Raw genomic sequence first — 72,089 nt, 5'->3', positions numbered from 1 at the left:
GAAATAACAAGTCTATTCCAGCGAGTTGCTTATGACAACATTCTTGTGGCAGCGGACAAAATGATAAAGAGACGAAAGTGGAAATACGACGAAGATGCGATAATTGAGGGAGATCGGGTGATTTTAAGAACTGATTCGGACGCAAATCGACCAAAGCTGCCTTTATATGATGGACTAGATACTACACTTTATTATGTCAGAACCGTTAATGGAGATTTGTATGTTCTAGAAGACGATAAAGGGAACATTGTAACTGACGTACATATTTCAAGATTGAAAAAGCTTAGTTGACTTTATTTTAGAAATTTTTTTTACGAATATAAAGTTCAAAATCTGGTTGATTTTTAAAAATAAAGCTTGGTAAAGTTAAGGCCTAATAGGGGTTTTTGTCAAGTTAGAGTTGGTTTTAAAAATTAGGATTTAGTAAAAATTTGAAATTAATTGGATTGGTTACAATTAGGGTTAGGGTTGGGTAAGTTAAGCGTTAGGGTTTGGTTAGGGTTAGGGTTAGCTTTTAGAATTAGGCTTAATTATGTTTAGCGTTAGGGTTTGGTTAGTATTTGGGTTGGCTTTTAGAATTAACTTAATTATGTTTAGTGTTAGGGTTTGGTTAGTGTTAGGGTTGGCTTTTAGAATTACGCTGATATTGTTAATTTAACTTAGTAGTTTTTTTAAATAAAAGTAATTTTTTAATTAATTTGTAATGGATAACCACTAAAATTAATAAAAATACGTTTATCAAATAGGAAAAAATTTAGTTATATCAATATAAGATTTTTAAAACATTCGGTAAAGACGCCGAGGGCTTTTAAATTTGATGGAAGAAGTTCCGAAATGCAGCGAGCCAGGGAAAAACAAGAGAGATGAAAGAAACCTGAACGGAATGAACAATACGGCCTTTCCTTTGTTAACCAAGTTGCAGATTATTCAGAGGGAAGTAGGATTGGTAGTGAACAGGCATGTGAAAGAAAATTGGAGCGAAAATGAAAAATTAATCAAGCGAATACCGTAAATAGTAATTATTTCCTTGATTAAATTTATATTTTAAATAAAAAGTCATCCAATATTTGCAAATTATTTTTATTCTATATCAAAAATAGGTGTTCATCTCGAATATTCACGTTTGTTTTTCGGGAATAATTGAATAGAATTCTGTTTAGTTGTGCTCATTTTATTACTGGTCGCCCCTTTTGCAATCCTGGTCATTTCTGTGTTTCTCTGGCGAATATATTTTAAGTGTACAGTGTAAGTGATCAAAATTTTTTTAGGGAAATACGGTTCCCGTCAAAATTTTTCATCAATATCAAAATATAGTGGTTATTTGAATCGCAATGTTATTTTTAGCAAATAGACGAACAATGATCGTAATATAAGAACATATGGATGTTTTCATTTTAATAATTAATTGACGTTTCTAATTTTAAACTCTCTCGCCTTTCGAATTATACCAAAAAACTTCAAATTTATAATCCGCAAGTTCAATTTTATAATTGGCAACTTCAATTTTATAATTTGCAATTTAACTAATCAAAAACGTATAAAATTATAGAAAAAAATGAGCGTTATTTTTAAAATTGGACGTTCTGCATTTGAATTGCACTTGGAAGTTTGCGCTAAATATTAGTTATAAATGCAACACATTTTGAACAGCTATTAGTCCAATGTTTTCCTCAATAATTTTTTCAAGACACCATAAGCGAGATTTTTTTGTGTTGAGTCCGTTTGATTATTTTCTAAAATAGATGGAAGATGAGTTGATAAATTTTTTTTTCACTCATGCCTTTGAAATTGACCATGCATTTTCAATAGGATTTATCATAGAAGTATATGGTGCCAATCGAAGAATTTGATGCATTGTGAACTTTTCTTCACGGAGGATTTCTTCCAGTTGTGAATGGCATGAGGCATTGTCAATTATAACTACGTCCCCGGAGTTGTTTATTTCATAGACCTCGCGAAGACAGTTTCTGACAAACTCATAGCTCCAATAAAATGGATATCTGGACCTTTTGAAGTCGATGCAATAGACAATGCACGTGATCCAACTTTTAACCATCCTTTTGAGTAATTAATTAAAAAATTTACCTTGGCCGTCTGTGCACCTATCGCTCCAGAGATCACAGGGAATTTATATTCCTTATTCAGAGGATCTCGCTGGCTGTTTTACGCGGGAATTGTTTTTCAATCCTACGAGCCAGTACTTAATAGCTAGATTTGTTTTTTTAACAATTTCTATTTTGAAAAAAAAGTTACCTTTTGAACGACAAATATGCAAGTTTAAATTTGTTTTGTCAGCAAATTTTTACTCGGCATCAAAAAATTTGATTAAATACGGCATATTTCATAATTAAGGTCGACATCGACCTTTTCATAATTAAATTCAATTTTATTTATTTATTAGGCACACATTGATAATTTTGAAAATTTGTCAAGAACACAGATTCGATATTAATTCAGATTTTGCTTCTAAAGTCTAAATTATTTTCCTAAAACGTCATGCTGAAGAATATTTGCAGCTAAATAAACCAATTGCTGTCGGTTTAGACGAAATGCAAAATGATTCTACAAAGATTAGTCATTCTGTAGAAATTTGGAAGGAACTTGAACCGACTTATGAATTTACGGCTATTTTAGAAAAAGTGAAAACTCGAGCTGATCAAGCATTAACATTTTTCCACTTACTTGTGAATCTAATGGAGGAAAATCTCTTTCAACTGTAGAGATTGACTTTGCTTTGAAATATTATGCTTAACATTATGAATATGCTCTCGCGACTCAGACCAAAATTTAAGCAATACATTTTCGCTTATGAAAATCTGATTTAAATCAAAAATGTTTCTCGGAGTCAGGCTTTTTCAGCTTTGGCTTTCCTGTTCCCGCCAATGATGTACATGTAGGAAGAATTGAGGTTGTTGTATAAATCTGTGATGGTGGAGTAAAATTCATCAAGTTCTTTCGGGTTACAATGGCTCTGACACACGTTTGATTCGGCACACATTGATAATTTTGTCGGGGTTGGTCCCTCATTTGAGTCGGAATACCGCTGTCCTGTCCATAACGAACCACACCCGGGATACGTGCTTTTCCAATTTTCGGTGGAAGGTCGATGGGATGATAGCGCATTTTGCTGTAATTGAGCTTGAAATTCATCATTAGAAAAAGTCAATTCCATTTGCACTGACCAAGTGTTACTTGAATTAAGTCTCGCATATTAACAATAATTCTGTCTGACTATACGAGAATATATTTCAGGAATACGTCAGGGAAAGACAACTCGTTAATGTCTAGCTATCTATGCATATCCAATGCTTGTTGAAGCTCTGGGTCAAACATCTGAAGGACCACACCGATAGGGAAATTGTCCATAGAACACTGGAGTCTTTCGTAGAGGCAAGTGTGGTCATGGTCGGGACATCGTGAAAAGATGCCTCGACTGTTGAGAAGTGTCGGAATCACCTGAACGTGTTAGTTAATTGGTTAAGACGGTGATTTTGTTTGGCTTAAATAATAATAATAATCTGGTTTTGTAGGGCTTGGAAAATTAAATACATTACGCAGTAAGCGATGTAAAGTTGACAATCTGTAGCGGCGGGTTCGGAAAAGCGATGAGGAGAAAATATACTTATTATAACGCCTTTAAGTGAGAGCATGTCTTTTGTCTGAGGTGTTACATGACATCTATTCAAAACTTCTCTCAACATCGCTTCGAGATGACTCCTAAATTGATATTGTTGAAAAACTATACCACTTTCAGTTCAATTCTGACATTTTTATATCAATTTTAACCGAGCAATATTCAATTTTGACACTTATTTCATCAATTTTTACATTTTTGTGTTAATTTTGACTTTTGACGATTTGTCATTTATTTTATACTAGCTCGGCAGCTCGCTTCGCTCACCGCGACCTAGCTCCTGCGGAGGCCTGTTTCATCAAACAACTATAAGTTTATGTAGATGTATAAAACTACCTGGTTAATGTAACCCTATTCTATCGCCTGTTGATAAACGATGTTTGTCGTCCGTCCTTCCTTGGCATATATGAATAAATTTTCTCTTCTGCCTACCCTCGAGCATCCCACATACAGCTGTCCATGTGAAAAGCACTCACTCTAAAAATAACCCAACCACCTTTAATGACTGTCCCTGGGCCTTGTTTATTGTCATTGCAAACTTTTTTTTTCATTTTTGTGGTTTATTTTTTTTTATATTTAATTTTTTCATTTTTCCTTTGTAATTTCCTTTTTTTTCTTTTTTTATTTTTTTGTTTTTTACTGGCGGAAATGGGGCAGGGGGAGATGCGGCAGGCAGAGATGCGGCAGGCAAGAAAGCGACACACAAAAAAGCGACGCACAAAAAAGATTTAATTAATTACCTTATTAAGCTGACCGTTTTTTCTTCAGCTTCGTTTTTCCTCCTTCGGTTATCTATTTAAAAAATTATTTTTGAATAATAAAAAAATTTAGGAAAAGAGGCATACCGAAAATAAATTCTATCTTTACGAAAAACTCAAGTAAATAGTTAATATTTTTACGCAAATTCTTCTGATTGCGCTGTCAATTGGTGGTAAATTGTGTTAATGATTGTGCTAATGTGGTTTCTTTCAACTATCAAAGTGTTTTAAAAATCTGTTAATTGCACACTCTATTCAAGGTCGTGCGTCAATTGGTGGTAAATTGTGTTAATGATTGTGCTAATGTGGTTTCAACTATCAAAGTGTTTTTCAAAATCTGTTAATTGCACACTCTATTCAAGGTCGTGCGTCAATTGGTGGTAAATTGTGTTAATGATTGTGCTAATGTGGTTTCAACTATCAAAGTGGTTTTTCAAAATCTGTTAATTGCACACTCTATTCAAAGTCGTGCAATCTGTGATTGCACATTCTGTCAAAGTCAAATATGATAATAGCTTTAATTTTGATTCATGGTCGATAATGATATATGCAATTAATTTTAAAGAGAAAAACATAGGATGAATTGAATTTCTTTATCGCGAATAATTGGGAGTTCATCATTGTTAATATTCTCGCTGTCGTTTTCATCAAGGATATTCTTAATACGTGAGATTTTTGCCTTGAAGGTTTTAATGGACCTCATCATGAATGTCGAGGACATTCGCGTTGTTCATTTTAATCAAAATGCAGAAAATAATTTTTTGATTTTTTGGGGGGAAGGTTTTAAGGACTTCATCATGTAAGTCGAGGACATTGTAGTTGTTCATTTTAACCAAAATGCAGAAAATTTTTTTTAATTTTTTTTGGAGGGGAAGGTTTTAAGGACTTCATCATGTAAGTCGAGGACATTGTAGTTGTTCATTTTAACCAAAATGCAGAAAATTTTTTTTTAATTTTTTTGGGGGGGAAGGTTTTAAGGACTTCATCATGTAAGTCGAGGACATTGTAGTTGTTCATTTTAACCAAAATGCAGAAAATTAAATTTTTTTTTTTTTTTTTTGGGGGGGAAGGTTTTAAGGACTTCATCATGTAAGTCGAGGACATTGTAGTTGTTCATTTTAACCAAAATGCAGAAAATTTTTTTTAATTTTTTTTGGGGGGAAGGTTTTAAGGACTTCATCATGTAAGTCGAGGACATTGTAGTTGTTCATTTTAACCAAAATGCAGAAAATTTTTTTTTAATTTTTTTTGGGGGGAAGGTTTTAAGGACTTCATCATGTAAGTCGAGGACATCGTAGTTGTTCATTTTAACCAAAATGCAGAAAATTTTTTTTTAATTTTTTTGGGGGGGAAGGTTTTAAGGACTTCATCATGTAAGTCGAGGACATTGTAGTTGTTCATTTTAACCAAAATGCAGAAAATTTTTTTTAATTTTTTTTGGAGGGGAAGGTTTTAAGGACTTCATCATGTAAGTTGAGGACATTGTAGTTGTTCATTTTAACCAAAATGCAGAGAAAATTTTTTTTAATTTTTTTGGGGGGGAAGGTTTTAAGGACTTCATCATGTAAGTCGAGGACATTGTAGTTGTTCATTTTAACCAAAATGCAGAAAATTTTTTTTTAATTTTTTTGGGGGGGAAGGTTTTAAGGACCTCATCATGTAAGTCGAGGACATTGTAGTTGTTCATTTTAACCAAAATGCAGAAAATTTTTTTTTAATTTTTTTTGGGGGGAAGGTTTTAAGGACTTCATCATGTAAGTCGAGGACATTGTAGTTGTTCATTTTAACCAAAATGCAGAAAATTTTTTTTTATTTTTTTGGGGGGAAGGTTTTAAGGACTTCATCATGTAAGTCGAGGACATCGTAGTTGTTCATTTTAACCAAAATGCAGAGAAAATTTTTTTTAATTTTTTTGGGGGGGAAGGTTTTAAGGACTTCATCATGTAAGTCGAGGACATTGTAGTTGTTCATTTTAACCAAAATGCAGAAAATTTTTTTTAATTTTTTTGGGGGGGAAGGTTTTAAGGACTTCATCATGTAAGTCGAGGACATTGTAGTTGTTCATTTTAACCAAAATGCAGAAAGAAAATTTTTTTAATTTTTTTTGGGGGGGAAGGTTTTAAGGACTTCATCATGTAAGTCGAGGACATTGTAGTTGTTCATTTTAACCAAAATGCAGAAAATTTTTTTTTAATTTTTTTTGGGGGGAAGGTTTTAAGGACTTCATCATGTAAGTCGAGGACATTGTAGTTGTTCATTTTAACCAAATGCAGAAAATTTTTTTTTAATTTTTTTGGGGGGAAGGTTTTAAGGACCTCATCATGTAAGTCGAGGACATCGTATTGCCAATTTGAAGTTGGTGTGCACACACAGACAGACAGACAGACACACAGACAGACAGACAGACAGACACACACCATACCATTTTATTATTAAGATTTTCTGATTCGTCGTTCTTGTACGAATTTTGTCAAGAACAAATTCAAGAATATTAAAACCTACATAAAGAGGACTTATAAATAAGAATGAAAAGGGTGGCAATTATATAAGCTTTCTCGGGATTTTGGTCTAGGAGAACAACAGCTATAGCCATTGTAAAAAGTGGAAATCTGTATGTTTTTAAACTGGAAGTAGAAGGGATGCTACGATTAAACTTACGGATGATATGAATTTTTTTAATTGAAAAATTTGAGAATATAAATAATAAAATTTGTATTGCGACAATATATAAACGACTTGATGGCCGATTGATTATTTACAAAATGCAGCAAAGAGGACGAATTTCGAGGAATAGTCTGGAAAATATTAAAAAAATAAACATTGACCAAATTTCGAGCACTATTATTACAAAATGCGTTAGAATATTCTCTGGCAAATCTAACTCGGGAGAAAATACGGAGTTTCTACAGAAATGCAGAAAAAATCAATTGTACGATTGGGATTCCATTAACCTGATTAATAAAATTATTTTTATTAGCTCTCATCTTGATTTAACCGATTAGAAAAAGTCCTTATGTGTATATGTTATAAAAATATTTGTCAAAATATACTCACAAAAATAATTATAATTTTTTACACATGAAATCAGACAAAGTTTCTAATTAATCGAACATCAGACAAAACCGGCTCGCAAGATTTGGAAACAACGAAGGGTGCACAAACGGCCAATTTTGTCAAAATTAATGTAAAAAATGTTAAAATTGAATCTCTATTCCAGGTTAAAGACTATTTACAAAAAAGTCATAGCTTATGAACGACACTAACAGGATTCAACATGGATTATTCGTAATGCTATAAGGACACATATTCGTAGAGAAGGCGTCATTCCACTTATCGATTAAATTGTCAGAATTTTTTATGGTTTTTATTTTTGCCCTTAATTTTTGTTTTACACTCTGCACAATTCAGTTATCTATCCATTTATTAGCACCTGTTATGGGCATTATTTTGTTTCCTTACATTAACGAAGCCGTACGCTCTCTTATTAGAAAACAGTATACGCTCACGCAAATGATCTAGCCCAAATGTAAATATTTCCTAGATATTCAACTTTTATTTCTATTATTTTCAGTGGACATTTTTTTAGATATAGGTTGGTTTTGGATCCAATTGTTTTCATTTGGTAATTCTTACAGTTATTTGGATGTTTCTTTTTGCTCGATGAATGAAAAGCAAGTTTAAAAAAATTAAAAATTTACAAAATTGTCACACTAAAAATTCTTTAAATGAATTTGATCACGAGAAAATTAATGAATGAAGTTTATTTTGTTTTTTTAAATTATGAAAAAACAAACAAAACAGTCGATTGTCAGGCTCTCCAATTTTGGTTATGTAGCTGGTTGTATTGTCTTATTTGATTGCACTTTGTATCATTATTTCAGCTATCTGGAGCATCATTGAGATATGCGCGTTGTTATTTACACTGTTTATAAGCGACAAGGTAGAATTGTGTTTTAATTAAAATAATGTTTTTTTATTAATAAATTATCTTAATTTTTGGTTATCCAATTATTAATTGAAAACCTAATAAATTATGGCACGTGTAAGCACGCTGTTACATTCCTTGTTGTCCTGTTACATTATTTGATCGATCTTTATTTTTTTATTTAAATGGATTCAGAAGAAATATTCCGAGATGTAGTTTCTTTTAATGGTTAAATTATCTGAAATTTCATCATTTTGTAATATTTGTGAGTTTATTCCTTCAATCTGTTCATTCCATTTATTTTGAAATTTTTGATTCATTTTTATTTATTGAATTTTATCCTATTTTTAATTAAAATTTATATTCCTTATAATTTTATAACATAATTTTATTTATTTGTTCTTCGATTTTGTCTTTGCAATAGTTGGCGGGCCTGAATTTTTTGAGTGTGTTCCACATGTGTTGGGTAGATTTTTCCTTATCAAGCGTTTTGATTTGTTTTTCCCATCTTCTTCTTTGGGATGCTTTCAGTTTCTTAGAAATTGTATCATTTAGGTTCTTTATTTCTTGTCTTCCTCCAGGAATAGAAATTGGATTCTTTTTAAAAAAGTTTCTTTTCCTGATAAGGATTTTTGTCTCCTGGTCGAGATTTTGGTTCCAAGTCAGTTGAAGATCGACGGCAAAGAATTTTGTCCCAGTCTCGCTGAGAAAAGACATCGGAAGGGACTTCAGAGAAATTGCGTTTCCAAAAAGCGAGGGCCGAATCAATATCAGAGTCAAGAGTCCAACTTCCCGAATGATCTCTCTTTTTATTGTATAAAATCTTTTCCTAGAAAGAGCTTCCAAAGCATTGTGTCCGCAATGATTGGCCTCATGAATCCCTCGAGCAAAATTTTTCATTTCTTCAATGTTCGTAAACACAATGACGAGTAAATTAGACTGACACGTTGATGACAGGTGTCAAAGTCGCGTCTAGTGCTCGTCTATTTGTTCCTCGATTTTGTTTAAAATTAGCACAAATCCTCTTTTTGCTCGGATTCGTAGTTCAACTCACATTAATAATTACCAAATCAATTAAATTAAAGAAAGAATCATTCTGTTGATTGCTTGTAAAAAATGTGTTATTATAATGAAAAAAGAGGAAGCAGCTGGGATACGAGCAGCCTTTGGGATTCTGTGCGGGATTTGCCGGAGGCGGCGGAGAAGTTGCACTACAACAACGTGCAACAACAACCTTATAATATAATTTTTTATATTGCAGCAACCAACAACTTTTTATCACATGACATCTTTTCCCATTTTCTTTTTATTGCCGAAGCTGAACGTTGATTCTCATGTAAAATTGTTGAAATATGATCAAAATCCTTTCCATAAATATTTTGAAACTTTTTCTAACAACTTTTTATCACATGACATCTTTTCCCATTTTCTCTTTATTGCCGAAGCTGAACGTTGATTCTCATGTAAAATTGTTGAAATATGATCAAAATCCTTTCCATAAATATTTGGACACTTTTTCTAACAACTTTTTATCACATGACATCTTTTCCCATTTTCTTTTTATTGCCGAAGCTGAACGTTGATTCTCATGTAAAATTGTTGAAATATGATCAAAATCCTTCCATAAATATTTGGACACTTTTCTAACAACTTTTTATCACATGACATCTTTTCCCATTTTCTTTTTATTGCCGAAGCTGAACGTTGATTCTCATGTAAAATTGTTGAATATGATCAAAATCCTTTCCATAAATATTTTGAAACTTTTTCTAACAACTTTTTATCACATGACATCTTTTCCCATTTTCTCTTTATTGCCGAAGCTGAACGTTGATTCTCATGTAAAATTGTTGAATATGATCAAAATCCTTTCCATAAATATTTGGACACTTTTTCTAACAACTTTTTATCACATGACATCTTTTCCCATTTTCTTTTTATTGCCGAAGCTGAACGTTGATTCTCATGTAAAATTGTTGAAATATGATCAAAATCCTTTCCATAAATATTTTGAAACTTTTTCTAACAACTTTTTATCACATGACATCTTTTCCCATTTTCTCTTTATTGCCGAAGCTGAACGTTGATTCTCATGTAAAATTGTTGAAATATGATCAAAATCCTTTCCATAAATATTTGGACACTTTTTCTAACAACTTTTTATCACATGACATCTTTTCCCATTTTCTTTTTATTGCCGAAGCTGAACGTTGATTCTCATGTAAAATGTTGAAATATGAAAAAAAATCCTTTCCATAAATATTTTGAAACTTTTTCTAACAACTTTTTATCACATGACATCTTTTCCCATTTTCTCTTTATTGCCGAAGCTGAACGTTGATTCTCATGTAAAATTGTTGAAATATGATCAAAATCCTTTCCATAAATATTTTGAAACTTTTTCTAACAACTTTTTATCACATGACATCTTTTCCCATTTTCTCTTTATTGCCGAAGCTGAACGTTGATTCTCATGTAAAATTGTTGAAATATGATCAAAATCCTTTCCATAAATATTTGGACACTTTTTCTAACAACTTTTTATCACATGACATCTTTTCCCCCATTTTCTTTTTATTGCCGAAGCTGAACGTTGATTCTCATGTAAAATTGTTGAAATATGATCAAAATCCTTTCCATAAATATTTGGACACTTTTTCTAACAACTTTTTATCACATGACATCTTTTCCCATTTTCTTTTTATTGCCGAAGCTGAACGTTGATTCTCATGTAAAATTGTTGAAATATGATCAAAATCCTTTCCATAAATATTTTGAAACTTTTTCTAACAACTTTTTATCACATGACATCTTTTCCCATTTTCTTTTTATTGCCGAAGCTGAACGTTGATTCTCATGTAAAATTGTTGAAATATGATCAAAATCCTTTCCATAAATATTTGGACACTTTTTCTAACAACTTTTTATCACATGACATCTTTTCCCATTTTCTTTTTATTGCCGAAGCTGAACGTTGATTCTCATGTAAAATTGTTGAAATATGATCAAAATCCTTTCCATAAATCTTGACAGCATCCAACAATGTCGCTTCTTCTTTTATAGATACTTCCTTGCCTGACTTATTATAAAGAGGCCTGGCGAAGGCAAATCTATAAAGATTGTTTTAACTAACAAACCTGCTATAGACATCAATGACCGTTAAAATCCATTTAAAATCATGATTAACAGTTGAAAATCTTTTTAAGTCTATAAGATCTATCTGAAACCGTTCATTAGGACAAGAAGCAAAAACATGGTGATTTATATCTCCAATCTACAATAAAAAATGCTTATACTTTTAAAGGACGACTCCTTCCCAATCAATCCCAGGGTTTCGACAGCAACCGGCCGGAAAACGTAACGATCGGTGAGCCCATCATATTTCTTCTTCTTGATGTCCTCTGCTTTATTATATAAATATTCACCTTATTTTTAATTATTGAAATAAGCTAGTCAATGATTAAAAGGCACTTGCGGTTGCACGCATGATGGAGTGTGCATTGCCGCGAACGACAGCTATTCCAATTTGTTGGAATAACCATGACACTTCTCGAGGCTCCCCACGTCGCCTAGCAACTTTTCCTCCGACTTCTCTGATGAAAGAAGTCGTAAGAGGGCCGGTTATTCCAGAAGTCTCCACAGCGATAGGTACGAAGCGGTACCGTTGTCCAAGATTTGCGTATTTGGCAATTTTTCTTTGCTCTGCAGCATCTGCTGCAGAACCTGGAGAAACAGCAGAAGAGATCATATTAGTTTTGGAATGGGTGTCAACACACGTTGAATCCCAAACCAACGATCATATTAGTTTTCACCTTATTAACTAATATTCCGTCTCCACTAAAATTTGATACAATTTTAATGACTTCAGGAAGATTTTCGGAATAATATTTAGCTGCTGATAGCCAGCTACCCCATCTTGTGACAACCACATCAGGTGGTTGCCCAATTTTTGAAAACATTTCTTTCCGTCCCCTATTTTTTACTATTGCCGCCTTGATTCTTGAAATTAATTCATCCATATCTCCAAAATGTGACTTTATTCTTAAAGCACAATTATGAAGCAAATGAGATACGCATGTTATATGAAAAAGATTTGGATAAATCATTTTTAATGATATTCCAGCTAAAAAATTAATTAAATTTTTACCACCTTGCTGCATTTGAAACCAACAAAACAAATTTATCACGGTGAATGTTCATATCTTTAATCAATTCATCGACTTCAACGCAAATTTTAGAAGCAGTGGGTGGATCGTCTAACTTTTTGCAGGATTTTAAATATAGTTTTTTCGGAAATTCTATATTCCCCATCAAAGATACCAAAAAACGTGACCCATTAATTTGATCCTCATCAATGACCATGGAAACATATACGCCACTACAATTTACTTTAAAACAAAACCTTAAGGAATTCATAATTTGATTAATTTTATCTGTAACGATTTCTTTGACACACGACCTGCATGTAGATTCTGAAGGGAGAGTAAAGGTATCATTTTGAAACAAACGTATTATGGAAAGATGCATCAGTTTATATAAAGGTATATTGGCTTCTAGAAATGTTGTTGTGACCGTCAAAGCCCAATTATGTTTACTAGAAATAAATGTCTGTACATTTTGGGATGAATAATAATTATAAATCGATAGTGCATATTCGTTAACTGATTTAAAGAAATTTCCAGAATTTAGCTTTGTATTAGCAAGCTTCTTAATCCTTGCAATTGCTTCACTTTTCAAGACATCCATCACTTCATTACTCTTCATTTCACTAGACTTGTTTTCAATGATTATTTTTTTCAAATAAATAAATGTATTAAACTTCAAATCAAAATATTAAACTTCTTCCGGTCGCTATATCCTCTATTTGCAAATTAATTCATATAGACATGTTTACCTCTTTCCTTTCGAGGTACTGACAAGCAGGGGCGGACCTTAAGAAATACTAATTTGGTGATACATCTTGCTTATTCTTTTGTCCAGTTCAAGCGTTCTTTCCCACAGTTCAACTCTGTTTTTATAAGAATCAATCTCAAGGGTTTTCTTTTTAATAAAATTTGATGGAATACTCGAATTAGATCATGAAAGAATCCATATATTTATTAGCAATATATTTAGCACAATTTTTAGCTTATGATTATGAAGGAAGTGAAATCTGGTTGCATTTGAATAAACAAAGGCATCGATAATTTTGTTAGTGGAATGTCACATTTCAAACAGGCCTTAGTCACTTTCAAATTTCAGATATCAATTCTTATTCATCTAATTTTTGCTGGCGATATGTTGTCAAACTATCTATTATATCATCGAAAAATCCTTACCAAGGGAAGTTTTATGTTCCTTGGACAACCTGTGAAGTTAACAAAATGCCTTTTTGAGCACTTCGTTAAACATAGTTTTCATTCTCATCAAAGAATGGAATTGTCATCACCCCTATCTGATGATATGAAATCGCCCTGTTGATAATGATCATCAATGCAGTCACCTCTAGCCTCTCTTTTTAATATTGTAGACAATATGTTCGCATACTGTGTATTCTCGGGTGCAATGACTATTCTCTTCTTGGGCTTCGTGATACCCGTTGTGGAGATGTCTTGTTGGCAAATGGACCTTTTATTTCAGGATGATGGGGGTCATTGTAGAGATCTGCATAGCAATACTTTGATCACGCTCTACACACCTGCTAGACACTGTTCGCAATTCAGCATGTTCAAATGTTGTCAAGTAAGGATGATATCTCATTCTCTGGAGCATCATTTTAATTAGTCTTGACTTTTTGTTGAAATAATGAAAAATATAAAGTTGAAAAAAATTAACCTTACAATTTTATTTTTTAAATTTTTTGAAGGTCATTAAGCTTAATATCCGCTTAATATTAATCCGCTTTGAATACATTTCAATATCCACAATCCAATACCGACATTAATACGTTTATATGCGAGGACACGACGTTACGAATTCTTGTTATTCACAAAGCCATGTCACCCAGTCTTGTCTATCGTTCCCATGCCTTGTTTGCTTGTCGTATCAAAAATCCCAGCAACGTCTTGTCAAACTTGTTAGTGTTTCTGCACCGGAGAAAAATGCTGTTGGAACAAACTTGAGAGTTTTGCGTGTCGCTGAATCGGATCAAATAGTGTGTCTTGAAGATTTAGATTAGTAGAGTAGTTAATTTAATTGAATCGATGTGTTCAAAGAGGCAACCAATCTTCCCTCGCTCAAATATAACTAATAATTTGACAAGATTGTTCGAAACTATCCCTGTTTCCATTAACATAAAAAATTCAATCATAAAATTAATCTTTTTCGTTTTTCAGAAAAAAAATTAATTAGAAAGTTGGTTGTATGTAATAAAATTAGTTCTATGTTTTCCGAAAAAACCGATGAACGAGAGTTTTTTTTGAAACGATCAACGTTTTAAACTTGAATAAACAAATTTATCTGCATCGCATAATTTACATTTTTTACTGTTAAATTTCAGATTTTATTTAACTCAAAGTATTAAGTTTTTGTATACAAAAAGTCAAGAGACTCCAGAAAATCCCTTATTCCAGTGAGAATCAATAAATTCTCAAAGAGCGAAAGATTTTCTTCGTCATTGAAGTACAAAATAGGCGGAGCGGCAGGAAACTCGTGGATTTGATGTTTTTCCAGCCCTGAGGCGAGAATGCAATCCCCACTGATAGGATCAATCAAAAACCCAAAAGGACAGACACAAATGTACGACCCATTCGTGTTTCGACATATTTTCCCCAATGGACAATCGTGGAGATTAGTCGAGCATTCATCAATGTCAAAACATGCATGGATCTACGTATAAAAGACATTAATACATTTTTATTCCATTTAAAACCTTTCTCACATTCGCAGGTATGAGTCAATTTATTGCTAATAATATTCTCCAGGTTAATTTCTGGGTTGTATTGGAGACTGCAAGCACGATGTTTCCTAATACTTTGACCAGATTAGAATATATGCATACATTTCGTGGGCTGTATCAATGTAGTGTTCGTCGTATTCGTTATTTCTGGAATGAAGGAATAAATATACCCACACAAGTCATTTTCTAAACTGAGAACTCTTTCCTCGTCCTCGAGTACTTTTGGTTCGATGGTCCCATAACAAATGTCGGGACAGAACCACCGTTCTGCACATGAAAATTCATTTTCTGGTTTGATTCGAAAATCTCCAACTCGAAGATGTTCGTCTTCCGCAAAAATTAGCGAACAAAACTCAGAGGAAGGCATCCGCATTGCCTCGTCGTTTCTTATCGTGTACCAACACAGGTAGTAACGAGCTCGGACAAGCAACTAAAATGATGGATTAACAATAACCTTAAATTCTTCTGAATAAGTCATGGAAACATTTCTCTCTCGTGCTGAAGCAAATAGAGAATCCTGGAGATCGAAGAATTTCTTTAAGCTATCTTTATCCAATTTGGGATTTGAAAGGTCAAAAAGTGAAAATATTTGACGATAAGTTTTGTAGCTGTTTACTTCTCGCATCGAAAGTAAGGTCGACATGAAAATCAAACAATTCAGAGCTGAATTTCTACAATTGTCTTCCAGCTATAAATGAATATAAAATACTAACAAGAGTAAAGATTTGATCAACTGTATTGGCGGGAAAAGCTGTCCTTGGATTGGGACATGAGTCCAATTTGTATTTTGAAAAGTGCCATCGAGCTGTTTTGTGGGCTGCTTTTCCTGCAAAAAGTCCAATTTTGTAAGTTAGTGAATTCTCGATAAAAGATTTGGATTTTTTAAGAACTTTGTGATCTTCAATTTCAGCCAAGAGCATGTCTTTAAGATTTCCAGTCGTGTTTTTGATTATACTGGAAAAATTTTTGATGAGATCGATTCCATCTCCGACACGGGGGTCGAATGGGTTGAACTTTTGATGAGCTAAAAATCATTACAGACATTCACCAATGTAGGGCCCCACGTACATGAGATGTACAATGTGAGAAAAGTTACGAGTTAGATTGATCAGTTCCAACTGTTGTTTGTACAATTTGACTTGTGTCTGAAAGGCTCTTTTGACCTGTACAGAAATCTTGACAGAAAGAGATGAAAATAGACAGCTGATGACAAAAATAAATAATGTTTTAAACATAATTGAATCACGATTTTAGTGCCCATTTATTCTGGGAATATAAACGCCATTAATATCCTAATTTGGATATTTTTTACCATTTCCTACAGTTCTAAATTTTTGAAACTAGTTTTATAAATGCAATCAGCCCTCTATTTATTGCCACCAACCGGACCAACCAAAATAGTTGCAAAAAAGAGAAGTGATAAGAAAGGAGGTTTAAAGCTTGAATGTCCTCTTATCTTCTTTTTTAATTAGTTTGCTATTTATTGTCAAAATAAAGAAAATAAGTTTTTATTTAAGCACATTTTTTGTAAAAACCGTTAGATAATTTAATAATGTTGTTTTTCTTTTCTCCGTTCCTTATTTAGTATGTTTTCGATTGTTTTTAATGCAACTAAGCATCATTCGACAATTTTCTAGCTTAACAAAAACCGGAGAGCAACTCAAATCCGGAAAGTCTCGTCATCCAAAAAGAGCCCGTTGAGGAAGGTTTCCATGGAGGATAACATGTCAGGATGAGAGTAGCATGGCACGCAGCGGATCGTGTATAGCAGTTTCGGCATGGTAGTCTGAACTCCGGAGATGAGATCGGTTATTTATTTTCTCAAATCGAGAAAATTTTCCTGAGGATAGTTGATATTCAAAAGTTCATCATCCCATTACCATAAATTGAAAGTAGAGTTTAAGGAGTGTACGGCATCATCGATTGCGAGGACAAAGAAAAGCTTCCCGAGTGGGTCGCCCTACTGAATTCCTGTCCGTGAGTAAACGACTTGGTTCCCAAAGATAAGCGTGCTTTCTTCTCCGTAAAAAAGCAAAACCAACTGGGCGATTGCGTTGCGTAAATATAGCTTCATAGCTACGTGGAGAGAACTAAGTGCTCCGTTAGAAAAGAAAGGCTTTAAGCGGCGGAAGTAATTTCCAACTGCTTAATGCAAATAGATGTGCCGAGAAGACCATGTTCCTCGCAAAGTGGGAGATCTCACCGCTCAATATCCTACCGACTAGAGGGGTTATAGCAGATATCAGGGTATTGCCTGCCTCTCCAGTCGAAGAGAGGTCCTTGATATGGCCCGGGCGTAATCCATCGAGTCCGCTGCAGCTGCTCTTCCCGAATAATTTGAATGAAATTCTAATTTCTTCTTCTGAGGGTTTGAGAGTGGAAGGCACAGATGAGTTATAAGATGAACGACTGATGAAATATAAAAATTTGAATAATCACCCAAGTTTATATCGATTATGTATATTTCGCGTACATTCAATCAGTGACAATCAAGAAAACCCTGGAGAGCATGGTCGTTGAATACAAACATGGCATGAAGGTCGACAACTACCAAATTGAGAAGGAAACGGATAGTCTTATCGCTAGAGGAGAAGAACTGGGAGTGTCAGTTGACTTGCCAGAGGAGTCTGCTTTCTTACTGCAATACGAAGAGGAGAGGTGTCAAGACATGACCGGTCAACGGAGTAGTTCCCCTAAGAGAAGAGAGAATATCAATTAATTTTTGTTTTAATTTTTGTTTTTGGTTTAATATTAAATCTTTCGCGATATTATTATTATTATTATTTAAATCACTAAAAGAATTTATGACTAAAACCCAAAAGATAAAATTATATATTTCTTAGGAGCTTTATTAACGTGACTTAATTTCATCGAACCAGAAAATGTTTATTGGCGGATAGGAGGGCATTAGTCCTGTTTATAGCCAAAGAGATTCGTTCGTCTAAATACCGGTGCTCAGATAGGTCCCCGATTACTTTATCTATTATCGAGCCAATCCTCCGATTTTATGTTCTGGGGAAAATAGAAGTTTACGTAAATGACTTCCCAGAATAGACATCTTAGAAATGGAAACGTTTTCATCCTGTCAGATCTTCTCCCGTCTTCGGCAAAGATCCCTGCATGATTCAGTTGAAAGTCGATCTTCAGAGAGACCGACAGACAATCTGGTTTAGTTCGGCGTGTCGTGAGAAGCGTCAAATTCTGCTGCGACATGAGAGGGAATGTTGGCTAAATTCTTCGGCCAAAAAAACATTTTTGTTTGGCCGAAAAGGACAAGCCGAGGCAGATTCCGATTCTCACTGATTTGTCGTCCAGAAGCCAGCCAGTTGTCTTACAGGGGTAAAATTTCATCCAAGCTACTTATAAGCAAAGTAGCTGTCTTTAGTTTATGGCTTCATTTAATCCATCTAATATTAGATGAAATAGGCAGCCCCAGTTTTTTACAAGCAGCAAACCAAGCATCAATATCAAAAAATATTCTCTATGTATTGCATTGAGAAAGAACAATGTCAATCATCTTTCTGGACGAGAGGATCTATTCCTCGGGCGCTGAGTCAAATGGAGTGGCCAAACTAATCTCTACAAGAAATTGCTAGGATATTTTGACACCATGCACGTGTATCAGAACAAAGAATGCTTCCTGCCAGATTTTTATAAATTCAGCGTAATCTTATAGTAAATTGATTTTTTTATAGCACTATGTGACAGGTAAAAGGCGGAACCTGGAGGCGGAATTTTTAATAAACAATAATTTTTTGTTTTAATTTTCATTGGAAAATCATTTAGGTTTAGGGTTACGGTTAGGGTTAGTTTTTCACTTTGGGAAAAAGTGAAATAAAGTTGAGCAAAAAATGTATATTTGAGTGTTTTAATAAATATTTTAGTGTACAATTTTAATTTTAAAAAAAAATTTGAAAAATTCCGCCTCCAGGTTCCGCCTCCGGCGTGGTTCCGTCTCTTATAGGTTAGCTTTGGGATTGATAAGAAGTTCGTTAGTGAGAAAGTCCATCCAAACAGCAGTATGTTGAATTCAGTATTCCACTTCTTAAAGATAGATTTTTTTAGATAACAGTAATAATAATAAAATGATCCACGTTAATTCTTGGATTGAGAGGACGAGCGAATAAACAGGCAATATCGCGAGCGAAATGCGCTGAAAAAGCCAGCTAGACTCACGTCTCTCGTGATTCTTCCTTGAGATCATCAAGCCGATTTCCGAAAGGAACTCCAGAGCTTTTGGGCCGATTATCCCGCTCGTCCCGAAAGCCAAAGGGACGAAAAGGCAGGTGTTCTCCAATGAGGCATACTTTGTTATTTTTTTGCTTCGGCATGTGCGGAGGCTGAGCCAGGGCGGGAGGCAGAGTCCATGAGAAATGACGAGGAAAACGAGTCGACACAGGTGACGTCCCAAACGAGAGCGAGTCCCCCCTTGAACGGGAATAGCGTGGACAAGATAGATTCGTCTGTATTGATGTTAACGATAGCTGAATTCAAGTTTAAAAATTTTAAAAAGTGATTCGAGCGTTCCCAGGATAGTTTTAGGGGTTTTTTTAGATCCTCCAGAGACCATAAATTAAGATCCATTTCACACGATTTTTCGGTTTTTTGAATTTCGAGAGAATAAAAGTCCCCAAAAAGAATCACATTGATGAACTCCACTTGCAGAGTTGATGAGGAATGTTCCAAATATAACTATTGAAAGAGTAGAGTAGGCTGTGCAGACGATCGGCAGGGTACGTGATTTGGGCGAGGTCGTACATCAGAGGACGTCACCTTAGACTATTTTGATACTGACACGTTCATTCAGGGTGTTTTTCAGATTGAGTGAGACTTTTGTATATTCGATAAAAGACATCTAAAAACCCAAATAATAAGGTTTATTACTTTATTTTTCAATCCAATCGATTCCCCGGGCTTTAAAGATTTTAAAGTTTAAGAATAGACTTATATTGGCTGGGGCACAATGATAGAACAATGATATAATAACGAACCGCAAGAACAACGTGCAGCAACATGAAACGAATTCAAACACTTGTTTTGACAGTAATTAACATCACTAATTAAGCACTAAATTAATTAATAAAAAATTAAAATAAACCTGAAAAAGTGGTACAAATAGAAAGATGGTAAAAATAGAAAAAAACAGAATGTCAGTGGCAAATCAGAGAGGTGGTAAATTAAAGAGGTCTGACTATTAAATGAGATTTCTTACGACTTTCGGGTCAGATTATTTAGGTGCTAGTCTTGAACACCGTTTATTCATTTTAGATCAGATGAAAAACAACTTATAACGTGCATGTTGCCCTTTTTACTCACAGCTATGGATGCATAATTACTGCAAGATTTTAGATGATCCAAACTCGCGAGTTACGAGAAAAAATATATTCAGCATTTTTGGGCTATACAACTGCTTTTCTTATCGGATTTAAGCACCAAAGCATATTTGAACTTTTTCCTCATTCTGACAGTGTTTTCCAAATAGAAGATGAAACTTACTCATTAGACGATTATAAAATTCTTATTCAAATATTGCTGTATCGCTGAAATGCGTAGAATTTATAAAAATATGAACAAATCTGCAATGATCTATTTACTAAATATGTAAACAAATTCTACTTCAAATACCAAAGTGCTTCAAAACGTAGAACCTTACTGCATTTACAGTAGAGGAATAAAAACAGTCGATTGACTTGTGTATGTACGTCAGTGATTGTTTAGGTATTCCAGCTATAAATATCCCGAATTCCCTACTATAAAATATTCTGACGGAAATGAGGTTGTTCGAATGAATTGTCTACAAGAATGTGAAAAGGCCATCTTTGGGTTAAAAAACAAAAGTTTGGAGAAATTAATCATGATTGGGTTAACAGTCAATCAACTTTAATTACATAAAAAAGTGTTGTTAAAACAAGAATCTAAATTTTTTGTTCATTTTTTAAATTTTTGAAAAATTTATCAATTTAAGCAATTTCCCCGGGTCCGCTGCGGAAAAGACTGAGACGGCCAAAATTAAAAAATACCAAGAACTTGGACGCCGCTTTATTTTCGTACCAATCGCTTGGGAGACATTGGGTGTCGCCGGACCTCTTACCTCGGCCTTCATTAGCGACATCGGGAGGAAACTGGCTCACAGGATGAAAGAGCCACGCGAGGTTTCGTAGCTATTGCAGGGGATATTCATCGCTGTTCTCCGTGGCAACACGCATGCGGTACTTTCCGCAGGAGGGTGCGTGCTTTAGCCTCCAGAGTTTCCCCTCTGCCTATTCCTAACTTAATTTGTTTTCATTTGGTACAATAAACACATTTAAGCAATAATTAAATTGTCACGCACCGGCAGGCAGTATTGCTGTTTCTTATCACAATTTCAATGTGTTGGCGAAGCCAATATCCCTCGTGAATGTCTCTTTATTGTTTAGTCCACATCGTCCCTAATTCCTTAAGGAATTCCACAGCTTTGAACCCAATACACCATACTTCTCTATCGAGATTGGGACAAAACGGAAAAGTTTTCCGATCTCCAAATACTTAGTGAAATAGCAGTGATAGTCCATGAGGTGAATCGGAGTCAGAAGTTAAGTCATGTTGTAAAGGAATTCCGATATACCAGGAAGTCGGTTTAGAAGGGTTTGACTGTATATCCACAAAATTGGATTTACACCAGACAACCACATTCAATGTGTGATTAAATTGGACGGTTTGTCATTAACAACCACAAGAGTACTTTGACAATTGGGAGAATTCTTCCTGATAGCTGTCAATCTAATTAATCTATAGTCACTTTCTTTTTTTTCACTTTCTGATATTCAGATTACAACTTTCTTGATGGTTTGCCGAGTCGAAGAAAAGGAAATCAAATTCGTATTGATGGGTCATTAATTTATTTAAACAATTTTTTTCGGAATTTGTTAATAATGTGCTTTCAAAATGTTAAGAGATTCGGTTTTGTCTAAATTTCAGCTCCGGGAAAAACTTTCAGAATTGTAAATTTCAAAAATAAAAAAATGAAATTAAATATTAGTAAATTTGTATAATTTATTTACATAAATCTACATTTAAATACACTTAATTACACTTTTTTGTCAAAATTACGATTTTATAGTTAATTAACATTAATCTTGATAAATTATTGAACTTTGAATAAGAAATTGAAAAATCAATTTTTAATTGCATTTGAATATCGAGTTGAGGGAAAAGTTGAAAAGTGCAAAATAATCAATTTTTATACGGATTTAAAACATAAATAATTAATCTAGTCACTTTCTGATATTCAGACTGCACTTTCTCGATGCTCTACCGAGTCCATGAAAAGAAATCAAATTCATATTGAAGATCATTGTTTATATAAAAAATTCTTTATTGAATTTTAATATCGATTTGCGGGGAAATTTAAAACGTGCAAAATAATCAATTTTTATACAAATTTAAAACATAAATAAAATCTCTTCCCAAATGAAATGTTTTTAGTATTATTTGCCAAAAAAAGTAATTTTTTAAATAAATTAATAAGATTATTTTGTAAATTGATTTAATATCAATTAACGATTTATTTTCATATAAATACACTTTGTTGCGCATTTCTTCTGCCAGATGGATCTCTTAAACGTGATAAGGAGCAGTGCAGGGAACCGAAAGGACGACGACGCGACAGACCGTCTCAACCACATCTACACATCCATGCTTCTAATTTTATTCGCAGTTGTGGTCACCACCAAACAATATGTCGGCGAACCAATAGAATGTTGGTGCCCAGCACAATTCACAGGTTTAAAATTAATTAATAACAAATTAATTAGGAAATTATATTCGTTATACAAGCAACATCTGCTGGGTCAAGAACACTTACTACATATCCATGGACGAAATGGTCCCCGAGACCAACAGCCTGAAGGACAAGCCTCAACTGCGGTACTACCAATGGATGCCTTTCATTCTACTCGGATTGGCACTTTTTTACCAACTCCCATGTTTATTTTGGAGGGCGAATAACGAGAGCAGTGGAATGAATTTGGACAACATAATAAACATATCAATCCAGTACATCGATGCAGGGAATATGGACACTAAGGACAACTGTGTGAAGATGCTTACTAAACATTTTGACCGTTATTTGAGATGAGGAAGCGGTGGAACAGGCCTAACACCAGGAGGGTTGATTTGTGAAAGAAATAATGCGGGCTGCCTGCGTTTGTACAGGCCGAAGTACGGAAACTACATCACATTGTTGTACGTTACCACAAAGAGCATGTACCTATTAAATACAGTGGCACAATTCATATTGATCGACATGCTTTTGTCAAATGGAGTAGTAAATGGGTATGGAATTAGATTGGTCCAGAATTTCATAAATGGGGAAAGTTTAAGGGGTCCTATTACTTCCCACGAATCACATTGTGTGACTTTAACGTGAGGGAGATGGGATTTGAAGTCATAGGTCATCGATACACTGTCCAATGTGTGTTGTCGATAAATTTATTCTCAGAGGCAATTTTTGCATTTTATTGGTTTTGGCTGATAATGGCAGTCTGTTTCAATGCCTTTAGTTTGTGCAAGTGGGTTTGGTATTCGCTGTTCAAAAGTGACAGTATTCTACATCAGGAAGCACTTCGGGATGAACTGATTGATGAGGGCGATATGTATTCCACTCTTAGGGACTTTGTCCTCAACTATTTGAGGTCTGATGGGGTTTTTGCCATGAGACTTATTTCACATAATTCTACGGATATTGTCGTTACTGATCTTGTCAGTGCTATGTATGAAAATTTCAAGATTAGAAAATCTGCTCTCGAGCCTAGTGACACTGGGGTGCCCTACGAGAAAAATATACTCTTAATTAACTCGTTCTCTTTCTTGTTTTGAATACTCTATAATTAAACGTTATCAACTATGGTTTTTCACGTGGTTAGATTAATATGGTTTTAATATGTTAGTTACTTTTGATTTGTATTTTCCAGACTGTCTGATTTAGTATTATATTGCGCCATACGATCAGGGTTACTTTAGTTAGTAATTAGTGTCTGTAATGGTGTGATCTTTTTGGATCTGCTGGCTTTCTAGTTGGCCGCCTAGGAGTGTTACCCCAGGGGACTATTGTGGGACAATTCTTCTGTAGATACAGATCTGATGTCTACGTTGACCAGATAAATAGCTTTTATATTTGATTTAGTTTCATGAAAGAAATGAACACAAAAAGAAACGCGACGCTCCGCTAGCGTGCACGCTTGTCAAATCTCACGCCGTCTGATTCTATGTATATGCGTTATTATATTCCGCCATACGATCAGGGTGATTTTAGTTAATAATATGATTGTATTTATTTATCGATTGTGAATACAAAAGTTAGTAATTAGTGTTTGACTATGTAGGTCACCATATCAACCCTGTCAACTATGAAGGTCACCATGATTCACAGCATGGGATTGTTGGAAGCGTATTTTGCGACATATTATAAAGCTACAGACTGCACAAATACGTCATTTAATTAGAATTCCTGACAAAGTTTCGAATTAAGTCATTTGATTATGTCAGAAGACATAAACTAGTGAGATACATCCACTTTTTATTTGTGTCGAGAATTTTGTCTCAAGAATGACAAAAAGCTCAAAACAAATTCGGTAGAATTTTTATCGACAAATGAGAAAATTGAAATCAGAGTCAACACATTTATAGACTGACATCGTCTTGGAACATAACAACTTCGAATTGTTTGTTTTTGAAAAATAAGGAATCGAAATTTTCTGGTTGAAGTTGGAATAACTTTTTTCTAAAATTTACAGCAAGTAAAGATTGAAAAATAGAAATACGACTTTTTATCAAAGAATATTGGCGATAAGAAGACGCCTTGCAGAATACCAATATATATTTCAATTAATTCTTACATGTACAGTCGATCTGATTGTAAATTTGAACTCACGTCATTCTGATCTTTGTTTTTCTGTCCTAACCACGTCTTCATATGTTTTGGGGGATGTTTAAACTACGCATAGCTGTTTCATTATAATTTCTTCTACCTCTCAAGTTTTAGTGAATGTGGTGCATTTCAAATTTTATATTCAAATGATTGGCAAAAAACGAGGGAAAGCAATTTTTATGTTTATAGTTAGAGCAAATTGGTTAATAACTGTGACAAAAGTTTCGCCTAACTATGGCCGAATGAGATCCTGTTATGGATACTCAAGCATTCGCAATTATACTGATTTTTGATTTTTGAAAAGCTTTTAGTTGATCTAGTACGTAATCGCATGCTAGCAGGCCTTTGCAAAAGTTAGACTGGCTTTGCAAAGTTACACACGTTTGCCCAAAAAACGTTGTAGGAAAGATAATCGGGCGGACTCAATTTCTGCACAAAGCAAGTCATCACATAGCAAAGACAATCTATGCTTTTGATGGAAAGATTCGCATCATTGGCAATAAATGCTTAACCAAAGGTTGAAATGGTTGATAACTGTGTTCATATCAGTTGTGATTGGCGAACCAGTCAACCTCGCATACTCATAATTGAACGACTGCGTACGGCCGTCACATGTAGTGAGGCGAGCTTGCTGGTTCACCTCATTGCACAACAAGCGAACTACTTCGTCAGCGTACGAGGGAAAGGCAAGTGTATATAAACGCTGCGATCCAGATTATTCACCGTGAAATCCCAGGCGGAGTAATCATAGGATTTAAATTTTGGACAATGGCGTGTTTAACAAGGGAAGCAATACGTTTTGGGCCAAACCCCGGGCAGTAAAAGGAGTGTTTTGTTAGAACCTCATCCTTAAACCGGTATGAGTAAGCCGAAAGCCCAAGGGTCTGGCTAACGTGTTACTGGTTGATTTGTCTAGGGGATTTGGTGGGTTTGGAAGGTTCGAGTTTAACAAAGGACCGAATGGGCGTTCGTGATGGTTTCCACATGCAGTTTGATATCCAGACCAGAATATACGGGAATTGAAGGCTTCAAACCAGTCTGTCTGTAGTGATTAGCAAAATGCAGCATATAGTAATGTGAAGACCTGTCGTCCAGAGCTTGCACACAACTACAGTGCCTGACAAAAAAAATTGGATTTGTAATAAATCGACTTTTTTTTAAATAAATTATAATCTAATTTTCTTACATCATTCTTGGTTAAATTAGAATTATTTTTTTAATTTTTAAAATTATTTTTGGTAGATGGATTTGGATCACTAGGTGAATAAAGTGACGCCAAGAAACGAGAAAAGGACTCGTGTGGGACGAGAACGGATTTATGTTGGCCCACAACAGAAACTGCGAGATGATTCCCGCTAGTATTCCATTGAAGCACCAGGGCACCGTAAATTAAATTTTTAGGTTTCAAAGCATGTTTTTGAATAGGCGAAAGAAAATCTGCGTACAAAGTTCTCACAGGAGTTAACAACACAACTTGGTGATAATCATCGTTGTTTAACACATCTATGCGAATGACAGTCAGCACGTTTACGAAGAAACTTACAAACCAATTGAACCAACCCTTGCGGTTCTTACATACGAAGTAATCTTTTGAGAAGTCGTAGATACGATGGCGGTAGGTAGAGCAACCATTAATCTGAGTGACTAGATTACTATCACGATCAAAGTAATAAAACCCTTCGCCCGCAGGAAGGATGCCACCAGTGAGTTTTGGATTTGCAGTGTATAAACAAACGGGGCGCAAGTTGCAACAGACGTTAGCCAGATCCATATAGTAGTCAACGTCGACCAATTCAACCAAATCAGCATTGATTGAATCATCCACCACGTGCATGGTGACATCTGGGGCGACATGCCAACCGCGGGTACTACCGGGTGGGCATGGCTGGTTTTACGTGGGTTCGGTTGTTCTATGTAAAAATCCCGGATAAATAGTCCTTTGATAGTCTCATTGGAATTATGCAAAACGCTAAAGCGCTCACTGCAAAAAATGCGAACGCGGGCAACGAGACCGTAGTGTCGATAACCCGCATCGTCATGGTCCCAAGAGCCATCATAGGCTTCAAGAGTGGTGTAGGATCTCGAATAAACCTTGTCTATAATGAGGATGATAATCAACAACACACAAATAAAAATGAGGACAACAAGGCAAAAACTCAAAACGACACCAGTTATGGTCCAGATAAATGAACCACAGGCGTGAAAAACATTTTTAAGACCATCACGTATTGGTTTGAAAACAAAATCAAGAGTGAGTGCTGGTGCCCTGAAAATTTAACGAAAAAGGGTTTTCATAGACGAGAAAGCAACACGAGCGAGGTTTGCGAAGCCGTTGAAGCTTGAACGCCAGAAATTCGAAACGCGAGGAATGGCGCGAGACAAATTGTATGTGTTGTTAAAAGAACAAAAAGAGGGAAGGCTTGGAAAAGGAATTCCATGCAAACGAGATGAACACCTTGAGAAGATCCAAGTTGATCTAAAAGAAGACCAAATTGATGAGAACGACAAAGAAAGGTTTCGAAAAAAGGGGAGATCAAAAGACAAAGAAAATAAGGGAATTCTGATGCTTCTTAGGAAATCCCAAGAAGATGAAAACCACTCATGAGGGAAAGACGGAGGATTGATAGTCCGCCAAGTTGGGAATGGCCAACCAGCGGCCCAAGAACCCAACGAGCCCACAACATTATAAATGCGGGGAAGGAGGGGCGGTAGAGAGCGGTAAACAATAACCGCTTCAGAAGGGTTCGAAACTATAGTTCGAACAAAGTACCGCCAACCTCGCTCAAGGGGTGGGCCAAGATCATAACAAAACGCTTCTAGTGGATCAAAGATAAAATAAATCTCTGAAAAATCCGATAGGAAAGCGCCCCGGTTGGTCATACGTCTTCCTAGATTGGTTACATACACGTGGAGAACTCGCATATTGATTTCTGGACTAGTAGGCCTCACATCTTGAGATGACGTGTATCCTTAGTTAGAGTTGGTAGGTAGGTTTAGACATTTTATGTGGTCTATTGGATGATACAAACATTTTATTATACGGATACTCCGGAGGTCATCAAAAACCACTTCTGAGAACCACAAATAGTTGCTTTTGGTAAGAAGTGGCCTTTTCGTAGGCGGATAAGCATTCAGACCAATTTTTTCATTGTATTTCTTATTTTCTGAGCTGTTACTGATTTCTTGTTTTTTAGTAAAAGTTTTGGCATATTTAACACAGTTGAAATGGACATTAACTTTTCGACCTCATTCATTTAAAATATTTCTCAACGATTAAGCAAATATGGTCAACCATACCCGGGTTTTTGTCCGTCGAGCAGTCGTTTAAATAGCTTCTGATAATTTTCGATATCGTGCCGAGAAAACTTTTGGGATATCTTGTATTTCACTGTATGTTTTTCCAAATTTACCCAAGATGGAATACGTTCTGAAGTGCAGCGAGACATAAAAGAAGATGAAAGAACAGAGAACACCGGTGCCAGACAACTCGCCTAGGAAGAAAACAATAAAAATTTTATTCTGTTTTAAAAGAAGTGTACTTAGCAATGATTCTTAAGAAATCATCCGTTTCAAATTCTTGGTAGTGATAACAAATTACTTTCAGTTTTTCTTCCTTTTTAAAGTTCCCGTTTCAGAACGTAAAATTTCCGAACATTTTACGGAATCTTCAGAGGATTTCCTTTGCCATTGTACGTGGAAACTGTTTCTCCATTTACGAGGCGGGGAAGTCCTCTTGTTAACTCTCTTTTCTCTCTGTTTTCTTTTAAGAAATAAAAAAATTTCATTTGAAAAAAAATTTACGGAATTGAAATCAACGTCAGTTTTTTGTTCACGTTGAATTATTCCGAGATCATCAGATTTAAGTTTAAATCTTCGTCCTGAGCCTTTTTTTCTCTGGCCTTTTTTTCTCTGACACCACCACTACTATTGCCTCTGAAAGATTTCAAGGCAAACAAAAGTTGCTGGACAGACGAAGAAGCAATCGAGACCCCCTCTGGAGTTTGGCCATAAAAATTAGGCACATTGCCAGTCGGGTGCTTAGAGCTGAGAATTTTGACTACATCCGGAGTAATGGTGCGGACGGAATCGGAAGATGAAAGAATGCGGACCGCAGAACCGACGTCGTGCGCCATTAAGCAGGAGTTGATACGTTTGCGTAACCGAATGGGGTTGTTGTTTTTAGGAATGGATGAAGTTGTTTTATTGGACTTTCCCGTAAGAGACGGCAGAATGAAAGATTCTTTTATGAACTTATTTATATTTTCTTTGATGGAAGAGGAAAGGGATTTGTTCGAGCATGAACCTTGAACTGGGGAAGCGAGGGCAAATACTGCAAAGCAGAACAGTCGGTTCCAATTCGGAATGGTCTGGTCACAAATGACCGACTCTATTAAAGCCGACAAGGCCTTCGCCGCAGAAAAGCGGGCAGATCTGGGAATTCTAATAGGGATACGATAGGAAGCTCGATAATTTCGAACAAGTCTTAAGACTGATTCTGGATTAAGCAGGAAGGGGTCCACGAAGCGGGCAGGACGAATGGGAACAGAAGACTCAGAACTGATGACACGAGGAATGTATGATGGAGGGAAAGAGGAACAAGCAGAACAAACCCAACGAGTAAGAGATGAAGCAGACTTCTTAGACAACTTGATACAAGAACGATGGAAACTGGCGTCACAGGAGTCGCAACGGATGGTTTTCTTCCTTTTGTTACAAGTGTTACAAACGGAACAGAGAGTCATCGATAAGGAAAATTAGATTGATAAATGGATTAAAGAAGATAAAAAGTGGAAAGAGATGAAAGGCAAGCGGATGTGAGTACAAGATAAAAACGATAAATGACAAAAGGAAACAAAGAGAAGCACCACAAGAAAATGATTTGATAATTAAAAAAAATGATCATTCTCCATGCCCTCGAAAAGACAAGATCATTCTCCATGCCCTCGAAAAGGCAGGGTATCCTTCTGTCCTTGAGCCAATGGTCTTGACCGTGGTGATGGAAAAAGGCCTGATGGCTCGACGTTGTTCGCTTTCGACGCTGGTAAACCACTAGTTTGGGATGCCACGTGTGTTGATTTCTTCTCTAAGTCGGCCATCAACGAATCCGCCTCTCTGCCTGGGTCCCGTGCTAATAGGGCTGAATATACAAAATCCGAAAAATACCAGGGCTTGTTAGACGGCTTTTGGTTTTGGCCAATTGTTGTTGAGACTTGTGCGTCTTTGGCACAAAGACAGTTGATCATCTGAAGAAACTTGGCCACCTCTGTTCATTACGCTTCAAGGATCCTAGGGAATTTACATTCCTAATCCAAAGGATCCTGTTGGCCGTTGTGCGTGGGAACAGCTGTTCCATCCGGTTTGCTGGCCGATAATTTCTGATTAATTTAACTTTCCAACGAGTTTTTCTTTATTAAATCGACTTGACATTTTGAATTAAATTGTTCATTTTGAATAGACCTAACTACAATTCTTTTTTAAGGGATTTTCGTCTTTTTCTGCCTTATTTCGCATAAATTCAAATAAATCATAATTATTTCTTTAGTTATATTTTTGTTTAATCTCATACATCATTCTATTTGACCTTCATGACCCAATGATAAATGGCATTCGTGCAAATTTTGAAGTTTTGTTCAATATAAGAATAATATTTAATTGTATCATTTGTGTTTTTAATCAATCTTTTATTTTAATCAATCTTTTAATTTTAATTTCTGAAATTTGTAGTACGAAGCAGCCGTTGATTTTCTCTTGGAGTATCTTTAGTTAGTTTTGTTTTTATTTCCTCCATTTTCTGTAAAAAATTGTAATATTCATTAAAAATTTGATTTTTTCGATTAGGTTTTGAGTTTTCAACATTTTTGGTAAAAAGAGATTTTTGAATTTCAAATCCAGACATTCTGTGCACTTATAACGGGAGATTAGGATCAAATGATAAGTTTGTCTGATTAAATTAACATTAATGGCCTGGAATTAACATAATTTTAATGAATAAAGGTTTTGTAGGTAACGATTAATTAATTAATTTAATAAATTAAAAAGGCTGATTCTTTACTGGGCGAGAGGCTGACGCGATCAAAAAAGAGTTCCAGCGTACTATTATAACATAATTATCCGGATTAATGACTTCCGTAAACAAAAAATAGAACATGAATCAAATTAATCATGTAATCGGTGATTTTTTGAGAATGATTAGTTTTTTTTAAATGTTTTGTATTTCGTATACTTTTCCTCTTTGTTCATAATCATTTTCAAGAAACCATAATTCATGCGCCTTCGCATATTCACTAGCTTCATATAGTATCGGAATATAAATTTTTTCATCTTCTTCTCTAACTTTGGTCTTGCTGTTTTAGTTTTTTCAAAAGTTTTGTATAAAGTTTTCGTCGTCAATTTGATCATGATTCAAAAAATTTTTATCATCTATTTCCTCTATTTCTGTCAGGTTCTGTATTAACGCATTTTCAAATGCTTTTTTGAAACAATTTGTAATTATCAATTACGATACTTCTAACCAAGCTTGATTTATGAATATCAAGCAATTCAATAGAGTAAATTTATTCTACTTTTCCGTAACTTTTTTTGTGATCTACGTTGCTATCATAAGTATAACTCAATGTTGTATTTCGAGGAAAAAAGAGTTCGATGCTACTCATCTCAAAATCATGTAAGGGTACAGTAGCATTATCAAATAAAATTAGATTTTTTTTGCAAAATCATTTTTTGTTCAATTCTATAAGCCATTCTGAGAAATAATCTCTGTCGAATGGATGAGACTTGGACAAGTAAATTTTCTTCTTTCTTTGGTCAGCTTGAAAAGTAAGTATTTCTTCAGAATTTTTCAAAATTTTGTTTAATTTCTTCGATTATTGAATCATTCTTTTTAAAAATATAAATTTTAAAATTGTTTAGTGTAGAAAATGTAGAAAGATATTATATTGATCGGCAAGCTCCACTCCCGGTGGCGTCCTTTTGTTAATTCTTTTAAATTTCGTTAATTCTTGTTCATTCTATCTCGGACCACAACGAATTTGTTTTTTGGAAGCCATTTGCTAATGTATCCAAATATTATCCTCGAAATGTTAGTTGGAATTGTTAATAGTTGGAACTACGGAGGGATCCGCTCGGGATATTATTCTTTGAATCTTTTTGAAAGAGTTGGAATTAATTTATCCTGAATGAGTGAAAATAGTACGTATTATATTAACATGGGATGGAACTATAATAATATAGCCTTTTCCGCAGAGCCAGAGTATTCTATAACTCCCCACTGGCAGGATACACACTTTATTTTTAGCAAAGAGTTAATTTTTTAACTAATCGTAGGTAGGGCCGGGAAATTAACTTTACTTGTTTTTCTTTTTCTTGTGTGTGGGTCCAAGTTAGAAAATGGACTTGTAACTTAAAAATTCCTAAGATATGTACTTTTGCTTAGCATAAAAATATATTTTTTAAATAAGATCAATTTCATTTATGTTCTCTTTTTGTTTCACTGTTGTTATTTTTTTAAAAAGTGTATAATCAGGTTCGGATGCGGGTTCATAAAAAGCATAAGTCGCACCTCCAAACGTCACAACAAAAAACGCAAAAACATGTAAATAATGAAACTAAAAATTAATCCTATACATACTTTATAATGAAGTCGTATATACCCATAGATATGCGTAAATATATCCGACGACAATACACCTATATTTAACATCAAAGCTCCGCTGTATTTCATTACGTAAGGTACAAGAGAATATATAAAGATCATACAACTGGTATATCCGACAATCGCCCCTCCAATATATCCATTGAAGGGCACTTTTTTAAGTGTTTCATACTCTAAAATAGCCCTGGCATTACATATATATACTACATTTGTGCGGCTGTTATAAGTAACCCAAATGTGCTAAAAATTGTCATGAATTGTAGCGTATTGGTAGTCTTGACAATATATTCTTGGATGACATTAGAAATACCATAACTAACAAAACCAAAAAAAGCAAAAACAAGTCCAGAAATAGATTTAAAACCTAAAAAATATTTTTTATCAAAAAACCTGAATATCCATATAATAAAATATCCCCAACAACAAGACAACTTGAACCGAAAAGGACAGCAATTATACATATTCCATGCACAATTTTATATTTAACTTTGAGTAGTGTAGAACAGATTATAAACACAGTGACAATAATAAGCGAATCCATTAACTAGAATATAGAAATAAGTTAACTTGGATGTTTGTTATATTTGCATTACTGTAGGCTTTCACTACCAAATAATTGCCTTCGACGTCTGTTACTGAAACTAGTAAAAAGGCTATCCAATTTTCTCTTAGTGTTTGAGAACATACTTACTTAAGAACAATCCAAATTTTTGAATTTAACTTTTTGTAGAGACTGTATGAACATGTAAAAATTGATATGATCAGATAAAAGAAAATATTTTGAGCTAGAAAGACAATTTTTAATGAATATGTTACTTAAAGGAACATTAAAATTTTTTTCTTGCAAATATTCGCTTGTTATTGAGGTCCCGAATATGGCTAAGGACACAAACTGGCCAAGAAACAAGCCAAATAGAATCTGCTTTCTTATCATTAATGCAACGTGATATATTTAAAAATATTTAAAAAATATGTTTAGAATATATTTTATAAATTATTAACATTGATAGAAATAACAAATTATTTAGTTTGAAAAAACTTATTAATTCAGGAAAAGAAAAATTGTTATTCAAAAATGTATTTAAAAAATGACATTAAAATAGAATTATATATTTATTCGACCCTCAAGCGAATCCAATCTATTTTTTAGTTGAATTTGTCGCGATTCAAATGTCCCAATAAAGGAGACAAGAGTCCTCTCCAATTTATCAACTTTACTCGACAAAGCCAAAATTTGCAATTTTTCATTTTCTCTATCAATTTTGGCCTGTTCGGCCAATTCCTCGTCCAAAAGACCATCCTTTCTAAGAATCTCTTCCCCCGTGGCTATGAAAGTTTTTTCAGCCTCGGGATATTCCTTAAGGACATCCCACAAGTCATCCTTCTGTAGCACAAACAGATCACTGTACCCAAAACTGCGGATACTAGCACTCCGCTTATTCCCAGTCTTATTCCCAGGAATATTCATAATGCTCAGTTCCCCAAAAATAGCACCTTCCTTGAGGGTGGCAAAAATTGTGTTCCCGTCCTCGGAGACGACGTTGAGGATCCCTTTTTTGACAATATACATTTCCCTCCCAATGTCCCCCTTTCTGCAGATATAGTCATCGGGATTGAAGACTTGAAGTCGGAGTTTAAGAACAACTTCCATGAGAAGACCAGCCTCGACATTTTTGAATAATTTGACTTGTTTGAGTGTCTCAAAATGAAGATTAAGAGCAATCTCAGCCCTGAGTCTGCTTGGGAGAATATCGAGAGCCTTGTCATCATTAAGAGACTGTTTATTTGCGGAAAGATAGTTGAACCATTTGAGGATCTTAATTTGCAGTGATTTGTCAACATGGCGTAATTCCATGTACTGTTTAACCCCGTCCATGCTCTGTTGGAACTCGATCCTCGAGGAGTTGATGTTGGTGACCATACTCCCAATATTCCCCACGATGGTTGCGAAGATGAGGACCCCGATTAAAAAGTCGAGGACTACAAAAAAATGTTCAAAATTAGTGACAGGTCGAGGGACTTCTCCAATTGTAGTCAAAGTGAGAGTAGACCAATAGAAGCTGTATATATACATATATATCAACTGGTCCTTCCCTGACCCACACATGTCGTACACCCATCGGTCAGAACAGAATCCAATCGAATTGCTGACTGAGAAATACACACAGGCATTCCAGTGGATTATAATCAGGATGTAAGCCACTAGTTCAATCACTCGGAAAATGTTAGGAAATTTGGTTTTGTTTTCCACCAAGTTGAAATATTTGACGATTACATATATTTTTAGAATTCTATTTGCTCGCATTTCGGGGAAATAATTATCGAATAGTCCTCGGTTTGTGAAGTAAAGATAGTCCAGAGGGATGACTGAAATAATGTCCAATTTAAACTGCAAAGTCGCCCTATATTTTTGTCCCAACTTTTTAATGTCAGTCACCACAATTCCCTGTTCAAGGAAGCCTACATTGCGGACAACTCTCACCTTCCCTGGACTTGAGGAATATGTCAATCACATAAACCACATCTGAAAACACATCCAACACAGTCCAAGCCACTGAAAAGTCCTCCTGCAGTCGCCAGAATGACCATCTGGCTGTCAGAATGAGTGTGTTGTACAACACCACCAAAAACATGAGTGACAGCCAATAAAAGTACAACTTTCCTGACGTGTTGATTACAAATGTTTTCAGCCAACTTAAACTAACTGGGGACATTTTTAATGAGTTTAATCGACGGTTTTTTATTCCCCATTTTGATTTAAATTTCTATTTTTGTTATTTATTTGAATTTACTGCTTGGTCTAACATCTCCATTTGGCTTCCTAATTAGTCCGCATTGTCTACATATATACTTATACTATTAATTAATCCAATTTAACAACTCTAAGATCAATATATATCATTCCAAATAAAAAACAGCTTCCAATGTGGACACAAAGTCACGTGCTGACAATTCGGGCACATTTTTCTCAACCAAAGGCCACCTTGTCCTCAACACACGGACATCCTCGTTGGGGGACACAACCACCACCACACACCTACACTCCTTAATCACACACTACACTAATTTCCTATGGAATACACATACAGCCTCGTCCTTTGAAATTGTCTCACCTGACCAATTTTCTAACACACGTGGACTGCATTCAATAAATCCAAATTTGGCGGCAAATAATGCAACAATATCACACTTGAATAACATTGCCTACAAAAATCAACAAAAAATTACTTCTCTGTGCAAAATATGGCCAATTTGAGTCAAATTATCCACCATTTTATGCCTGCTGGTGACTACTCGTATTTTCCCTTCACAAATCTCGACAAAAAACTTGTTTCTACCACAAAATCCCCACAAATTCTCACTGGAATGGGACATTGGCCAATTTCATTACAATCTGCATTCGAATGCAGTCAAAGGACTGACAGGAGTCCTCCACAGCCTTGGTTGTGACTCCATCAGTCAATTTTGTGGACTTTAGACACTCAATTAGGCTGAAATAACAAATCAGTCAAACCAATGTCTCAAATTGCAGTTCTTTAAAAGAATAATCACTTTATTCAAAAGATTAATTTTTGATTTAAATTCTAATTAAAATATTATTTAATTAATTAATAATAAAATAATAAACAATACTTGTCATGTGGGTCACATATATGTAATAAAGTATGTACTCAAATGTAGCAGTAAATAGAGGACTGTCCAACACAGACTACAGAGAATCAACTACTGGTAATGAATATACTAGATTAGCCATGTCGAGTACAATCCGATCTCCCAACACTCTTGCAGTATCACAAACAACATGTTCCAGACACAACTAGTATATTTGAATAGTCAAAAATACAGTTTGGAATAGTTTTTGAACAATTATAGTATTCTGAGCTCTTTGGAGGATTATTGAAGCAGGGTTTGTTCTTGTTGTATAATCACCCACAAGATCAATGTTGAAACATGTTTTTGTGGAGGAGAGTTTAAGGGATAATGGCCACTTTAGTTCGTCTGGTAGGGACACTGTAAACACACCGTTTTCGTCGCAGATTAAACTAAATGTAGTGGCACCACAAGAATCATTTGACACTAGACAATTTATTTAAAATAATTAATTTAAATATATTTTTTATATTTAATATAATAAATAACCTTGTGGATTTATGTCTAATTCTCCTGTAATCCCACTGGGGGTCCTTTTCAAATGCCAGAGGGTCCTCAGCCTCAGAATCTCGCGGCTAACATCAAGGCAACTCCGCTTGCTTTGATCTTTGCCGAATCTTTCACGCTCGAGTTTTTCTGCACCGTCAATTAGGGCTTTATATGCCCGACTTAAAGCCTAAAAATGACGGTCATTTTCATACAAATTTTCTGCTTTGAAGATCAAAGGATATGCCGCCATTTGAAGTATTGGCGGGAAAATTATGACTTTTTTGAAGTGTGATATATTTATCGTTTTTTATGGAGGATATTTTGAGCAAATCGCCGAGGACGACAACTTCTTGGTAGGCGAGTCTGAAATTAGTTTATTTGTGTTTTACTTTAAATTTTGGTTTATTGTGGACAGATGAGTTGTGTTTGGAATAGTTTTGTTGTTTTCCTTTATTTTTTGGTTGATTATTTGAATGTTTTGTGTCCCTACTTTTTCGGCGAATGTGGATGGTCTGGGAATAATATTTTGAATTAACTTAATATATATTTCCTCTCCATCTGGCAGTATTTCTCGTACGTCACATTCTAGCGAGACTTCTAGACTAACATGAGGATTGATAGGTGGGGTATCCATTTAACCACAGCAAATATATTTGAATATATTTAATATTTTATTATTTATGTTATTATAATTATTATGGGAATTAATATAATAATAATTAATTTAAATTAAAAATTTATTATAATATAAAATGATTTTAATATAAAAAGAATAAAATTATTCAAATTTTTATATATTAAATATACATTTATATTTAATTTAATAATAATTTAGTTTTTAAAAATATTTAAATTTATTTATATTTTGATTATTTCACGTGTGGCATGCCTTTAAACATAAATACAGTCAAGAATGAGCAGCTATATGACCCTGAGGTCCCCGAATCTGCCCAAAATTCATTCAATTTTATGACGGGATGTGCATTTGTCAACATAATGAGACAAATCAGTGACCTATCCTCACGCTCTCGTGACATATTCACTAAAATATCACTCGAAATTACTGAAATATCAAACATCACAAACTCACTTGGCAATAAACAACAAAATTTAAGTCAAAAAATCCACAATTTCACCCCTAAATGGACTAAAATGAACATCAATTTTAAAAGCCCGCCAAATCCGTTCGAGAAAATTCCAGAACCCTTAAAAGAAGCACTCAACACGTGCGAAAAGCCCCAGAAATTTCAAATTCTGGACTCCTCTGTCAAAATATCACTCAGAAAATCAATAATTCGTAATCTAGAAGATTCTTATGATATAAATTATGTATATATTAACTAGTATTAATATATTTTAGATTATGAGGACATTTATGAGCAATAAAAACCGTGAAATGACCGTGGAACAAAAAAACGCGGATTTTTCTGACCATAAAATCCCCGAGGAGTCCTCTCAGGTAGTCCAAAATGCCAAAAAAGAGGAGAATATCTCGGCTATATCTCCCCGAAAGGTCTCCTTTGAAGGATTGATGGCCGAATTGAGCATAAAAGTATCAAAAACCAATCAAAACCCTCCCAAAGTCGACAAAAACGGCCAAGGCAAGTCTCCGGCTGAGGAGGGCAAGAGGAGTGTGTTAATGGAGGCTATTCGGGCTGGGGGGGTTAAACTAAATCCTGTGGGGGATAAGAGGGGGGTACAGCCTGCCTGTGGAATGATATCTGCTCTCAACACTGCTTTGGAGAAGAGGAGGGTGTCTATTAACTGTTCTGATAATGAGTCTGAGGGGGTTTGGTCTGATTGATTTGTTTTTAAATAATTAATTATTTTATTATTATTTTTTAATATTATTATTAAATAAATTATTAATAATAATAGCTGTTGTGGGACATGCTAAGTTATTTAGAAAAGCAGTTTATATTAGAAGGAATAAAGGTATATCAAAATATACCAATTTTTAGAACAATGTGCGAATTGATGGTAGAGACTGCCGTTCTTTAAGGGAAATAGGCATTGAGAGTGGAATACTTGTCAATGCTAATGGATCAGCTCGTGTTAGACAAGTATTTCAATCGTAGTAATCACTCAGGGTAATACTGAGGTCATTGTTGGGGTAAAATGCGAGCTTTCAACTCCAAACCAATCGACACCCACATCGGGGAGAATTGAATTTAATTTTGAATGGTAATTTATTTAATTTAAAAAATATTAATTGAATTAAATATAATTAATTTATAATATAAATTTTATTTAGTTCAAAAAATGTCTTTTCCGAAAACGATAATGATTTTCCCAGCCAAATGTCAGCGGAAGTCGTGGGCTTCATTAACTCCGCGTTTTCGAATTACCACCATAATCCTTCCCTCTGCATAATTCCGTCAAAAATATGCTGGTTACTCCACATTGACATTTTGGTTATATTCACGGTGGTTAACCTCACTTCAGTTATTGGAATCTGGCGGGAATATATATGACGTCACATCCCTGGCTATAAAAGTAGCCTTGGCGGACACAATCCTCCCGTTGGTCTCAGTTTCCGCGGAGGGTGAGGTGGAGCCGGTGGGGAAGGGATCCCGTCTGGACGTGAAGGAGTGTCCCACAGTGGTGACCACGTGCAAAGTGGAGTATTCTGTGTGTTTTGTAGATTGGGGAGAGTCATGTGTTGGATGGGTGTGTGGAGGAAGAGTTGTGTTCAGTCGGGAGGTAGTTTTGAGGGGAAAATATGTTTGAGTGTCGTCCTGGCCTTTGATTTGGAGGGAAATGTGGTCGCAATGAAGAAGTTGAAGGACGGAGGGTTGTCAGTCGACAGTGTGTTTGATATCATTGATGTATTCTCCTTATTTTTAGTTTAGCAAGCACAGCATGCGAGTGCTGAGTTGAGGGAAACTGTCGATGCCTGGATTTGTACTAATTTTTGTGTTTAAATTGGCATTTTTTTGTTTTTTAATATTTCTGGCATTAATTGATATATTTACTAACAATTTCTTTCCGTTGGATTTTCGGAAAATGTTTTTTTGAGTCTTGTAGCTCATTAGTCTGGATATTATAGGAAATGTGTAGATATAGACATCACGAGTCAATCATATTCACTTCTAACCGGCTAACAATGACTTTTATTTCAAGAAATAAATTCGGTAGAGGTCTGAAGTCACTTAGTAATAAAGAGAAAAAAGTTCCCATTTATTTTTTTGGTGACTTTGTAACATAAAGCAAATTTTGTTTAAATAGAGGAGGAATTTTCCGACTCATTGATTTAAAAAATTGTGTCATCACCGTCATCACTGCCGAGGATTTACAAAGTTCAGACCAATGTTTGTTAATAATGCCTTACTCAATAATTCAGCTTTCCCGTATTTGTTGAATGTTTAAATTTAATAATAAAAAAATATTTTTATGAGAAAATGTTCCATAGCAATGACATTTTCTCAAAAAATTAGAATTGTTTAAATCTTATATTAAGAATCAGTTACGCTCTGTATAGTTAGTTAGTTAGTTAGTTAAAGCCGTAATCACCCGTGTCCGGCCATTGGCTGATCCTGAGTTGTCAAATGCCTCCACGAGTTTGAGTCCAAAGCAGACATCGTCCACGAGTCCCCGTCCGGTGAACAATTTGACAAGAGGATTTTCTTGGCAGAGATGATAAAGGGGTAGGGTGTCAGGTCTGTATACATTTACTGAATTGTTTTGGACTATTCAAGAACGATTGTTTTGGTAGCACAATTTTAAAAAGATGTCAAAATTAATTAAAAATGGTTTAAGTCCAATTGTAAATAGAAAATGTCTCTTTCTTCGCTTTACATGATTACCAAAATTGATACAAAAAGTGTCAAATTTGAAAATTGCTTTGTTAAAATTGGTATAAATCTTACAGATGTACTATTTCCAATCGTGGCGATTCCAGTATTGCATAGTTGTGTCATTTCAGGCTATGTATTTTTCTGTATTTAATATTTGGTAGCAAAAAGAACGCGGTTGTAAATTTTAATTCATATCACTTGTCCAATTTCACAGGTAAAAGTTGCGTGTAATGGTTTGTAAAAGCATTAAATCATAAGTGTCCCTATCAGTTTGCAAAGGAAAATTACAACAAATAGAGAGTTAAAAAATCCCCCGTCCTACAAAATATAAAAAATCACTGACAGTTTATATTCTTTCTCCTCTGATCGATGAATCTACACATACAAACAAATAGCTCACGCAAATTGTTTAACCCAGAATAGACCTCCAATCAGGCACGTCTAGAAAGTTCACAAACAAGAAACAAAATGGCTCAAGACTCTGCAGACGCGCGATCTGTTCTTCTATAGCCTTGCCATGGGTGGCACTTTTGAAACTTTTGATGCCACATTTTAAAATGTTGAATCTTCTCAAAAGACCTTAGAGGCTCTAGAATAGCGTTTCTCAACCTTTTTTAAATGGGGACCCCCAAAGGGACTCCGTTAAAAAATTTCAGGGACTCCATAGTATCGATTTTATCTTAATCAAGAATTAAATCAAATCTTATTAATAAAAAATTATAAAGTGATTAAACTGCCTAATGGGACTTTTGTTCTTGAATTTTAGAGATTAAAATATCAAAGAGAAACAATTACATCTTAGTTAAAAAGAACTCTCAACAATCAGAATAATTCAAAACACTCTTTAACAGTCAATCTGATTCAATCGGTGTTAGTTACGTTATTTCTCATGTTATTGCGAAGCATAGAAAGCTTTTTTCTGATGGTGAATATATAAAAGAAGCGTGGATAAAATGTGCACTATTCTTATTCAAAGAAAATCCAAAAATTGTAGAAAAAATATTCCATTTTCACGAAATAAAGAAAAGAATTTTGGTGATGAATTAAAATATCTTTCTTCAACAAAGTAAAGATATCAAGTCTTATGATTTCATTTCCCTTTGTGTTGACGAAAGTACGGACATATCTGGATTGTCACCCCTAGCAATTTTTGTCAGATATTGCGCCGTAAATACTATTATGGAAGAATTATTGTTTTTGCCAGCATTAGCAACAACTAATAAAGGAGTTGATATTTTTAACACAGTTGTAAATTCGATCACAAAGAATAAGATAGATATTTCAAAAATAGTATCAATAACCACAAATGGTGCACCCAGTATGATTGGAAAGAATATCGGTTTTGTCAGCTTACTTACACAGCACGTCGGGCATCCAGTTCTTGGTCTTCATTGCATCATTCATCAACAGGTTATTCGTTTTTCTTACAACCTTCAGGTTTTATGTGCAAAATCTGGATTCGAGCCATTCGAGCACATTACAATCATTGTCACAAAAATAATTAACTTCATTTCTGCTCGGTCCTTAAATAAAAGAAAATTTCAGACAATATTAAATGAAGTAAATTCACTACATATGGGTTTTTTATAATCTGTTAAAAGGATTAATTATGTATAACAACGTAAGATGGTTGAGCCGTGGAAAAGTTCTTGAACGATTTGTCCAGTGGTTTGATGAAGTTCAAATATTTTTACAGAGTGAAAAAGTAATTGATAAGTATCCACAATTAATGGACCCTGGATGGATCCTTAAACTAACATTTTTGGCAGATTTTATGTGCCATTTAAATGAATTGAATTTGAAAGGTGGTAATAAATTATTATATTACACGATTGACTTAATTCAGGCATTTGAGGCCAAATTGGTTGTTTTTAACATTGACTTACTTTCCAACAATTTTAAATGTTAAAAATACTAAAAAATTCTTAAAATTAGATTTAGTGTCTATGAAAAAAGATCTACCTAAACAAATTCTAGAATTTTCGTCGTTAATTCAGTCAGTAATTCATGAATTTTCTTCAAGATTTGTTGAATTAAAACTATTTTCCCAAACATCCAACTTTAGAATATATCCAGATTTAATTACATTCGATAAACTTAATTTAAAGATTCTAGAATGAATAAATTTTGAAGATCTGGAAATGCAGCTAATAGATCTACATTACAGCTCTATTGAAACAAAAATTTGTTGATTTAAGAGATACTTTGGAAATAATTGAAAATGATCAATTATCAGTTTCACATGAAGACCTCACAAAAAGAAATACTGACAGTACGAATTCCATTCCTGATAAATTTTGTTTAAATCTTTGGTATCTTGATTGTTGTACCCTGGGCGGTCCGCCCGATGTTTTGTTGAAAGACTTAGTCACTCTAATTCCGGCGTTATCGAACATTGGTCTGGTCATTAATTCCAACACGTCTGAGTTTGTCAATTTCACTGTTTAAGAACTTTTCTCTTTTTTTCGGACTCCTTCCCCAGTTGAGACAACACCTTTGTCTGATCTGGAAATTCTGGGGTCACCGATTCTCGCCGACTCAGCTACACGAATCCTCCTCTCCAAAAAAATCTCATTGCATCTCTTTCTGAAAAACTTTCTGTCATTGATCCTTATCCTTCATTCTACATCTTCAAAAACTATCTTTTAAAACAAAAATCATTTATATGCTGAGAAACTCTCCTTGTTTTTATGTCACGCAAGTGCTGGAATTTTATCATTCCTTGGTTCGGAGGTTTGCGGAGAAAATTCTCAATGTGCATTTCGACGATATTGCCTGGTGTCAGGCTAAACTTCCTGTGAGTCACGGAGGTCTGGACCTCCGTTCCAGTCTTGATTTGGCTCTTCAAGCCTTTTTTTCTTTGGCGTCTGGATCATATCTCCTTGTCTAAAAGATTCTAGAAAAAACTACTGAATTATCTTTGGACTCTGATGTTGATTCGGCCCTTGCACTTTGGAAACAAAATTATTCTGAAATCCCTTCCGATGTCATTTCTCAGCGGGATTGGGACAAAATTCTTTGCCGTCGATCTTCAGCTGACTTGGAACCACTCCTCGACCAACACAGACTGGCCTGTTTTCGTTCCGTCTGTCAGTCATACTCAGACTCCTGGCTGAATGTACTCCCTTCTCTGCTTTTGGATACTGTCTTCGATAGAGATTCACTCCGTTTGGGTATCTGCAATCGCCTTGAACTCCACGTCTGCAGACCTCACCCCTGTCGTTTGGGGCTAAAGTTGACCCACTTGAATTACATCCTCTGTCCTGTCGAATGAGTGCCGGCCAATTTTTTCGGTACACTGAAATTAACAATTTAATTCACAAAGCCCTGGAAAGAGCTGGTTTCCCTTCAGTTCTGGAACCGACGGGCCTCGACCATGAAGATGCAAAACGTTCCGACGGCTGTACGCTTTTTTGCTCTTGAATCCGAGAAGCAGCTCGTTTGGGACGTCACCTGTGCCGACTCTTTCGCCAAAGGAGCATTGAATTCCACTGCTTGTCGGCTGTGAAGGCCGAATCCATGAAACTGACTAAATACGATAATTTGTGCGATCGCTTTCGCTTTTGTGAATTGCCGTTGAGACTTCCTGTGTTTTCGGGGCAAAGACCGTTGCTCATCCAAAGAAACTTGGCCGTCTGTGCACCCATCGCTCCAGAGATCCCATGAAATTTATAATCATTATTCAGAGGATCTCGCTGGCTGTTTTATCCTGGAATTGTCTTTCAATCCTCCGAGCCGGTACTTAATAACTAGCTTATTCCTTTTTCTTCTTGAAAGTGTTTCGAGAAACTGTTTAATTCTATTATTAACTATTTATTTAAGTTTTTTGTAAAGATGGCGTTTATTTTTGGTATCCCTCTTTTTTCTAATCCTTTTTACTGATAAAAAATAATTTTTTAATAGATAGCGGAAAGGGTAAAACGAAGCTAAAGAAAAGAAAACGAGGCTGAAAAAAGCTGAGGTTAAGTTATTTAATTAAAAATCTTAAATTTTGACTTTTTTATTCGTTCTCTGCGGCTTCTTTGCCTTCCGCTTTCTTTGCCAACTTAATTTTTTATCTATTTAATGTGTTATTCATCTGATGTGTCTATTAGTTATGTAGTATGTCTGTTAGTTATCTGGTGTGCTGTGTATATGTTTGTTATCTAATGTGGCGTTTGAACTTGGTGTGTCTGTTACTTCTGGTGTGTATCTTATTTATCTGTTTGTGTACCCAAAATATTTGTGCTTTTCTTCTGTTGAAAAAATATAGAATACCTAAAAAATGTAAAAGAAAAACAAAAAAAATTAAATTAAAAACAAAACTGAAAAAATGAAAAAAACAAAAAAAAGTAGAAATCAAAAATTAAAACACAAAAAGCTCAAAAATTAAAAAAGCTAAAACAAAAAAAACGATGAGGGCAAAGGAGAGAAAATACGAAGCGCTGCGAGATCGATTCGTGTTCTGTCCGATTGTGGTCGAGACAACTGGAGGAATAAGTGGGAAATCACTTCGCTTCCTAAAGAAGCTTGGACGCTTAGTCACATTAAAAAGCCACGACATACGTGAGACCCGGTGGCTTCTCCAGTTGATCTCCGTTGCTATCGTGAGAAAAAACGCCAGTATATTCTAATGTTTCCAGCATCAGTATGGATGTTAATTGTAGAATTTAAATATCACTAATTTGACGGAATTTAGGAAATTCAATTAGTTTTTAAACTTTACTTGAGTATTATATTTTTCTTCTGTCGACCTCGCGAGAATCTTCCGTAAATAAAAAATTAATGATACTGGACAAAACGGCAATTGTTAAAACAAGTCGAACTGTAAACAATCATTTACTAAAATTCGTTATGATAAAATAATTTTCATAAATGTTAAGCCACCATGAAATTCTAATTTAGTGCATTAAAGGAATATAAACCAGGATTCATTAGATAAATTCAATTTCTCTGATTTTCTAGAAAAAATGGTCATGAAATGTATTTTTGCTCAACGCAGTTGATTCCAAGTTAATTTACTAAGTTTTTTGATCTGTTCTTAAAACTCTGACTTATTACACTAATCTGACTAATGTCGAGTATTTCCACGTCTCATTATCTTCCTGTATTAGAACACAAGAAATGGTAATTACTCAAACAGTTTATATTTCTTTAGTTTATTGCTCAAATAAATTCTTTCAAACTCCACTTGGCCTAAAATTTTGGAAAGTTTTTTGAGTTTTTCGTCTGTAGCAACACCCTCTGGGGATCGAAAATAGTCCTCCATGTATTCCTTCCATCCTTTTTCTCCCAAACTGGACATATGTGAAAATATCCCGGAGGGTCGATTGGAAACGCTGTCCTCCGAAGACTGACCCAGAGGTTTCATTTCTATAAATAAAGTATGCTTAGGAAAGTGTAGTATAAACTGTTAGAATTGTCCTGTTCTTTGTTCACAGAAGAATGGTTGGATAAGTCAATTGAATTCGAAAATAGTTCATTGGCATATTTATGAATAATTAGTGCATTCGATGGGTCGACAGAATATCCATGAATGAAGAGCACTACCATGTGTGTGGCAACCACAAATTCCGCTTTATTTAGTCGCCCGTCTTGGTCTTTGTCGGCAGTCTCCCAAATGAAGGCCAACAAATTTTTGGACAATTTGGATTTTTCAAAAAAACTAATCAACGCTCTCCCTAGTGGTCAATGACATACTCATAACCTGGAATAGACACGTGATCTGCCCGCAGCATGTCAAAGTAGTATGAGTAGTATTCGGCCTGCTCTTTGCTTATTGAATACATCTCAAGGACTGATTATATATATTAGAATTTTGTATTTTTTCAAGATTTAATAAAATAAGATATTTTAGCCCATTTTTATGTCAGTCCTCAGGAGTCTGTCCAGTGATGAATATGCACGTGTAGAAATATGTGGTCAAGTAAGGGACGATAAACAGCGAGTCAGAAATAAAATCTGAATTCATGTTTTCGTGATAAAATGAGACCAAATATCATTACAGATAGAAACGTCTTCCGAACACACGATGATTTTCCAATTTATATATTTTTAGTTGACATACATTGATAGTTAAGATTCACTGAGGACAAGTGGGCTGTCGAATGGAAAATCTGATTAACACCTTCTTGATATAAGCGCCACATGTAGAATGAGTTGCATGTCAGTGTTAAGTAGTGTCAAGAGTGAGAGTAATGTTCCCCACTATTTTCCTGCCCCGTGGTGCATTCCGAATTGAGGAAACATTCTCCTGTGCCAATTGGAGTCGCGTTGGGAGTGCTCGTGTGGATTGGTTGGTGTGCTACAACGAGGTTTGACAATGTAAACAGTTTTGTCAGTACAACTGTGCGAATGGTATATTCTGGCAAAACCAATTGGCAAACAACAGTGCTACAGACTGTCTACCCTTTCAGTGGACGGGACAGAATATGAATGTGTTAGAACGAGTGTGACTAATGATTTGCTCGTTGAGAATGCCATTGAAATTACTGATCAAAAATCAGTTATCAGTTGCAGTACTTATTAACAATTAAAATGTTTGAATAGAGAAAAAAATTCAATATGGAAATGAGCTTAATTAAGTACCGGAATGAATATTATTATTAGAATAAAGAATGTTAATATTTTTTTATTTCCTTATGCCTTAACATATGGCATTGTCCGAATCGTATGGGAGACACTCATTGCATGCTTGGATAAGTAATATTCATACCTGTTGCTCCCACAGTGGTCACTGTGAATGTTCCGTACGTCAGATTCAACTGGAAATTATTACTAGGCTATGAAATAGATATGGACTTACTGTAGAATTAAATCAGAATCATCACCTCCAAGTATTCTAAGCTTATACATCGAAATGAATACGATGTTGGTTGGGATTCACCTATTTGGAAGCAGATTATAGAGCTTTCAAAAGAAATTCTGTATTTAATGCTAATAAAAGGAAGGTACGTTTTGTATTTCGGCAAAGAACTAGAATTTTGTTATTCTTAAAAATACAGATGTGACAAACTCGAACAGGTCAAGAATGCCGAACGACTGAAATACTGCAATTCCCAGCAACTCCAAAGAAATCTATAGTTGAAAATAATTGAATTAAGTCATTACACTGCATTTAACGATTTCAGACCATAAAAAGTATCGTCCATAATATATTTCAAGGAACCAGAACATTCTCTACGCAAATGAATAAACAATTATCGACAGTGCTTCAAGTTTTGGAAATATTCCAAAATTTGGTCTTTTAACAAATGAGACATTATTGAGTATATGAACATATATGATATTCGAATCAGTTTCAATGTTCGGAAAAATGCAATCTCGTAGCGATCTAGGTATACTTTAGAATTTTATAAACATTTTTGTTGTGTATCCCGATTTTAATTCACAGGTTTTTGACGTGATTTTAGAAACTAGCACTATGATGAAGACAAACATTTAAATTAAAATTATTCACAATTTATTAAATTATCCTGACAAATTATATCATTCATTTTATAATCAGTTAATAAAATAATTAAAAACATGTATCCAAGTATTCAAAATCATTCAATTTCAATAAAAAATTAAAAATATCTGTTTTTACCAAAAAATTTCGAAGTAATCCACGCTAGGAAATTCACAATATAACAGAAATCTACATCTACGAAATAATTATTCCCTTATAAACATATTTAATAATAAACAGCACAGTTAGACATTGCAGTCCTTCCAAAGACCCCTAACAAGCACATTATGCAGAAAGTTATCCTCAGACATCCTTTCGTTAAGAGGAGGCCACGGATTCCCTTACAATCAATAATCCCAATAACCTTTAAGTTCTAAAATCGACAATTTGACTCCTGTTCCGGGATAACGGTGAGGGGCAGTGAGAAGATTGGTGTAGGAATCCACGTGGTCTTGGAAACGAGGCACGAGGACTCGGAATAATTTTCTGATCAAATCTTTTTCCTGGAATTTTATAGAAAAAACAAAAAGAACCAAAAGCCAGTAATTGGCGTATTTCATGGTTTCAGTATGTCTGTCCCCGTAGAGTAATGCACGTTGAATTAACTAGTGATATTGGATAGGGAGGGGACACGATTTCTGCATATCCTTGTGCTTCGTGGAGTTGGTCGTGGTAGCCCTCAATTCGCTCAAATCTGGTCACCGCAGTCACAATTTCTCGTAATTTGAGCATTCGGCCTTCTGGTCCTGACCCACAGGCTTTGGCTCCTGGTAGGTTTCTTCGACGGTTTAGATACGGGACTCGTAATCGAGTAGTCATAATGTGGACACACAACAACTATAACGTTATTTAATTTTATTTATTTTTTACTAAAAACTTCAAAGATAAAAATCGTAGTCATGTATGTTTTCTTTCCTTTCAAGAACCTCAAAATTTCATTTTTGTTGATACAAAATCCGATTTTAAAAAAGCATATTTTTGCAATTCATAGTAATAGAAGTAAAACCCTTCTTAACTTAGTTCGAATAATACACAGTCTTTCTATGTTATTCACTTTCGGATGAACTTTATACTCTGATAAAACACGTCGAGTTCCCAAATAAATGTTTTCAAACTTTTTGGGTTCAATATTAAATGTAATATCTGACGATGTGAACAAGAGAATCTTGGTGAATATAAAATTGAACTTAGTCAACTTTTTAAAGCCACAAATAGATACCCTGAGTCCATATATTAACTATTAAATATAGCTTATTAATATGGAATTATATGATTGGCCAGAATATCGAAAAATCTTGGATTAATGTTGGTTGCACAAAAAAGTGAACGAATCCTAAAGTCATTTCAAAAAGCGGGTAATTTATTGGCCATGCAGTCAAATGACATTGGATTGAATAAAACAAATCTTTGCATTCAATACTCTCTTATTGTTTAAAGGAGACTAACTTTACTGACCCTTCTTAGTGGATTGTATATAATTCTAAAATTGAAGGAATGTTTAACTCAAAATCCATTCTTTGATACGTACAAGGCAATGTGTTCTCAGTGGAACTCAGTGATGAAAATGTTGAGAATTTTTGCTATAAAATGTGGACGGGTGCTACAATTATTATTTATGAAGACACATTTTTTGTGAACAAATCGAATAGACTCATGACACAAGCAGACAATCTACAGCAGCTAATAATTGGTGGAGATACGGGTGGATATCACAATATATCCAGAACAGTAAAAGAGATAATTACTTCAATTGAGGTTGAAATCACTAAATAGTATTTCAATTATTGCCTTATAATAATCTTTATTTAATGAACCACACAAGTTGTGCTTCTAGTAAATCAAAAGGACCAATTATGCATGATAAGGGACCCCTCTTACCATAGAGTTGGCTTAGTAAGGGACCAATTAGGCATGAGAAGGGACCCCTCTTACCATAGAAATGGAAAAAATGCACAAATACGACTTACTTGCAAGTAAAGTGAATATAGTACTGATTATGCAATGATAATACTCTTAAATTATATGCAACAGTACTGTGGATACTCTGGAAAGAATCCTGAATACAATAATTGGTAGATTGACGAGGATAACTGTAAGCAAATTGAAATAAATAATTTGAAGATTGAAAAATAATGCTTTAAAATAGGACAAAAGAAAATAATGTGAGAAAACCAGTGGGCAAGTAGACTCTCAACTTTAAGCCAGGGAGGTTAAAGAGTAGTTCTATAAGAACACGTGAAAATTGAAAATTCTGTAGAATTTCAATTGATCAATTTGGACTCCACCCTCTTTCCTGTCGAAAAAGCGCTGGTAGATTCCCGAGGCATTCAGCTCTCAACGACGTTATAAGAAGAGCTCTCGATTCAATCGGATTCCCATCAGTGCTGGAACCACCTGGATTGGACCGAGGAGATGGAAAACGCCCAGACGGGATGACTATCTTTCCGTTTTTGGAAGGAAAGCCTCTCGTATGGGATTCAACATGTTCCGACTCCTTGTCCAAGACAAATATGTTGGAAAGTGCCTGCAATGCTGGCACAGCTGCGGATAGAGCAGAGGACATCAAGAAGAAGAAATATGATGGGCTCACCGATCGTTTCGTTTTCCGGCCGGTTGCTGTCGAAACCCTGGGATCGATTGGGAAGGAGTCGTTGCGCTTCCTCATGTGTATTGGACGTCTCAAGACCCTGAGAACACACAATCCTCTGGAGACGAGATGGCTCCTCCAGAACGTGTCCCAAGCAATAGTGAGGGGAAACTGGATCGCCATCAGTTCTGCTTTACATACATTAGTTTAAAATTACAAATTGACAAAAAAATTAGGTTTTAGCAAAAGTATTCATTTCGAACGAAAAAAAAAATTGCAATAAATATTTCAAAACTGACCTTAAAACTGATTGTAGAATAAGCATAAATGATGAACGCTCATTTTCAAATAAATTTGTGGATTTGTTAATATAAATTACTCAAATAACACAAGGTAAATTAAATTAGGAAAGCCTCTGAGCGTGGAACTGGGTCGGGGAGTGATGGGGAGTATTCACTCAGTAGAGAAATGTGACATTGGTAGGGATTCGAGGACTAAACATGTTCTCTCCCAACGCACATCCGAGTGACTTATGTTGCCCCTACTAACTCGTACACCATTGGGGTGAGCATTCTCTACTCAATGAAAAGGAAACTGTAATGCAGGTGGAATAAGGGGATACCCAAAAAGACTACGAGATGATTCAGATCTTTCCAGTCCGCCAATTCTGCCCAGTCGTGGAAAAGTTAGATGCAAACTACGCACTTTTGATGAGGCAGAGTCATCAATTATGTGTTTCTATTTGTAAAGGAGACAACACAACCATTCTATGTGCGTTCGGAAGGACTGTCATTTTGCAGTCTTTCTCCAAGTACTTCATAAAAAAAATTTAAGGTTCAAACTTTTGGTTTTAAATAGGTCTATTAAATTCATCAAATAACGCATGAATATTTAAAATTTTCAAACTTTATATCAAATATTAATTTCTTTAAATTGACTATAATGAACATGCCCTTTCTTAGAGTATTCGTTTTTGTTTGTATATAGAAAATTCAAATTGAATTGATCAAGTCATTTAATAGAATGATTTTTTAATGAAAAACCATTTATTAAAAAAAGTGAAAATATTTGAACCAGGGATCCTAAATAAATGAAGTATTGCAATATAAATCGAGTTTCTGCATCAGTGTTCGTAATTTTGTCACTTATCTCAAATATTTTCAATCAACAATCTGAAAAGTTAAAAAATTGGATGACAAATCTAAACTACTGATAAATTTATTTACCGAAAATTTAAATATAAATATCTCAGATGGTTTTTCGAGCGAATATCCTTTGCGATAGTACGCTCTAATTCTTTCTCGATCGCGTCGGCTTCCCTTCCATGAAGCTTTCAACACTTGACCGAATTCTTTTTTTCATTAAATGATTAGTGAATAAAAGAATATCTCAGGATTAGATGATAAGTACAAAATGCACACAATTGGGTAATCTAATACGTTGATGGAGTATAATAATCGAATATCTCAACATTAACCAAACATACAAGAACTGCTTAAACTAAGCATATTCACTTCTACACCTTTTTGGTATCGAATATCCGAACTAGGATGTCAAATATCCGAACTGAGATGTCAGACGTCATTATTGTGTTTTCTAATATCCAAACGAGAGACGGAATATTCACAGGGCACAGAATTAGAAGACACGGACAGTAGGTTAGTCGGAAAAGAATTTATAAGTTATTCAATCAATTTATTCCTTAAATATTGGCATAATTAAATACATTTAATTGAACAAATCCTCCCCAATAACTAACCTACCCATAAATCAGACAAATCAAAAGCGTACAAATTTTAGGAACAAAAAAGAATCCAACTTTGGGCACACTGATGAGGAAATAGACAAAGAAAAAACACCAAATTAGAATAATCATGTTAAATAACACTTCCAGTAATAATTAAGAAGGGATTAGGATTTACGATTGTTAATAAAAGTGCCATAAACCATATCGGAGGGTCCATAGGCCTCGAAATAGCCTGTGTTGTACCTCGTTCGGACACTCTGGAAGGAAGAGGCCAGAAGCATTTTTGTCTTGACGTCTTCTTGTTCCTTTATGAACTTGATCCACGCGAAAGGGTTATCAAAGAGAATGAAACAGCTTTTGTCGAGGTTTAGGACTTTCTCGGACATTTCCTCAAAGATTTGAGTCTTCTCTCTTGAAGAGGTGTCACATTTATCGGCCACGACTAAGCTTGATTTGTCTTCGTTGAGGTGGATGATGATGTAGTCATACTTGTGCTTCAATTTGAAGTCGTTGAATGTGGTCTCGAAATCATCGGGAAGTGATAGAGAGACAGATAGGACCTAAATATGGGAATAAATAGAGCACACTAGAAACCATTAGGATTATGCCAAGTATATTATTTTATTATACTATTCTATCAGGTAAACCATCGAATTATAATTTAATAATATACACATATTAATTATTTTACGATATTATATATAATTTTATTTTTATTGAATTATGGAATTTAACCAATCAAAACTCATCATGATTATTATAAATCAATAAAAAATAATTAAAGAGATGAGATTCCTTTTTAAAGACATGGAGGTAGAAAAATGTCATTCAAGACCCACAAAACACTCCCTCTTGGAATTTCAAGCTTCTTTTGATAATTGGCCTGATGACTAAGTAAGCAGACTATAAGTTACGTCCAATTATCTATTTCTAGGACAAATGACGTGCTTAACAATCATAAATCAAAATTTAGCACAGCTTTTTCAATAAGAATATAGGTCGAGAATATCCAAGAATGTTCTACAGTGTTCTGGAATATTCTAGAATTATGGTATCCAGCTAAAAAACTAATTTAAGCATGCTAGAAATTATAACTAATATATAAAAAAAAGTTAAAATTATAGACAGTATCTTCTGTGTTCATTCTTCTGTTTTGCACGATCAATGTCCTCATCACCATTTTCATCTAAATTGTGAAGAATCTCTTCATTCTCTGTATAGATGATATTCTTCCTTTGGAATTTATTCTTAGTCTTGACCAAAATAAATTTAAGACATAGACTTGTCATATCTTCAGGCCATTTATCATGTCAAAAATAGTTTATTATTGTTGACATAACACGTTGGAATATTTCGGAAAGATAGCCGACACTCTTTTGCGAAATCCCTGCATTTTAATCAATACATTTAATAATTTTTTGATCTTGTAGAATCACGTTCCATTATCAATACCACCAACAACAAAATATATATTTCTAAAAACTCAAAAGCCTAGATATTAAAATAAATTGAAAATAAAGACAAAATTATTAGGAAAGTCCAAAAATTAATCTCCCCTACATTTCAAAGTACTGACCACAGCCCTCTCAGGAGATCTACAACATCAAAACCCCCACAAACATAATAAAAACGAGAACCCCCTTCCCCGAAAAGGCATTTTGATCAACCGAATTCAACACGGTCTGAGAAATAGCCTCAAAAAGTGGCCCATCCTCCTAAACAAAACCCCCACAGACCAACCATCCCCTCCTTATAAGTATACTCCGACAACCCAATCAACGCCTCACAAGCAGTCCCCGACGCTGCAAAGTCACAGGTCTCCGACAGACTTCCAATCGAGTCAAAATGGGCAAGATAAGGCCTGGGAGACCCCTCCTCCGTGAAGGAAATCCCTCCCACGATTGGCTCAATAAACCAGGGAGAAAACCTGTGGGTGAGTGGAAGGTCAACCTCTTGTCATACAACATATAGGAGACTATGTTGGCCACTCTTTGAGGACTCAATTCCCTGTGCTCGTTCAACTCGAATTGGCTGATCTCCGCCTGCAGATTGTGGTGGCTGTGGTGGGGAGGTTGGGGGGTACAATGTGAGAATGTCGCTTTGGAAGCCTGACATGGCAATGTAGACGTGTTTGTTGAGGCGGAATATTTTGCAGAAATTGTTGGATATTACTTGGTAGCGGACTCCGAACTGTGTGTCACAGGCAAAGGCGATTGAGTTCTTTCCACACATTGCAGCAACACTTCCACCATTGTATGTTAATACGTCCTATCATATTACTCCTCACGTCACCACCATCACTTGTATTACAATCAATTGTTATTAATTTATTCATATTCAATAATTAACACTTAATACATAAATAGTATTTCTATTATTTCCTTAAAAATGGTCTTTATTTAAATGAACTACACTATTTGTGTTTTAATAAATTACAAGGACCAATTAGGCATAAGGGGGGTCCCTTAGCATAAAATGGGGTTATTTATAGAGCAATTAAAACTGGTAAGGGACCCCCCTTACCAAAAAATGGGGTCATTAAGAGACCAAATAATAATGATAAGGGACCCCCATTACCATAGAGTGGGCTTAGTAGGGAACCAATTAAAAATGGTAAGGGACCCCCCTTAGCATAAAATAGCTTTGTCAGCCAATGAGACATGTCGAACGAATTAAACAGACATTTATTAGCAAGAAAGACTATTTTCGTTGCCAACTGTAGGAATGGAACTTAGGAGAAATGGGCAATGTTAGTTTAGGCCTTGATATTGGTTGGAGTGATTTATATTTGCGTATTTGTGAGGCTCGGAAGGAGGAGGCCTGTCTCCTGATAGCACAGATCTCCTCCTTCTCACGCTCCCTCCTTGAATGCTCATTTTCCTGTTGTTGCATCAGTCGGTTTACTTCAAAGTCCTGGTCGGCCTTTCTTCTATCAATTGCACGTGCTGCTGAGTGGAGATTGAACTCATCGAATTCTAAAATGGGTCATTTAATTAACCAATTGGGGGTCTTTCGGGGATTTGAGGACGAAATGGCTCACGATTTTTGATCAAATTATACCGACTCTGAGCATTGGGAGGCCTGTTTTCTTTCAGGGGACTGCTTTGGGATGTTTTACTGTTCTGAAGTGAGGAGGATTTTTTCACTGTAGAGGATAGAATTATTTTAGTTGGCAAACCTAGAATAATATTAGCAATTAATTTACTCATCACAACAAACGAAATTATATTTGCGCCAGTTTAATTATATTTTAATGTAAATTATTTAATAAAAATATAATAAATTATCATTTTGGTATTTTATCATGGGCAATATAAACTACACGTTTTCTAACCAATCAAACAAAACACTTATAATTTTAAAGTGAATATTTTCCCGCCCTAATGCTAGACATCCAATTTGTTATCCTCTTCTGCCTGCTCACTCATCACTGATATAATCGACTATGAACTGACTCACCAAAAAGGAGTTAAACCACCCCGCCAAATCTACTTTTGTTCCCGCCAAAATAAGGGCCTATTTTATTTTATCACCAAATTGCTACTTTTGTGGACACGTTGTTTTGTGATTGTAATTTTGAACACGTTTTGATATCACTGGTGGTTGTGTGGTATCACGACAGATTTATTTGACCAAAGCCACACGACGGACGTCCCTGACTAAACACAACTGGAAACACATTTTGGTGGGGTCGTGTATTCTGGCAGTCAAGAACTATGAGGATTTTGAAGTCAAGAATAAAGATTGGACACAAATAACCAACCTGGATATCCATAGAATGTAATATGTTTAATATATATAGAAATCAAATCGAAGCTGACTTGCTCAGACTAATCCAATTCGAGACAGACGTGGACAGGGACACATTCTACTATTACTATTCAGCGTGTCTTTACTACCAATACACAAAAACAATATTTTAAATAAATCTATTTATTATTTTAAATAAATTTTAATCTATTGTGGTTAACCTATATTCGAAATATTTAGAGTGCTTCATTTTACCCACCAGTCGTGATATCCACGTTTTCCTATATATAGAACAGTCATTATACTTGTAGAACAAATATATGAGGATTATTCCAACCAGCACAATGGCAACGACCAATCCGGAGATGAGATATCTCCACGAATATCCACTCGAATATTCCCCACAAACACACTCTCTACTCCCCACACTCAATACTAGTCCCCTCCTCACATCCCCCCACTATAAATAATATAAGTAATAATACGGAGGAGGTCGACTCGTCTATTTTAATAACCAAAATGACACCACCACGAGTAGTATCCATTTCTACACGAAAGTAATTCGGCTTCAAATACTACTAATTCAATCCAATCACAAACATTCACAAGTTGGAGGTACAAGTCGTCAATCACATATTTCCTGTGGGTCACAAATTGTTGCTCACCACACAGAGAGCACTTCAACTCATATATCCGGGGCTCTCCGTGCACATTAACCACGAACTCACTGGAGTGAGACCCGTAGTGAGAGTAAGTAGTGACGTGGCCTACATACTGGCCAGGAGTAGTATATATATACTCACATGTATTCGTGTCTGTGATTATAGAGTTATTCAATAACTAAAATATATGTATATTAATCACCTCATCATTAAAAATATATTTATAAATAAAATCATTTGAATTTACATCCTTGTGGTCACTCAGTAGACTGGAGTGTACTCGGACAGTAAACATTTCATTCACAAAAATATCCTTGTCATATTCAAGACTGCCATACAACTGTGTGTCTACACTACCACAGTACTACACTCACCAATAATTGTGACATCCATGGAGGCATTCACCCACAGGGAGTGGTGTCTGTGTGTGAGAGACACGCCAACCGAGTAGTCACCCCCGTCCACATACTTATGCCTCACACTATAACACCCCTCCCCCATTCTCAATATGTAACCATCCCCAAAATCCCAGACACACGTGATATTGGACCGCCACCCCTACCACATGGCACTCCCCACCCACCTTATATTGGAGTATCATAAAGTGGACTTGCTCATGCACTCTGAACACTGATTTGTACCCCGAAGTGATTATGCTCACGTTGGAAGGGGGCTGGAATGGACAGGGAGGGGCATTCATATCCTCGGTCTGGTCATTCAGGCACATGTTCCCCGGAATTAGACGGATACTGAAATATACCAAGAGGGGAACTCGTTATTCGAACGAATGGGTTCTCCTTCCCAGCAATTGTAGTTGAATTTGGAGACGTTGTTAATACATTCTGATAGGATTGGAGACGAGTCACTGATATTACATTCTAGTTATACCACTCGTAGTCCTCTGCTGTGCAGTTGCAGTATTTTGGGGTCATTAGGTGGGCCACTCTGCATAGGCGATGTGGTTGTCGATAAACGAGGGGATAGGATATCCCATAATGACATGTCCCCACATGAACCTATTTTATATAAATTTTATTATTAATTAATATATTATTAAAATATAATACATTATTTAATATATCCTTTTGAGAGCATTTTCGTCCCAATAGAGCTTGGAGATTTAAAGTGATGATCAAAAGTCGATTGTTGGTGGCATTGTATGCAAAGAGTCTAATAATCCTAATAAATGTACCTTATTGAGGAAGAACGAGAAGTCTGTTCGAATCTGAGAGGGACAATGTCTACAGGAGTGTCCTTGTGTTCCCAACTCTCCCCGTAGTTGATAGAATAACTCAAATGGCAATTGAAAAGTACAAAATAGTGCTAATTCTCTGCCCAACAATCGTCGCATTCACTGCAATGAGGACAGACCCACCATCAAGGAAACCAATTATTGGTCGAAATGATAATGTCTAAATTATTAATTAATATACTTTTTTAAAATTAATTCCCCCGTCGGTAGATATGTAGGCGTGATGTGGGATGTTTGTGTCGTAGTGGGATCCCTCCATTCCTACCAGCCTCCCCACACAGCAATAACCGTAGAGAATAAGCAAGCCTGGACAGTCGGGACTACTCAAAACATTCTCCTTTCCTATGTGAAGGTTTAATGATATCCTCCTAAATGTGCTGCCCATGTTCGTAGAGATCAAAGTCAACATGTTTTCCGAGGAGTCACGTTGATTGACGAGGACAGTGGTCGACAACTGGCAGGTCATGGCCGATGATTACTTTCATGAATTGAAGGACGGGCTCACTAATTATATTTGTCACTGTTTTCTTGAAATATTTTCCCTTTGAATCAGACACATATAAACTAGCAGTGACGTCATCAACCCTTTGAAGTGCCGCCAATATAATCCTGGCCCCATCCCCCTCAAAGTGGAGTACTTTCTAGGACAAAGTGAGGGCGGGAACCTGAGGAGGGGAGGGAAGGAATTGAGGGAGGACAATCGAGTGGTCTCTCCACAGTGGAATGGTGTAGTGGGCAGTACTGGTATGAGGATGACTTATACCTTTGATCTATTTCAAAGTAGGCAAATGCCCCTCCAATGAGGAAGTGATTCCTGGTCACATTGTTGGTGATAGTCCGACACATGTCCCTTATACGGCAGAGGATTAGGTGGGTGTCCCCTTAGTCATGACTGAGGACAGCAACCTTCAATATCCCTCAGGAAGTACAGCCTGGAGTGTCCCCTCCACTCACAACTGTCGAGAGAGACATCAGTGCTAAGCAGACTCCACGTCACTCCACCATTCTCAGTCAGAAACATGAACTATAATAATCAGACATGTCCAACACGTGCATAATTGTCACGTGTTATATCACTCAGTGCCACCATTGTGTCACAGTCCTCAGGGTGGGGGAGGAGGATGTCGATTTTGAAGGGAGTGGACTGTGTGCTGAGGGAATGGCAGTCCTTCAGTCTGAGGAGAGTAGAATAAGGGGCACTGTCCACTATCCATATATCATTGGTGGAGGGGCAGACGTGGGCAATGCTGGCATCCACCTCCAGTGGGTAAAGGTGTGTCGTGGAGGAGGATCTACCTGACTAAATCACAGTCCCTCACGTGTATATCCTCACTAGTTTAGACACGTCATCATGCAGTAGTACGACTGAGGCCTAACAGAGAATGGACAGTTCTATACTGTTTCACTACAAATGTGGGCTGTTATGTTCCAAAATCGACTTTGGTCCATTTCCTGAATACTCTCGGCTACTTTTGAGACAAATCCCTCTTGTGAGAACTGGCTAACTGATTCAATTCGGACAAATAAAAGGAGCACAAAAGTCATTCTTTAAGTAGAACGTTAACGTGTGCGCTTTTAAATTCATAATTAATAGTTTTGATAAGATTGTGACTTAAATATGATAAAAATAAGCTCTTGCTTATCATATGACATCCAACACCACAAAGAATTAATATTGAACAAAAAGCCCTCCCTGTACATTAAACGGGAGGAGGTCAGGTTAGCCACGCAAAACATAATTTATAAAATAATAAATTAAATAAGTTATAAATAACAAGTGTCAAAAAATTTATTGACCTCCGTAAGTGTCTTGGGAAGTATCCATTTCCGATGAGCATTCCAATTAGGTTGATTGGCGTAGGAGTGTTTTGTTGTAGTGATTTATTGCATGTATTTCCCAGCGTATGACTCCCCAGTAATGTACAGAGCATTCGGTATTAGTTCTGGAAAGAGCTGATAAAATATTTCATTATTCTAATTTATATCAATTTGATAAATCACATTGATAAATATAAACCGACTTGATTTTGGGTGGTGAGATAACATTTTTGTTTTGAAAAACTAAATCCCGATCCTATCTGAGTGTCAAAAATATCAAAATACTAAATTATCAATGTAGATTACATTATATTTATTTGCTCATGAAAGTTCTCTCAATTGTACTATGAAGTAAATTACATTAAACTACAGTTAATATTAAATCAAAAAAGAAAGGACCATTTTCTACAAATAGTCCATAAATTGAAGACGATCCAGGTCCACCTTGTAGCCAAAACAAACGAAGGGCTGAATTATTTCAATTCTTTTAAATTTTATTACAAATTGTTTCACTTCTGCTGGAAAATACAAGAAATACATATTCCTGACACAATCAATGCTTAACTTTCAATATTTCTAATCAATGGTTCGACTCTGGTTAATTCACGTGCAAAGTCTATTTTCCCAGGATATATAAGAGCCACAGAACACAAATTTTGAAAATGATCACTAAGATCATTAAATTATCAAAAATTCTAGAAAAAAAAGACGCGAATAAAACTCAGAATTTGTAAATATAAAACACAATTGATCAGTAAAAGTATTAAATGATAATTAAATTCATTTTTTATCCAAAGAAATATCTCTTCCAATTGTCTCCTGGTCAAAGTTGAGAGAATAAATTGTCCCGACATTACACCAATGAGCAGCCACGGAAACTCCCCGAAAATAAAACTAAAAATTACAAATCCTGAACACACAAAAACTCCCTCAGCAATTGTTAGAGAGACAGACTTTCAACAAAGTGGAGAGAGAAAAGAGGAGAGCTCAGATGTTTGAGCCGCTAAAGGACGATGTCGTCCCTTTGCCTCATTTGGATACTAAACTAGTCGATTCTACAAAATTAGTCAAATCCATTAAAAAAATAACAGAAATTGTTGACTATCTCTTACAGCATTTTTTTGTTAAGTTTTTATTCATAATTCAATTGTGCCAGTTGTGAACAATCCTAGTTCTGATTACTTCACTTTTGGGAAAATCTTTCATTATATGATGTCAGAATTCTCTTATGAATGTGAATTGGCAATTTTTATGATAATTATGTTGTGGGACAAATTATATTTAAAATCGATACAATAGATCAATCCAAGTCCAACTCCCCAATTTAAATATCTTACATTAACAATCAATGACAGTCAACTTTATATTCGTGACATGTCAGGACATGAAAATAACACGATAAAAAAACTCGTATTTATTGAACATTTCATAGATCATCGGAAGAAATAGTTCGACGTTCTCTCTTTCTTCTATTTTTAAACCAGACTCGGACTACATATTTCGGCAAGTCAGTCTCCGCTACAATCTTCCCGATTTCTTCGTTGTTTGGATAAACGCTGACTGAAAAAATATTTTCGAGGTATTCTTTGGTTTTTCTATCAAAAAATGTTCGTTTCTTTTTGGCTTTCGGGAGCGACTTTAAGTGGGACTTGGAAATTGGGTTTTTCTTCAGAGATTCTAGAACACTCAAAAAAGCATCTTTCAGTTTTGCCGTTGAAGTAGCTGTGACTTTACCCAACTCAAATCTGCATATAGTCGTTTGACACACGGGGAACCCGCCTCTCTCCATTATAATGGCCATCTCGGACTGGGAGTAACCAAATTTCATTCTTTTAGTCTTGAAATAGTTTCCTAATTCTACCAAAGACTTTCTTTGAAGAGTGTCGTCATTTACTGTTGCTTTTTCAGTAATTAGATGAGGCACGTTGTCTTCCTTGTAATCATTGGAAATGGCAAGACCCAAGTCGCTGACATCAGGCTTGTATAAAGTCACGGAATTTGCTGAGGAGCAATTTCATTTTGGATGGAAGGCTGATTGTGATCTGAATAAACGTTCTCAGATATTCGATAATTCTGTATAATGAAATTATATGAATTCATCTGGTAATGGTTTAAAAACAAATCATTGTGGGAAATCTGATACATAAGTTGAAATGTCATGTTATCTGGAAATCTTGTTAAATAATTCATTGGTATAATTCCGATTGAAATGAAAATTGACGTTGTTTCTATTAAGTATGATAACCCGGCCGATCAGGTCGACGTGATATAAGAATTGCGTGGAATGAAATAAAATATAACCTGTACCTTTGAGTGATCCAGAGAACCAATCACTAGTTACTATTTTATTTGATAATATTGACAATTTGAAAAAATTTTATAATCAGTTTTAATAGAACTGACAAGACAGAAGTTTAATCTAGTTCAGGATTAAAGTCTTTAATTGTAAATTATCATAATGTTAATTTTTTATTCTAATGAATATGCTAATTGTTAAGGTCAATAAGAAGAAGATCTGATGGCGATCCAGTTTCCCCTCACTATTGCTTGGGACACGTTCTGGAGAAGCCATCTCGTCTCCAGAGGATTGTGTGTTCTCAGGGTCTTGAGACGTCCAATACACATGAGGAAGCGAAACGACTCCTTCCCAATCGATCCCAGGGTTTCGACGGCAACCGGCCGGAAAACGTAACGATCGGTGAGCCCATCATATTTCTTCTTCTTGATGTCCTCTGCTCTATCCGCAGCTGTGCCAGCATTGCAGGCACTTTCCAACATGTTTGTCTTGGACAAGGAGTCAGAACATGTTGAATCCCATACGAGAGGCTTTCCTTCCAAAAACGGAAAGATAGTCATCCCGTCTGGGCGTTTTCCATTTCCTCGGTCCAATTCTAATGAATTGATTGATATTGTCGTCATCAAATATTTAATATTTCATTAAAAATATTCTTATTATGTGCTGAGGACCAGATAAAATTACAAATTAAGCATAACTCACTTTAAAATTTGAACGAGCCTATATTTTTGTACTAAAAATTGACTTTTTTAATTCTTAAAAAAATATATCCGAATAAAATGAGTCATTAAAAAATATCTATCAAAAAAGATTAAAAAATTGCTCATTTTAATTATTCAAATGTATTGCTTTTATCTGTAAAAAATCCAGTTCAACTAAAAATACAAATTTGTAGGATATTTCTATTTTAATGTTAATAAATAATCGTTATTTAAATGTTTAAGCAAGGTCAAATCATTCAATTGGGAAATTAAAATAATTCTCTTTGTGAATATGATTAATAAATAGAGTGAAAAGTATGTTATGGATGTTGGAGTACGGCTGTTCGATTCCAAAAGGAAGCAACTTTCCGCTGGGGTAAGTCTCGTCACCGTTCCCCATCCATGAGGGGAGTCCTTCTGACACGCTAAGTTAAAAATGTTAAATGTGATTTAAATTATTAATTTTTTAAATTAACTATTAATACAGAAAATGAATGAAAATATCAACTATAGAATAGAAGTTAACAAAACCATCCATTCCAAGTGGACCCCGCCAACAGGTTGCGTCCCAGACTAGGGGTTTCCCCTCTTCAAATGGGAAAATTGCTATCCCATCAGGACGTTTTCCATCTCTTCTGTCAACCCCGACCGGTTCAAGTACGGTAATTTAGAAATCACTCGATTCGGTGTACCGAACATCCTCGGCCAAAGTCGAAGATTTGTTTTCAGACTACATTGTATGAAACACATCATATAGCCTGTAATAGATTTGATCACCTGGAGAAAAAAACATTCTATGCATAACTGAAAGTGTGGAAATGGATGATTTACTAACCAATTCTACTTTCAATACCATGATTTAATTTTCTTTTGGTTCTTTTTGTTCTTAATTGATTCGAATTATTACTTGCTATTTTACCAGTGTTGATTATACCGAACAAATTAAATTTAGTAAAAATTTTATATGTCTCTCGAGGTTTAAAAAGTATCATCGAACACAAAATTTATTATTTTTGAATTGAATGAAGTTCCATTCTTAAATACATTTTTTGGACAATTCTTTGGACGCTTTACATTCTTTTAGAAAAGTTTTTCATTAAATTATTGACAAAAATTGCCAACAGGTAGCCTCCTGAACACATTATTAACAGCGAGTCTAATGACTAGTTCAGTTTCAGACAGTAGCACATGTAGTGTGTACTTACCAAGACCAGTAGTAGGTAGCCAGAGCGTTTATAACCAAGACTGAGGCTAACTAATTCAGATTTTTGGAGCCGGTATCTCAAGTTTCCAGACGGTCTTCTTCGTTTTCGTGGTTTCTGAATGGATATTCATATTCCTGTCCCAATTGGGAGCGGACAGTGCAACACAAATGCCTTGTTCAGTATTTGTGCAAAACAGCTCGCTAGACTATTGGGGCATATTTATTTCGTTTGACAGACTTCGTGGATGTCCAATTTTTTGAGGACATCTGTATTGTTTGGAGCCACCGAATACCCAATAGATGATAGTATTTCTCTACAAATAAGCAGAAATGGATTAACCCAGTCGTACGCGGTGTTGATGTGTAGACTTGGACTGATAAATGGCAGTCTGAATTTAAAATTATACTCGCCATACGAACTGTTTTTGTTATCCTTGACAAGCAACTAAAGAGTACAATAAATCGGAATGGAGGGAGGGGTGAGAGAGAGCAGAGAGGACAGACTGAAGGACTCGACCAAATGATAGACTTGTGCCTTATAGAGAGGGCGTATAGTGTGGACGTATATTTGGACAATGTCGGTGAAAATGTGCACGCGGACGTGGATTAAGTAAGAGTAGTTCGGAATGTCTCATTTGTGTGCCGAGGAGAGTAGTCTGTCCTCCGAAATCAGTTCACTTGCCTGGTCAGTCCACCACTTACTTGTTCGGAGATTATGTTGTTCATTTGCCCAAAGAAACGTCGGACAAAGAGCTCTTTGTTTTTAGTGAGAAATGCTCTTCTACTGCCTTGGTAGACTGGGCACTGCATGTGGGCGGGGGACGGGCATGTCCGCCGAGAGATAGTTCTGTAGAGAAGTGGTAGCACACACGCGTGTCGATTCCCAGGGCGGAGGACAGCTTGTCCTGTTTTATAAGAGCGTCTGGTCAATTTGTGATATACACAAACCAATGTGTTCTAACAGGTGTTGTACTGTGTTATATTAGTTGAGTATTTCCGTGAATTGGTCTGTCAATTACATGTGCTTATTACATCATCAGACATATCCTATATCACCAGACTTAGAAAGGTCTTCTTGACTCATTAGTGGCATTACTAGCAATGCACTGATTTATGCTTCTTTGTCGGTCTTGTGCCTGTTATATGACCCAACACGTTACAATTCGGCAAATATGATTTTATTTCAATTATTTCTTTATTAACCCTCATTCTTTGACTGTAGACAGCCACCATGACACGTGGTTACGAGAATATATTCGTGGAGGTAATACTCCCCTCAAACATACGACACAGCACACTCTCAGGGAATCAGTAAAGCTACCTTATTTATAATATTTAATTGAAAACACAATCTTTCCACAAACAGTTTATTTTGCGAAATATTGAATTCAAACTAATAGGGCATAATACTTTTTTAAATATTTGAAATGTAAATAGTGTGTTTGATGTAGTTCACTTACTGACAGTTTATCTATTTTCTTCATTTTGATTAGTTTTAAACAACTTTGCTGACTCTAGTTTTTCGTCAAATGTTTTACAGAAAGTAGACATATTTCGTAATCTGCATTCATATTCTGAACTTTCTGTTAATAATAAAATATTTTTACTTATTTATTTACTGTTTTTAAAATGAAAGACATAATAATCACCAAGATAAGTTAATGAATTGTAAATAATTTTAGCATAGATGATCAGTGATTTTTCTAGTGTTTAAAACTAATTAAAAATCTATGAATTGTTAGCCGACAATTAAAATGTTCATAGCTCTTTGAAGATTGCATTTTTCTAAACAATGAAACTCATTTGAATATAACAAACATTGAGATACTAAAAATGTTCTATTTGTTAAAAGACCTAATTTTGGAATCTTCACGAAACTTGAAAGACTGTCATCATTCTCAATTCATTTGTTTAGAGGCTGTTCTGATTCCTTAATGTATATCATGAATGATACTTCTAACTCACAAGCACGACCAACACCACGAGGCACAAGGATATGCAGAAATCGTGTCCCCTCCCTATCCAAAATCACTAGTTAATTCAACGTGCATTACTCTACGGGGACAGACATGCTGAAACCATGAAATAAGCCAATTACTGGCTTTTGGTTCTTTTTGTTTTTTCTATAAAATTCCAGGAAAAGGATTTGATCAGAAAATTATTCCGAGTCCTCGTACCTCGTTTCCAAGACCACGTGGATTCCTACACCAATCTTCTCACTGCCCCTCACCGTTATCCCGGAACAGGAGTCAAATTGTCGATTTTAGAACTTAAAGGTTATCGTGATTATCGATTGTAAGGGAATCCGTGGCCTCCTCTTAACGAAAGGATGTCTAAGGATAACTTTCTGCATAATGTGCTTGTTAGGGGTCTTTGGAAGGACTGCAATGTGTAACTGTGCTGTTTATTATTATTAAATATGTTTATAAGGGAATAATTATTTCGTAGATGTAGATTTCTGTTATATTGTGAATTTCTTAGCGTGGATTACTTCGAAATTTTTTGGTAAAAATTTTTTATTGAAATTTAATGATTTTGAATACTTGGATACATGTTTTTAATTATTTTATTAACTGATTATAAAATGAATGATATAATTTGTCAAGATAATTTAATAAATTGTGAATAATTTTAATTCAAATGTTTGTCTTTATCATAGTGCTAGTTTCTAAGATCACGTCAAAAACCTATGAATTAGAATCGGGATACACAAAACAAATGTTTATAAAATTCTAAAGTATACCTAGGTCGCTAGGAGATTGCATTTTTCCGAACATTGAAACTGATTCGAATATCATATATGTTCATATACTCAGTAATGTCTCATTTGTTAGAAGACCAAATTTTGGAATATTTCCACAACTTGAAACACTGTCGATAATTTTTTATTCATTTGCGTAGAGAATGTTCTGGTTCCTTGAAATATATTATGGACGATACTTTTTATGGTCTGAAATCGTTAAATGCAGTGTAATGACTAGGGCAATTTTTTGCCTAAAAGCCTTTTGCACCAAAGGTCTATTTATTAAATAATTAATTTAAGCTATAATTAATTAAAATAGATTTATCTACAACGGTTATAAATGCCTTAAATGCTTAAAAATTGTTAAGGTCCTAAAAAATTTTTTAAGGTCTAAAAATTTTTTAAGGTCTTAAAAATTTTTAAAATAAATTATTTTTAAATGTTACAAAAAAATATTTAAAAATAACAAATTAGGCACGCGATAATACTTTTGTGTTCAAATGCCACGTGTACGTTTACATAAAGTCTAAAGCTCTAAAGCCTTGAAAACTACGTAAAGAATTCACAGTGATTAAAGGCAGTCCTATATGAAATATGTATGATCTACGTAAATGCATCAAAAAAATATTATATTGATCAGCATAGACAATCTACAAAACATCTAAAGCTTTGAGTAATTTAAAATTATTTTTTTAGATAACAATGAAGGATTCCAACAATCCTTAGATCCTATCAACGGTCAAACCGAACGGAAGACTTTCAGAGTATGCCGATGAAGTGCCAAAGTTTCTGAGCAAACATTCTCTTCATAAGCTCAATAATCCACTTAAAGGGATTGTTTGAAAATGAATATTTCGCTTCCTTCCCAGTCAGCCTGTCGCAATTGTATCCTGCAATCAGTGAACAAAATTATCCAAGTATAAAAGTGATCTAAGGTAACAATGATTAATTTTTAGATCTCAAAAGTTTTATGGTTGTTGACGAGGTGACAGTAAATGACAGAAGTTTGTAGTTGTTCTCATGGGAATATCGCTTACCAGAGAAGACCTATTTAATTTCGTGTGAACCTTTATATGAATCTGTAACTGCTAACACAATTCTTCAGATTATCGATGAAGAGATTAAAAAATTCGAGATTATACGCAATAATTTCTTCTTTTTCTTTCTGATGCAGCCCCGTATATGATTTTGGGTAGTTTGTTGAATATTTTTAGCCGGAAAAACATTGAAAATGCTTATCCTAGGATGTTCCATGTAACATGTGTTTGCACATTTGTTACTAATGCTGTCTCAGAGTAAAGGCGTATTATTCGGACGTGATAATCTTATTGCGACTATAAAGACATCAATAGTGAAAAACAAAACTAGAAAAAAATGTTCTACAAGGTTATCCGCCCGACGATCATAAATAGAGGGGTAGTTGGCTGCCAAGCGCATACTATTATGCAAATAATTTTGTTCAATGCTGAAATTGTGGAGAATTTCAAAGACGACGGAATATTAGTTAAAAAAGTAAAACAAGCAATTGATCGCCAACCTTAAGAAAAAGTCTAATGGAAATAAATGAAAATTATCAGATACTTAATCAAATATGAAAAAAATGGAATCCACAAGTTATACAATAAATGATGCACATTCAGATCTTTGTTTGTTAAAATTTCGTCTGATAATGCAGAAATAAATGAATACATACAAAAAAGATACACAAAAATGACATAGAATCAATTATAGAAATGGAGAAAGTAATATCTTCCTGAAGAATATGGAAAATAAGAAAATTTCAGGTACATCATCACCGTTGAAAGAGCATTTTTTGCTTAAAAAATTAATACTAAAGATAGGGTTTCAATGCGGAAATGTCAAAAATTTTTTAATACTATAAACAAATAATTTTTTACGATTTTTGATTTAATACCTATTAAAATGTGCCTAAAAATGTAGAATAAAGTCTAAAAATTAAAATAAAGTCCTAAAATGCCTATTTTTAAGGTCCTAAAAATAAATTTTAAGTGCCTGAAAAAATTGCCCTAGTAATGACTTAATTCAATATTTCAACTATAGATTTCTTTGAATTGCTGGGAATTGCAGTATTTCAGTCGTTCGGCATTCTCGACGTGTTCGAGTTTGTCATATCTGTATTTTTAAGAATAACAAAATTCTAGTTCTTTGCCGAAATACAAAACGTACCTTCCTTTTATTAGCATTAAATACAAAATTTCTTTTGAAAGCTCTATAATCTGCTTCCAAATAGGTGAATCCCAACCAACATCGTATTCATTTCGATGTATAAGCTTAGAATACTTACAGGCAATTATTCTGAATTAATTCTACAGTAAGTCCATATCTATTTCATAACCTAGTAATAATTTCCAGTTGAATCTGACGTACGGAACATTCACGGTGACCACTGTGGGAGCAACAGGTATGAATATTACTTATCCAAGCATGCAATGAGTGTTTCCCATACGATTCGGACAATGCCATATGTTAAGGCATGAGGAAATAAAAAAATATTAACATTCTTTATTCTAATAATAATATTCATTCCGGTACTTAATTAAGCTCATTTCCACATTGCATTTGTAATTGATATTTCTCTGTTAAAAAATAATTGATTTTTTAGATTTGACTCTTTAAATAACGCCCATTTAGATTAATTGTAATAAATCACAATGAGTAATTGTCTTCTCTCTTCAAGAAGGCGTAGAACATTCATGTTTTCTTTACTTGCATGCTTATGAACGACTTGATATTTGCTTTGGTTTTTCTGTCCTATGGCTAAACTTTATATATTTGTCAGTAATCACACTCAAAGCTGAAGGGGATCTTTTCCCTACAAAACTTTTTTTGGATCCAACTTTATATGTTTCAATAATAAAACAATAATTAACTTGCATGCCTTAAAAATTATCTAATTCTGCCACAATTCAGCTCGAAGTTTAACTAAATATAAACGTCGACTGCTAATGTTGAGAGATTTGCTTTCATCGTCTTTTTTTGATCAAATTTAAGTTCTACCGTGATATGGTTAACATTTCTCATTTTATATTTTATCAAACAACTGACTTATAAACGAGCGGCGTGATTGGGCCGGAGAAGAGGATTCTTTTAGTCACCTGAAAGCTCATCGGAAAAAAATAATGAACACTGGAAACCAGCTGAGGGTATCTATAGCAATCTTGCAAGGTAACTCGTTTGTTATTCGAATTGCGGCCACTGACGGATTTTAATTTCCTAATATGTATTGACTCTATTTTTTTCATTATATTAAAATAGTAAAAAAACTGACTTATATATCATCAATTGCATCATTGTAATTTTAAAATATGTGCGACCATCAAAATTAAAATATTTGGTGATAAAATAAAGCTCAAATTAAGTAAAATGATTTTTAATATATTAGGTTCATAAATCAACATATGTTTGATTAGTTCTTAAATTATACTTGTCCAGCTAATTTGATCAAACTTGTTTATGTTGTTTTTTTCTATTTTGAACTACGTCTTTAGCAGAAAAACAATCAGAAATGACAGGAAAAGCCGAGGTAGGCCTTTTTAGCAACAAAAACGACTGTCACAGATCTTACAAATAAAATTTTTTGTTTTTCCCGTCCATTGCGGACGTCTTGACTAACATAGAACTGAATAATTTTCCGAAAGATAAGTATTTTTTTCTTTATGCGTTTTTGGCGCCGTTGGTTGGATGAAACGGATTCGAACCGGTCAAGATAATGTTCGACGGTAAAAAGATAAATTTTAAAATTTCTCCAAACCAAAAATTGGTTCAAACTTGATAAAAAGTGAAACTGTAAGATATAAATGAAAAGTAATCTCAAAGTCTGAATTGCTGAATAATCCATTGATGAACAACAGTCGGAAAGTCGTTGTTAAAGTTTAAAAATCACCTGGAATTTTAGAGAAACGGAAATAGAATTGAAGCATTCCCTAATTTGGAAATTTATCAAGTGAAATCGGACTTCACTCAACGGAACAAGGTTCTCCTAATTTTGTTATTTGAGGATACGTCTTTATTGACGCAGCCCACATTTTGGCGTATTCTTCGAACATTTTGTACTTAAAAAAACTGGAACATACTTTTTCGCCACTGAAGAAATGTCTGCAGTCATGTTAAAATCTCTTTGTAGATTCTTTTAGTTTTTATTTTCTTAGGCTATTAGATAACCCTACAGTTATAGTTGTCGATTTTCATGTCTCAAAACTTACATATCAGTTTTTCTTCTTTCAAAAATATTTACTATCACACATTAGCTCTGTATGATTTTAATACTTTATTAATGTTTTTTTTATTTATCCTTATTTTAATTGGAAAACCTAATTAATTAAAACATTCTCATACGTCTGTTAGATCAGGTTTGTTGTACCACATTCCTTGTCTTTTGTCATTTTATTTTTTATATATTTTGGAGGAATAATTTTTCATGACTTTTCATTTAATGATTACATTATTTGAAATTTCATCGTTTAATATTTATTTCGATTTTATTCCTTTCAAATCATTTTTATTTTAGTCATATTGAAATTTTTACATTTTTCTGATTTTATGTTCCTTTTTAACACCTACGACATTCATATACACACCTCACATATCCGACAAAATTATTATAAAATAATGACCAGTTCTTAAAGAGGTCAGAAAATGTGGTTTATGGTCCCTATTGTGATAGTACTTGGTATTTTCATTGATTTGTCGTTTTTCTGGTCAATACACCACATTCCATGACAACTGGCCATTATTCATTAATTTTGTTTTGTAAATGTTTAAACTCACATAGAAGGTTTCGGCTGTTGCCAGAAATTAATTAATGTGATTTTTCCAGGAATCAGTATTCGAAAGAATGCGGTACAGTTGACCTAATTATGTGACAACCCAATGAGTCTTCTCTTATTTTGTCAGCGAGAACCATCCACTATCTATTTTTTTATTTGTTTTGATATAATTTCCAAATTCGGTTATTTTAGTTGTATTCGAATTCTTAAATTTTGTCTGATTATTGTCATTTTTATACCGGTGGAAATATATATATCAGTGATTCTCAAGCTTTTTATTCAGGGCCCGCAAATAATTTTTATCAATTATTTATTAACTAAATAATCAAAATTAAGTTTAATTTTACTAGTTGAAGTAAATTAACCTTTTGAGACAAGAGCTACGGCTTAACCATCTTACTATTGAAAAAAAGCAAATTAAATC

At 34.8% G+C, this 72,089-nt stretch overlaps 3 protein-coding genes and 2 long non-coding RNA genes across 5 annotated transcripts; 2 read left to right on the top strand and 3 right to left on the bottom strand.

The window, feature by feature from the left end:
- The first annotated feature begins 23,708 nt into the window (after positions 1 to 23,708).
- LOC115229143 lies at positions 23,709 to 24,050 on the top strand. Its single transcript, XM_029799553.1, has one exon. It carries the CDS (start codon positions 23,709 to 23,711, stop codon positions 24,048 to 24,050), a length of 342 nt encoding a protein of 113 aa, XP_029655413.1.
- A 9,807-nt stretch (positions 24,051 to 33,857) lies between these two features.
- On the bottom strand, positions 33,858 to 35,953 carry LOC115229142 (cyclic nucleotide-gated channel rod photoreceptor subunit alpha-like). Its single transcript, XM_036499121.1, has 2 exons — positions 35,866 to 35,953; positions 33,858 to 35,239 (listed from the first exon to the last, which is right to left on the bottom strand). Exons 1-2 carry the CDS (start codon positions 35,951 to 35,953, stop codon positions 33,858 to 33,860), a joined length of 1,470 nt encoding a protein of 489 aa, XP_036355014.1.
- Positions 35,954 to 36,122: 169 nt separating this feature from the next.
- LOC118761311 lies at positions 36,123 to 36,569 on the bottom strand. The gene is made up of 3 exons (XR_004997282.1): positions 36,495 to 36,569; positions 36,386 to 36,461; positions 36,123 to 36,336 (listed from the first exon to the last, which is right to left on the bottom strand). It is a non-coding gene; the product is annotated as an uncharacterized LOC118761311 (long non-coding RNA).
- Positions 36,570 to 38,883: 2,314 nt separating this feature from the next.
- On the top strand, positions 38,884 to 39,505 carry LOC115229135. Its single transcript, XR_003883298.2, has 3 exons — positions 38,884 to 39,076; positions 39,147 to 39,306; positions 39,338 to 39,505. It is a non-coding gene; the product is annotated as an uncharacterized LOC115229135 (long non-coding RNA).
- A 13,066-nt stretch (positions 39,506 to 52,571) lies between these two features.
- LOC115229134 lies at positions 52,572 to 53,104 on the bottom strand. Its single transcript, XM_029799546.1, has 2 exons — positions 53,047 to 53,104; positions 52,572 to 53,012 (listed from the first exon to the last, which is right to left on the bottom strand). The coding sequence occupies exons 1-2, from the start codon at positions 53,047 to 53,049 to the stop codon at positions 52,617 to 52,619; spliced, it is 399 nt and encodes a 132-aa protein (XP_029655406.1). The 5' UTR covers positions 53,050 to 53,104; the 3' UTR covers positions 52,572 to 52,616.
- Between the last annotated feature and the right edge of the window lie 18,985 nt (positions 53,105 to 72,089).

This window comes from Octopus sinensis, unplaced genomic scaffold (assembly GCF_006345805.1).
Source record: "Octopus sinensis unplaced genomic scaffold, ASM634580v1 Contig11999, whole genome shotgun sequence".
Lineage (NCBI taxonomy): Eukaryota > Metazoa > Mollusca > Cephalopoda > Octopoda > Octopodidae > Octopus > Octopus sinensis.
The sequence above is the reverse complement of the archived record's forward strand: the minus strand, read 5'-3'. Positions and strand labels throughout refer to the sequence as shown.

Excerpts from the sequence above, each read along its gene's own strand:
- LOC115229142 (XM_036499121.1), bottom strand. The coding sequence starts at position 35,953 with ATGTTATTCAAGTGTGATATTGTTGCATTATTTGCCGCCAAATTTGGA. Across the intron at positions 35,240-35,865 it reads TGTGTTAGAAAATTGGTCAG|GGAAGGTGAGAGTTGTCCGC; the intron begins GTGAGACAATTT and ends CCTCAAGTCCAG.
- LOC115229143 (XM_029799553.1), top strand. The coding sequence starts at position 23,709 with ATGGCAGTCTGTTTCAATGCCTTTAGTTTGTGCAAGTGGGTTTGGTAT.